General features: G+C 39.8%; 2 long non-coding RNA genes, 1 other non-coding gene and 1 pseudogene across 3 annotated transcripts; 1 reads left to right on the forward strand and 3 right to left on the reverse strand.

The window, feature by feature from the left end:
* Window positions 1-2,641: 2,641 nt before the first annotated feature.
* LOC147800369 (G protein-coupled receptor GRL101-like) lies at window positions 2,642-8,925 on the reverse strand (annotated as a pseudogene).
* Window positions 8,926-10,209: 1,284 nt separating this feature from the next.
* LOC110981441 (uncharacterized) lies at window positions 10,210-14,323 on the reverse strand. The gene is made up of 4 exons (XR_015427313.1): window positions 14,091-14,323; window positions 13,513-13,584; window positions 10,801-10,872; window positions 10,210-10,306 (listed from the first exon to the last, which is right to left on the reverse strand). It is a non-coding gene; the product is annotated as an uncharacterized LOC110981441 (long non-coding RNA).
* A 3,994-nt stretch (window positions 14,324-18,317) lies between these two features.
* LOC147800370 (uncharacterized) lies at window positions 18,318-26,490 on the reverse strand. The gene is made up of 5 exons (XR_015427318.1): window positions 26,425-26,490; window positions 22,930-23,001; window positions 22,064-22,135; window positions 19,728-19,799; window positions 18,318-18,393 (listed from the first exon to the last, which is right to left on the reverse strand). It is a non-coding gene; the product is annotated as an uncharacterized LOC147800370 (long non-coding RNA).
* Window positions 21,822-21,894, forward strand: Trnat-ggu (transfer RNA threonine (anticodon GGU)). Its single transcript has one exon. It is a non-coding gene; the product is annotated as a tRNA-Thr (tRNA).
* Window positions 26,491-59,125: the final 32,635 nt, after the last annotated feature.

A 59,125-nucleotide genomic window follows, 5' to 3' on the forward strand; every position in this document is an offset into this window, starting at 1 on the left:
ATTACCATATGACACTATAGAGGGCGATGTAGGCCTATTACTCGACATCCAAAGTAGGTACTCGTGGCTTCCTGGTGTGTTTTTTCCTCCCTTTTGAGTGTCAGTGAATACATTTTAATTGGGGATAATATATCCCCATCCCACAGAATTCTCACTCATGCCAGTAGCTCTATCCATGAGAAGCTGAAGCCGTGCTGGAGTTTACAGTCATTTGCAAAAGTTTAAGGCCACCTTGAATTTTATTGGTATTTCTGTCACTGGGCCTACATTACACTGTCTCACTGAATGATAACTTAACATAATTTTACAGTGGTGCATAACATCAGTGTAGTGCTATATACCAACTTGAATGAAATGCTTTTGCAAAGGCAGGTCTTGTATGACATTTTATCTGTAAGGCAGCTTGGGTAAAAAAAAAAGCAGTTTAAGCGAACAGAAATAAGGGAGGGCACACTGAATATTAGACTGTTAACATGTCAAATCATGGAAATGTAGTCAAAAATGTTCAACCAAGGTACCAAGGTTACACATTGAAAATAATGTATGTTTTGAAAACCTCCCTTTTTTAAACTCTTACACGGTGTTTCAGATTTTTTTAACTTCAGAAATCCCACGCACAGACTAGGCTCAAAACATGGTGAGTGGGGCGTGAGCTGACTCCAGAGAATTCTACTCTTATAGTGAGAAACTTCTGCTCATCCAACCAAACCCTTTGCATTATCCAGAGCAGAACCTTGGAGTAATGATCCACGGATTTTTGCTCAGTGCAGCTTGGGGTGAAACAAGATATTTGGATTTAACTATTGCAAATCTGCGGTTTTACATGATTCAATTTAGGAATTGACAAGTTTTGAGTCGGCGTTAAGCCTTCCTGGAGGAGGGTTATCCAGGAGTAGAATAGTAACTTCAACGTTTAACTCCGTAACCGTATAGCCGCCATGTCTCTTATTTGCCATTTAGGCCTACTGTGGAAACTAACCAGACAACAGGTGGCAAAATCAGCAACCTTGCTATTATACAGGCTTGGCCGTTAGACCATTATTCAGTCAACCGTGCAGTGGAAGTAGTCACAATTTGCCTTTAAAAGTAATGAATTTTGTTAAGGAAGGCTTGTCATAGTCTTAAAATTACTGACTCCTGTGTCTGAATAATTTTAACTGACAGATAACCTGGAATATTTGCATCAAATAGAATTCATTTGTAGCTTTTCAAATGGTAACTGAACTTTAACATTTTGAATTTATCATAATTTCACTTTCTGATCAGTTTAGCTATATATGACAAAGTAATGCAAAATTAAACAGCGTCTTGTTACGAGACGCGTGAAGAATTGTGCACCAAATTGTACGCTTGACTGTGAATTCTGTGTGTCCGATCTTGTTTTTTCACAAGTCGCAGTGCATTATAAGGGGTAAGCTCTGGGGATGAGCTAGCTGTTTGTCCGTATGCACTTTTCCAGAAAAGGCGATCTTGCACTAATGTCAGTCGGTTTATGTCTGAGCCAAAAAGGTGGCTGCGTCCTTAATATTGTTTTCGATTCAAAAGGTTAAATGCCTTCTTGTTTCAGATTAATGTAATTCAGTATAAATATCCGACAAATTGAAAACACCATTAACAGCCACAATAATGTTATCTATTTCTACTTTAATAAGGCCTATACTCGGCAAGGTTCAAGAGTCTATATCTAATTCCGAGGAAATTAATTACTTATAATTATAATGCTTATTATTCAGACCTCTTTTTTATAATACTTCTTGGTGACGCCGGCAACATACTGCGTGAATTAAAAAAAAATACTTTCCTTCACAACATACGTCCAGTTTCAATATACGTACCAATATTTGGTTATACACAGTAACACACTGGACTTTTAATTCAAATTCTAACGTTTCTTTGTCTTTAAACTATCAGTGCATGCGGCTTCAGATTTTTTGCTGCCTCCCAAGAGTTATATTTACTAGGAACATTTTGCCATTTCATTGGTTCTTTAGAAACAAATGCCCGAATAGATGGAATTAAGCCATGTACGAGCAATGGTAATTCTTCTGACTGTCTTCTTAATCTGCTTTAAACAAATGCATAATTGTCAAGGGATTTTGTGACAAGCTGTTTACGCGCTAGCAGTTTTGATTCCACACCCCAACGCCATGAATCGCCTTCAAAATGGGTTTTCAAGATACAGTAAATTATCTCAATAGTGCCTTGCTCACTTGTTGCGATAGATTCAAACAGTACTCTTGTGTGACCATTTTTTTAATTATTTTTTTTCTTTGTTGTTTTCTTCAGAAGACTCTGCAGCGGAATATACCATCATGCATCACTCGTATTTTAATATCAGCACTACTGTTACCATTACAAACTTGAACCCACACAACATTGTGTGTCCATCCCGAGGGGGGGAATACATCCCCTACACACTTGTTAATGTGGGGATGAGCTATTGAATCACACCCCACTTTCTGTGGTGAGCAAAAAAAATAAGTAGATTGTAAAGAATTTTTTCAGACTTCCAACGACTTAAATGCATTCAATATCACGCAAATAATGTAAACAATTTCAAAAGTCATAAATATGCTATTTAGAATATATATTATAGATGTACATTAATATCATGAACACATCAACCTCTTTATGTGTCAACCCCTCCCCCTTTTCATATTTTAATGTCACTTCCCCCCTCCCCAACTTTCGCCATCTCCAATCCCTCCCAATTTCTTGCACAAATCTACGCCACTACAATACAGGAATTAACATCAGTTAACAATTTAAATTGGTTTCTAATATAATTTAATCCAAAGATTATACATTTGTAAGTACATACAGGCAAAGCTGGGGAGTCGTTCAGACTCGCGCACGGTTATTAACTTCTGAGCGGCCTAGTGCTCGTATGTTTGATGCGGAAAGTATTATAGCAATGCCTTCTAATTCTTGTCAACGTTTGAATTTATACTACAAGCACTCATAAATTCGACTCCTTTGGACTCAAGCTCATAAGCTCACGTGCATTCCTCGACCAGAAAAGGTCGTAAAAGGACAAATCTCATCTTGAAATTAACAATTAACATCAGCACCCTCACTGGTAACAATTCTATCTAACCCTTAGAGGCCAATGTTCCCTTTTTCTTCAGGTACTGCTTTTTCGTTTACCTCCTACAAGTGCAGAAAGACTGAAAACTAGATGTTTGGCATAAACTGCAAAACTATGAGTGATAACACGTGATGACAATGCATGTGCTACGCATGTGAAATGCATGTGCTCAGTGTGCCCCGCCAAACCATCCCTCTGAAAAGGGAGAACCGTAACGTACTTTCAAGAAAGAACAGAGAAACATGATGTTTCAAGCATAGGAAGCTATACACAGACCTAAGATGAATGTCTCAGTGAAATCATGTCCATCTACACGGCTGGCTTTCCTTGTTTTCTTTGGACTGGCCCCCTCTTCCCAGATAATGCAATGAGTGTTTAACAGAATGGCTTACACAAGTTAGGGTTACAGTTAAAAATTACATAATCTAACTTATGTAGGGGCGCAAAGAATGCGGGACAAATGTGCTGGTATCCAAGCGGCATTTACATATTTGGTTACGGTAGCTCTCCATGTGATCGTGCATGCGTAAAGCGGCGCGGGACTGGTGCAACTTTATGTTTTGTCTAGACTATGCCATGCTGTGCGTGGTGTAATCGGTGTCTGGCTGGTGTAGCCTGGTCTGTGTGTGTCCGAAAGAAAACGTGGTCCAGGAAAATCTACTAAAACGCATGACTGCATTTTTTTGTACAAACAAATGTTACACTGAGGCTTCTTCCTGAGATGTCATCACAGTTTGCTCGTGAATATGGAAATACTCATTACCATAAAAAACCAAAAGGCATTAAAATACCCTTGAAAATAAGGTTTACTGAGGAATAAAAGTGCATTTTACATGTTTGTTAACCAAAAACACTGATTGCAGCTACCATTTAAGTAACCGTAACGTATCCGCAGTAGTTGACTTATTAGTCACGTGTACTGTTCTTAGTATCGGTAAGAAAGGATCGTGAATAGAACATCACTGACGTGTGGGTAGGGTTGTGGGAAGAGTTGCCGAGGTCTGCCCGAGGATCACCGTCTAGGAAGGTGGTGAAATACTGGACAGCCAGAGTGTCAGCAAACGCCAAGAGTTACCCTTTATGTTGGTTTAGTTAGCACCCGCAATTGGCGGATATATCTTGTGTGCAGTCACCCGAGTGAGGAGTGCCCAGTTGCGGATACATGTTATAGGTTGCGGATGGCGAACTATATGCGGCACTCTGCGATGTGTGGAGTGCCGGTTATTCAAGTGTTCTTTTGTAATTGTCTTTTGTGTTATTTTTGTACAATATGAAATAAATTTTAAGTGTTGAAATATATTGGTTATATAAGCTAAAGAAAAGTATATTAAATAAGTTCAGTTAAACTTGCCGTTATTTCATGTGCCCAGACATGCTCATTGTGTCAGTCGACCAGGTCACCCAACCAATTAACAATCGGTGGTATAGTTCCGCCAAAACGGCCCCTAACTCTGGACCTTAGATTGCTCGTCAAACTCCTGGGCCAAAGCTGATAATTAAGAGTTAGGTCAGGTGACTTTACTGTAGTCAGTAATAGAACAGGACAACGCAACGCTCAAATAGTTGCAGACTTGAATTAGAGAGTGGAGAAGGACAGACTAAAGACATTTCTCAGTGAGAGTGCTTGTGATGCACTCTGTAAAACACGCCTGTCAGATGGGAATCAGGTCAAATCGCCCCCTTACCATCTCGCCCCTTTGCCAACTCCCCCCAACTGAGTCTCCCCCTTGCAAACTCGCCTCCTGACCAAGTCGCCCCCTCAGAGGAGAGTCCGCTGCTTTGGACATCTACATTTCTATGTGTCCTTCAGAAGGTGGGATATTGAAAAGTTCACCTTGAGAATTATTCAATAAACTTGCGTTCAGATGATTCAGTCGCCCCCTAAGCGGAAGTCCGTGATTTGAACTACAATCGTTGACCCACAAAACCATCTAAAACACCTGAAAACAAGCCTCTGCCAGCCCTCTGATCGATAAACTGAATGGGGTGTCTCAAGTTCTGCTGAAGTTCCTTTAGAAAAATGCCTAGAAATGATCGGAAACATTCGGCTGCAGGTCCAGAAGATCCAGAGGATCCAGGAACCGCGCCACTAACATCACGTGATCCGTCCGACCAATCACCTGACGCTGTGCGGTGAGAGTCTAACGCCATTGCAGCGCTACGACGACAAATCAGAGGGCTGGCAAACGATCCAACTTCCGAGCTTGACAAAGCAATCCTCAACCAAGAAACACTCATGAGTAGAATAACTAGTACTGAGAACAAACCGAGGGAAATGGAGGAATCTCTGTCTTCTCTTCCAAATCTATGGAAGAACTACCGGCGAAGAATGAATCCTTGATAGACAAGATCTCCAAGATGACTGTCGAATTGGAAACGATGACGATAAATGTCACAAACTTAAAGGAAGCAACCCTTAGGCTGGAACGGCATTCCCGCAGTTATAATCTCCGATTTGGTGGTATCCCTGAAATCAGATCCGAGGATCCTGCTTATCCCTATAATGAGGTGAACAAGACTCTTGCTGAAAAACTTAGAATGCCCGACGCCGAAATTGAAAACGCTCACAGAACTGGTCGTAAGCCTGATTCCTCCACTGACAAACCGAGATATATCTTGGCTAGATTTGTCTATCGTCCAGAACTAAAAATTGTATGGGGAAAACTGGGCAAACTGTCAAGGCAACCCTGTGACATCTCCCGTCGGAAGATTTCAGAACCAAAAGATTTTTCCGTGACATCATGAAGAGGGCCCACGAAGAGGGAAAGGGAGTCATTTTCAAGCAATGTAACCTGTACATTAATGGAGTGAAAATCCCTCCCCCATGAATAGCCCAATACATATATAAACCATAGCTTGGATTAATCATGTCAATGTTAAGTGGTAATGATATTTGTACATTTTTCTCATCTGAGAGGACTTTGATATTAAAGTTCTTTCTTTCTTAGAATTTCCTTAATTGACACCCCTGGCACATGCGTCAAATGTTTTCCTTTCATTGAGTACTTAGACCTTCCCTGTTATGGTTATTCACATCCTGTTATATGGTATTTGTTATTATTATGTGTATAAATTGTTCCGTTATAAATGCCTGTTAAGTATCCATGTAGTGTATGTTGTAACCCGTTAAGAACAAATCAAAATGGGATTTTCTGTGATTCCTTTCAATTGTGGACCCACCTTAAATGAATATTATAACTGAACATACAGTGATGATAATTGGTTTTGCCCTATCTGTCTTATAATATTTTTCCTTTTAATTCCTTGGATTCTGAGGAATTTGCGGCTGCGAATTCAGTCTTGGGCCTACATATTCACCATTTACTAACGTAGAATATTTAATTACTCACTATCTTAACTCTTTTGAACTTCCCCTTGTCGGTGATCCTTATAATCCTTATCAAGTTGTAAATCATTCCAGCTACTATTCATATGATAGATTTGAGGACATTTTACAGATAATTTTTCATAAATATACGTAGTTTACCAAAAAAAAAACAGACCACCTAAAAATTTATGTTCACTTAATTATGATTTCTCTGTCATCGGATTTTGTGAGAACTGGCTGAATGGAAATTCCTATATAAATAGTTTAAACATACCTGGATATACTCATCTGACTAAAAGCAGAGTTGGCAGAGCGGTGGAGGGGTTGCCTCATATTTATCCGCGAATCTCCGATTTGTATCCAGACTTGACCTGAGCGCTTTATTGGACAAATATTTTGAATGCATTTTTATTGATATTGTCACACCCTAAAATCATACGAACCTTATAACTGGGATTGTATATAAACCCCCCGATGCAGACTTGATTGCTTTATTACTAACTTTAAAAAAACTTTTCTGATTAATTATATATAACGGGTTTGTCCTTACCCAACGTATATTATTAAGCACTGTATGCTCAGTGCTTGTCAGAGAGCTTGCGAAAAACCTCACAAGCCTCACAAACCCGTTATATATAATTAACATCTCCCCAAAGCAAAAATACATCTTGAAAATAGTTCGCGGTACCCGCTGCTTCATTTGACTCGGACTGTCCAACCGACCCCGGCAAGCTCGGTGGTCGAGTGGTTAAGACATCTGCACTAGTAAGCAGGAGGTTGTGGGTTCGAGTCCCACCCGAGTAAGCTTGTGAGGTTTTTTCGCAAGCTCTCGGACAAGCCCTGAATATACAGTGCATATTAATATGCGTTGGATAATGTGCACCACCTGCAGTAGGACATTCCTTATGTTATTTGTTTTAACTTACTCCAAGTACCATTCAAGTGCATGTATGCTGTGATGTCTGAACTAATGACAAATATACCACTCAATAGGTTATCATCTTACAGTACCTGAAATTTAAGTTGGTTTAAGACACAATTAAAATCCCAGTATGGCTTAGATTAAAATATGTATATTTAATTACCACTTAATCGAGAGATGTATTTTGCAAAACAGACATTTAAACTTTTACAACAAAGATTTTTTAAAAAATTCAATATTAAGACGAAACGTTACCAACCTTTCTGCGTAACTCATGGCCTCGGTAGGGTCAAATTGCACGATCATTTGTGTAGGTTAAAAATGACCATTTTCCAAACCATTGATTCCGCCTCACTTTGATATGATAGAAATCTGTATATTCTGTGAGTCTGAACTTCTGCTTTGTACACGTGTTTGTTCGGTTTTGTTTTCGGCGTGTTTTGCTTGCTCTTGCAAGTTGTTTGCTTTGGATTTAGTTGCGCAACACACGGTGAAAAACGTATACAGGTAAGGATTGAGGGACGAGTTGATTGGCACAATCAAAACGGCGGTCCACGCGTAAATGCTAGATGATAGTTTGACCCTCCCTGTCTGAGACAGAATCCCCATGAATATTATTGGCATCCAACAGCTGAAATCGGTTAAAATGATCGACGCCATCTTGATTGCCATTTTGATTTCACGCTCCCTGTGTGCATTTACTCGGACAGTTTTTGCTGTCCGCTTCACACTGATGAAAATGGCTACGTAGCAAAATAGCACAATCAGGAAAGCAACCAGATTTACGCCAAGAAAGAGAACGATTGACAAGATCCAAGATGGTTTCTCTCCTAAAGGTTTAGGAATGTTCTCGAACCCGTAGGCGCCTTCTGCGCCCTGAATCACGTCAGAAATAGGTGGAGGCTGAAATTGGACGTATGCTGTCTTAGTGCTGAGAGGAAGGCCGATACATACATCCGAAAGTCCATATACGTCCGAATCAGTCCCAACAGAAAGTGTTGGCACTAAACTCAAACAAAGCGCCGAACACCATGAGACAATAACAAGAATTTTAGTTGTTTTGTCCTTGAAACCGATTTTTTTAAACGGAAAGACAATGCCAAGAAAACAGTCAATGCTGATAAGTGTAACGAAAAACACCGAAGCCTCACTAGACAGAACTGACAAAACTCCGGCGACTTTGCACGGTATGCTGACGCGCCAGTCTGGGGCATAGAGATAGTACTGGTCGCCATACATTAGATCTGCCCCTGCTATGATTAACATGTACACACCCATCAGAGAGTCTGCTGCGGCCAGATTGCAAACCATAAGCGACAATTTCTTTTTTGTCCCTTCTTTCCCTTTCCGCTTAAGCCTCCAAATCAGCACAGAAAAATTACCGATGAGGGCGCTTATTCCTAATACCCATAATGCAACTCGCAATATGACGTTTGGCATAAGGCTGTCGCACAGGTTCAAAGCTGGTTTAACCTTTGTTGTCAGGCAGTCGTCCTCGATGGAAAAATTCTCTAGCTCAGAAAGGGCACAGCATAGGCGGTAATCATCAACGATCGTCCAACTACAATGTTAATCAAATAGACACATCTTAATGCACTTTGGAAAATTCTAAACATAAGGTGTCTTAGGTTTGATAAGAAAAATGCAAAAGTACAAATAAAATAATATAAAAGCACCAACATCGTCTGAGGAAAACACTACTGCTTCCGTTGATATTAATCAAATTAGGAAGCAACAATTTGTCTTGCGCGATACAGTCCCACCCAGTTGAGGTACCTTTTGAATCTTGGCATATACCTACAGATGCTCTCCTCATTGTAAGTTTGAAGTTTGAACTCGAGCAGAAATATATGGTTTTGTTGTTACGATTCCTTAACATTCAAGGATGCGTGCCACAGCGCGTGCAGTGAGCACCACGTACACTTTTGGCTGACCTGTCTCGGAAAACGGGCACTGCGCCACATTGATGTGTTTGATTTTTACAAAACTGGTGTCGAAATACCCAAGCACTTCGACAATATTGGTAAAGGTATCATCATGGATTGCGGATTCCTCCCCAAAGGTTAAAACATTTTAGACAACTCTCTAACGAATTCAAAAATTCTATCCTATCTTCTAATTCAAAGAGCAAATCCATGGAGCATAACCCAGATATTCCATGACATACTGTGTCATTCAAATCCATTTCTGGGCATACTTTATGTCACATTGGTGTTACCTAAGTAGATTGAAGCAGTTATGACCTGTTGTTTTCCATGGTAACAGATCGCGATTTTATCGGTTGGGAAATGGTCACTTTGTATACCACATATTACAATATGTTCCAGATCGCAAGAACATAAGCGACGTCCACCGTAGTACATGAGAAATTACCTCATGCTCGCAGAAACTGCTGTTTCCAAGGCCTTTCAAAGGGATATCACACACTGTTTGTTTTTACACTTTACTTTTCACACTGACTCGAAGTCTAAATTCCCTCAACAGAAAGCTTTGATATTTGTATGAGCCTGGATGGGAATGGCGCATTTTATGGAAATGAATTGAAAAAGAAATATAACGAAGCCAAACAAATTAAAAAATCTGCAGCATTCAGTCGTTTGGATGGAAATCAACCTGGAGCTTTTTTCCCTTCTGTTTTTCTTTTTAACTTTCGGTGATCCAGGAAAATAATGTACAACCGTTGTTAATTTCACGAAAATAATTGACTCCTCTAGGCCTATATGTTTACCACAAGTGACGATCTTATAAAATTGGATCTCATACGGCTTAAAACATGCGCGTCTGAAACAAATCAAAAAAGCTGAAATTAAATACGGGGTCAGCAAAATTATTAAACTTGATATATTTCGCACGGAAAAGAAATTTAACGACTCACTTAAGGTGTGAAGTCTGTATTCCTCCAAAAGCACCGTTTTCGATGTTTGAAATTGTCTTGGTCTTGGTCTTTCCCGACACATTGAACAGCGCACTGAATATATTGACATGATAGATCAACATTAGTTTAAATATGTCACGTAAAAGGTCACAACAAAAAATTGCAGAAATAATATTGCAAGTCACAGTTGTCCAAATGACCATTACGAGCACCGCACTTTCCAAGTCATTGGCAACTCTCACCAAACCCTTCCCTGCATTATTGTTTTCTTCGGCTGTTAAAGCAAGCACAAGAGGCAAAAGTTTATCTGCAAATGTAGTTCCACATCCAATACTCTTTTGTCTATAGGGTAGGAGCTTGAACCTAAATTCATCCCTTCCCCTCGTAAAACAGCTGCTGATGCACAAAAACCTCAGTGGGCAGGTTTCAACCCCCCCGTTTCGGTTTGCCACTGCAGCTCCAAGGTTAGAAGTCTTCGACCCACATAAGGTCTTTTGATGTATTATGTGTAATGAAACAGGCAGATTAGATATTCACCACAAAACAGCATAAAACAAACACTAAACAGAGACAACCCTCATACTTACAGCGACTGGAGGTTGGAAAGTCCGCTGAAGGCGTTGAGTGGAATATGATCAATTGTCAGACCTGCCACCCAACTGTCAAATCAAGTGAATAATAACTTAATAAATATTCTGTACAACTAGCTATAGATCTTCAAGCATTTTCCACACGAAGACTTCTTTAAGGGAGAAAAGTCAACAACTGACTTTCTGACGGACTCGGTTCTGAATCGGCCTGCTGACCCTTAACTATGACTTTTCACGGGAGAACACACAATATTTTATTAGTCATAAGAATTCAATCGAAAACATAAACAAGTGCATCAAAATTAATAAAAGTCAAACAGTATCAAGGGTGTAAATAAAGTGATTCTGCATTTCAACATAACATTACGCTTTCTTTGGGTTGCATATTGAGACCATTCTTAACGACATTGTATTTGTCTATGACGCAAATCCCAGAGACTTGGGTCATATCCCCCACTTTTTGACCAGGGGAATGGGGGAATTAAGTCGCCTTAAAGGCGGATTGTGAGGAATTTCTTGGACTTCCAAACTGAAATAAATTTAATAGCACTCTAAAATGGAGAACAAAAAGTCCATAAAAACGCCGTTTTGATGTCAAAGGTGGGGAGGCGTCTTGTTTGCCTGCACGACCATTGTTGGTGTGTTACTTCCTAGGTGATACCATCAGGACCTGCGACATTGGCTGCTCTTTGTAGCTGTAACAAGTTGCAAGATTTTGAACCCGCCCCCCCCCGTCTCCAACAATGGTCAAACCGAAGCATTCGTAGAGTGAAAAACACTAACAGTGCGATTGTCGTCGGGTGGAAACGGGCGACTGGTGAGTAAAAAGGCCAACTTCACAAACCTAAGCTTCAAAGCAAAATGTTATTTTTGGTCAAAAACTCTGAAATTAGTGAATATGAGATTTGAGATTTCCATGTCATTGATCTATATGAAATAGCATCATCCGCAATAGGACTTTTAAATCAAACCTAATTTCATAATGCTGCAATTACTATTTGATTGTTGAAAAACATTTACGGAGAGTAAAGGCAACATTGCATGAAACTGTTTATTTCTCAGATCATGTTTTGGAACCAACAACAGCATAAACTTTGGTAATTTCTTTTTAAAGCTTAAAAGAAATATAATCATTATTATATCATTTACATTAGCACTATTTGAAATGGAAGCTGCAGAGTTCTTGTGGTGTTTTTGAGCCACATCTCTCCAAAAGCAGGCATGTTTTGTCCATAGTACCAGTTCATTACTATTGTCGGCGTTTTAAACATCGATGGAGAATATTCTCATCAAATAAGCAGTTTAAGCGGATGTATTTTCGAGAATATAGGGAAAGTGACCGGATTCTTGCATAGTATATAATAAATATGAAGATGAAGAAAGAAAATTTACCTGCGTGATTCCTATTTTCCGCTTCCCCTACTGTATTACGTATTAGCGACGTAATCCCTGCTATGGCGTTTTGGGTTTTATAGTTTCTGTCCACTGCCCATTCAAAATATTGACAAATGAGTGGGGTCGCCAACATACGACCGGATATCTCAGTCAGTAGAACGCCAGTGGAGTGTTCTGGAGGATTTATGGTGGTGACGGATTCTGATCACATTGTTCGTCTTTGAAATTAATAAATAGACCAATATTGCAAGCATCCAAACTTACATGGTTTGGTCGACATTTATGTCTCAAAAGCCGTATCCTCTTTTGTAATCCCCGTTCACCACTTCCAAGTTGGGGGGGGCGCAATCCCTGTCTTTAATGGTGTTTCAGGATTGTTGGTGTATTTTATCAGATGTTGTATGGCCTATATAACTACTCTCCTGGTCAGGACATGCTCAACAGATGTCCAAACGCCATTTTTTTTTCACTGAAACATTATGTGAAATCTCATTGTATATTGAGTAATCTTAAAATATAAACTACAACACCACAGAGTACCAAGTTGGTCTGAAATGGACCTCTGCAAAAAGTTTCGTGTCGATATCTAAAATATGAATGTCCCAACCATTTTAACTAAAATGAGAGTTTCGACCAAAATGACCCCACACAAATTCAGTTAAATTCAAAGTTCCACATCATGATTAACATGAAAAGTAGACATACGAAGGGTTCCAAGAGCTTGTGTATGTTGGGTTGATTGAACTCTTCGGATAAGCGTCTTCTTTAGGGAGCGCTGCTCGCCCATAAAGAGAAAGCAATTTATTCTACATCATTCGACAATTTGCAATCTCTACACTAATGAGAAAATAAACAAAGGAAATTTGCAGAGATTTTGATATTTCTCCCTAATCTACACATCAGAGCATTGTCTGGAAATGTATTAAAGGACAGTTTCATTTTCCATAGGCTAAGAAATATTGCGTGTAGAATACGTCTCACCGCACGCTCACTAACTTCGTAATGGCTTCGTGATATAACCTGAAGTTGTATTTGTGCGTTTTTAATCTAATCTCATAATTTCACGTGGCATCATTTTATTTAATCCTCAAGTTGAACTGTACGATTCAAACACCTGTAAAAAATATTTTCGTGAAAGAACATTTCGCTTTCAAAATTCAATGAAACGGTTAGGACAGCTATGTAACCTGCACAGTTGCGTATTAATGGTTCATAATACTAATACAGCTGGTGTATCGCCTTTGCAAACCAAACAACACATCAAGAACAATGACAACACGTAAAAACACAACTGCAAGGCCATCACATGCTTACAGCTTTTGCAGATTAGACATTCCATGGAATGCATCAGTTTCAATGGAGCCAATTTCAGCATTTCCGATTAAACTGTAATATAACGGAAATACACAAATCATGTTTGAACTAGGACAATGTGCATTAACAAATGGGTTTACACTTTATAATCATTAAATCCGTCGCATACGGCTCATACCAGTTCACCTTACCATTGGGTCAACCCTGGGGAAAATATGCACCGAAACACTTCGCCAATCTGACCGTTGGTCCCACACAGGGTGACAGTATTAAGCCAAACCCTTTCCATTTCATATTACAAAACCCAAGTCAATAGACAGAAATATGCGGATAGTTATCCCATTTCACTTGTCGGGGTATTGTTAATTTTAAAAAGTATGACTCTAAAGCATTTACCTTTCACATTAAAACAATGACAATAACTCTTGATTTTGTAAACGGTCAAATAAATGATAAAAATTAATAATGTATAATTACCAATACTTTTCTTGAAACACACAATGGTAATAATAATAATTTCGTGTGGTTTATGGTTTGTTTCTTAGCACTTAGTTGAAAATAATTATCAAAAAACTTACAGCATCTGGAGATGTGAGAGATTACTTAAGGCATGGGATCTGATGGTATTGACGCTACCTTTGTCTATGCCACTGTTAAATAAAGGGTACAGGAAAACACATGAAATACACTAAGCAATTTACGGTATAGACAGAAGTTGGAAAGGGAGGCTATAGAGCGCCACCAATAGTTTGGCACGGAAGGCGCTTTTTTCACGTTTTCGGTAAGAAAAGCACGACCGCCTTGCCCAACTTGTATTTGAGCCTATGATAACAGACAAATTGGCCAGTTTGAGGAAAATCGTTTAATATATGTAGAGGGGACTCTTTTCACTTAGTTGTTTTTGCTTACCTGCTTGTGTATAGGAGTTGTCCCCCTGCTTTTAACATTGAATTTCTTGCTAGCTTGCCCTGAATTTGCTAGGAGTGGTCCCCCACCCTTTCGAAAATAATCCCCAGAGTAAATATCCTGTAATGCCCTATTGCACAAGACCTGATGCATGTGAGTTCCTTAGATATAGTCAGATGCAGACCGGCAGCAAGGGAGACCACAGCATCCACCTTAACCTCTCTCTCTTTGTACTAAGCAACTTCTGCCTTCAGCTTTGGTCTGCCGTGAACTGAGTGAGTTGAATTTGTAGATAATAAATTCTTAGGACTTTCTTACATTGTATCTTGATCGTACTATTTTTGATGTTTTCGAACCAATGGAGTATTGAGATGAAAACTTCGATGAAACTTTTGGTTTTGTGAAGTTTTTAGTGTATAGGACTTTTGGCACTCAGGATCACACTCTTTTGCTTTGTTTTTAGCCATAACAATTGATTGCTTGTTACAAGACTAGACTGCTTTTTGTACTTTTGCTTGACTACTGAATCATATTGATTGTGTTTTAATACTTTCTGGCCAGAAATTGCGTTTTGCTTGAGGCTTTAAAACGATAAGCCCCCTAGAATGCATGTAGTTCACCAGAGAAATTGTGGTTTATAATTGAGTCTTAGTGTGTTTTTTTAAGCTAGCTGACTGCAGTTTTGCCACATTTTTGAAAGGTCCTTTTGTGCTAAACTTCTTATGCAGCCTAAATCTGTGAGAAATGTATATAATGTTGAGTCAAGCTAAATTCAAGCTGATGGTGTTTATGAGAGTTCAGCCCATGTACAGTGTAGTGTAGTGCCCCGGTATGTAATTTTTAGAGATGGTGCATGACTCATGACTAGAATAGACTTGTTTATAAGGTCTCAGGAGAGCTGCACTCTGCCCTGTAAGTTACTTGTTAATTCTATGGTGCCCTGCAGAGTTTGACTCAGTTTGACTTGTACAAGTTTAGCCCCTCTGTTTGCAGAAAGGATTAAGCCCTTCTTGCTCTGACTTGACTGTTTATGTCCTAAGAAAGTTCTTGGCCTGTGCTGAACATTGCCTAATTGACCAAGTCATTGACCTGTAGCCCATGTAAAATAATGTGATAGCCAAGTTTTGTTGTTTTTGTTTAAGAGCAGTGATGTTCAAGGTTTTGGGGCATTGGATTTTACGTACGGAAAGTTTCTTCTTTTTAATTGTATTTCTTCATTTAAACCTTTGATCAATGATTGCAGATTACAGGTTCACCACTGTTCATGTTTTTATTTGATTTGATTTGTGACTTTAAAACCTGGATTATTACTGACTTTTCCTTCCTTTTCTTGTATTTTTGCAGGTTTCTTGCTTGATTGCTTTAATTTTGCGATTATTTACTGGTGCTTTGCTGGTTAATAATTTAAGTCTGTGTTGGTACTGGTTGACGTTTGTCTTGGTTTAAGCATTATTGTTGGTTTAAGTTATTGGTTACGAGTTGAGTATATTTCCTGGTCCATACATTTAAGAAGCTAAAATCACTGGTTCTGATTGAGAGGTTTGTTTTGGATTTTCATTTTGTTCGCATTGAAATAAATATTTTTTGGTTGTTCTTTGCTTGTTGAAATCAAATTTGATCTTCCTTTGTCGTTTCTTTTTGAGAATATCCTGCGACTCTTCCTTTTGATCCCTGGTTCATGTTGATTTTTGCAAGTTCCCCCATCGTGTGTCTTTTTTCCAGGTTACATATACATGTATTGAAACATTCCGTCACAATAAAGTGAGAAAATACAAGGATGATTGTTTAAATTCCTCGGACTGTCGGCCTTACCCTAGCCCCACCTATTCAGTTCATACAACGCTGGGCCTAATCCTAACCCTACTCTAACCCTTACCCCGCCCGTTAGATTCATCTCCTGATCGACCTAACCCTCATCCCTACACAATCAGCCTAACCCTACCCGTTCAATTCATCCAAAGGTCGGCCTAACCCTACCTGGCAAACTCATCCCACATCAGCCTAACCCCACCCGTTAGATTCATCTGACGATCGGCCTAAACCCCATCCCTACACAATCAGCCTAACCCATCCATTAGATTCACCCCATGGTCAGCCTTGCCTTACCCCTAAACCTACTCGTTAAATAGATCCGAAGGTCGGCCTCACCCTACCTGGCAAATTCATCCCCCATCAGCCTAACCTCACCCGTTAGATTCATCTGACCATCTGCCTAACCCTCATCCCTAATCAATCAGCCTAACCCTAACCCCACCCATTAGATTCAACGGTCGGCTTAGTCTTAACCCTAACCTTATCCGTTCAATAGATCCAAAGGTCGACCTAACCTTCCCGGCTAGATTCATCCAACGGTCGGACAAGCCTTAACACTAACCTTAACCCTAGCCCTAATCCTACCTGTCAAATTCATCCCACATCAGCCTAACCCTAATCGTTAGATTCATCCAACGGCCCGCCTAGCCTTATCCCTAACCTTATCCGTTAAATAGATACAAAGGTCAGCCTAATCCTACCTGTCAAATTCATCCCAAATCAGCCTCACCCTACACGTTAAATTCATCCGACGGTCGGACGTAACCTAACCGTAGCCCTAACCCAACAGTAAAATAGATCCAAAGGTCAACCTAACCCTAACCCTACCTGTCAAAGTCATCCCACATCAGCCTAACCTTCCCCGTTAGATTCATCCAACGGTCGGCCTAGCTTTAACCCTAACCCTAGCCCTGTCCCTTTATACACTACCTGTGAAAATTCATCCCACAGCAGCCTCACCCTAACCCTACCGGTTAATTAAAACACTTCAGATTCACTGACATAGTCATGATGATGATGATGATGATGACTTTAGATACCAGTAGTAGTGGTGGGAAATCCTAGACAAGAGGAATTTAAATTTGAATCCCAAAAAATTAGACCAGATAAACTGATCTAATAAGGTCGTTTCATAAGAGCGTGCCTCCAAGAGTTTGCAACGCGTTCGCCAATCACAATGCCGGAAATCTGTCGACCCAATGCGTGTTTGGAAATGGTCGACAGATTTCGCGCATTGTGATTGGCTAGCGCCTTGCAAACTCTTGATGGCGCGCTTTGTGAAACGCCCATATTCAGTGGTTTAGTTCGAGGCCCTCTTCAAAATGTGAATTTCACAACAGACTGGGGGAAAATTTGATCTCGCGATGTACCTCCGTCGTCCTGTTTCAAAATAATATCGAAACCGCCCGGCTTATTATTCACTGTTACATTCGAAGCCACCATGCCATGGTTCTTCTTTTTATCACGATGAGATATTAAGATCTACGTGGAGGGCAACCTGTGCAGTGATAAAAAGATTGCTTTCACTATTCAAAGCACTAACGTTGCAGCCTTTCAATGAAGTTGGATCTGTTTACCGTACTTAATTGTCTGTGCTTCATACACGCACGCTATACGCCACGTAAACGTGTAGCCCCAACTGGGAGCTGTTTTTAGTTATTTTATGATATTCCAACTTTGACTTTTGCTGTTAAAAGTGTTTTTACAATGTTCTTTCGAAGTTTATTGTTGATTTCAATGTTTGCTTATTGATTTAGCAAGACAGTACTCTTTTCTTTTAATGAAAGAGGAATGTATCATGCTGTTAGATTTGGCTGGGGCACCCCTGATAAATAACTGTAGGCACGGTGCTAAAAAAAACAAAAAAAACAACCACAAGTGATTCTTTCTGGTTTGCTCAAAAGAGGACAGCCATCTGTATTAATCCGAAAGGGGAGTTATGGCAGCTGATGGACGGGGGAGCAACTGCAAGGATTGAAGCTGTCAGTTCGCTAAATCGAATGTGTCCACGTAAGTTACATCGTCAAGGGAAGACAGCATGAAGCGTTCCCTCTGACGACATAATTATATCGGGAATGTTTAACAACTCACAACCAATTGAGTTTGGAGAGCCTGTTGAAGGCATTTGACTCAATGTTACTGATGCTAAAATCCTGGAGGTACCTGTCAAATGAAAGACAAAAAACACAATTAAAAAACATCAGTTAAAACAAAATAAAAAAATATTTTAAAGTCAAAAATGAAATTAATCACTTGAAGGTCACTTTCAAGGGTTGAACCTACCACTAACTGCTACGAGAAGAGGTTGACCAGACCTTGGTTTATAAGTGCATGCTGACAACGTATCGGTAACAAGATTTCCTTAATACCCTCAGCTTACCTGTACAGGGCCAATTCACATTTCCATATTCCCCTAACAACAGTTTCCATGCCCATGCGAGTTTGCCCCAATAGAATTTCAATAGTACCATTTATCCTGAGCGAAAGGTTACCTTACTCTTTTCTCTTAGCAGCAAGGCAAATAAGCCGGATTTTCAAGTACACTCAGGAAACCGAGGTTGAGCCATTATAATAGATACAAATTGCTGTTCGTACCATCTAGACTGAAGGCACTCTAGGTGTAAACGGCATCGTGGACAGGCTATACAGCCGAATTGTCATACGAAGTGTGGATATTCCTTTTTTCTCTTGTGGTTAAGGTAAATGCTCCTTTTTCTCCCACTAGTATAACTCCTTCGAGTCTGATGATGATTTCCTGGACTGTTCCTCTTCATTTGGCCACCGATAATCTCGACCCCAAAATGTCTCTGAAACTGTTTTCCAGAGACTGAGGGGAAAGCATTGTGTGGACGTGTGCAAGTCAGCCACTGATAATTGAGATACATTCCCCCACAGATAAGCTCGGCCGACTCTAAAATCAAGGCATCTTAGAGAGAAGAATTCATTCCAGTTTTTTCTTCTCGAACCCAATTTGAACAAACGTTTCACTAAATATCGCCACATCGACGTCACTACTGCCACAAAGGCTCCACACCCCCCAGTTGTCCCACATTTTAACCTAACTACTCTGAGAATGCAATCAGTTAGATGGGCTGACATGCAAAAAGATCATTCACATCCAAAGTGTAATTATATTGGCCTTAAACTGCACCTTGCGTCAGAATCAATCTGTTCGTGTTCTTCAGGCTTCTAAAACATCATCACTCGCCAAAAATGAACCGACTCCTTAGATATTAGCTGTTGAGTGGATCAAATGAATTCCACCCCATCTGTTAGAAACACTTTCGGAATTCGGACAAGATGGCTATCTGCCCTCCGTAAATATCAAAACTGCGATGAGTTTTGTTTTCCGTGACAATAAAATTGCTAACCAAGGGAGTGTTGGGACCAGAACGAAGCTAACGGAAATTAGTGTTAATGTGCATAGCTTGTTATGGATATTCAGGTTGCAGCGTTCTAGATATGACAACACGAATTATACAGTCCAAAATACCTACAGCGTTTGGAGATTGTAGAGCCTACTGAAAGCATTTGCCTCAATGCATCTGATGCTGACGCCTCTCAGGTACCTGCCAAATGAAAGGAAATGTGTATACTGGTATTTAATGTTGGAAAGAAACAAGCCGTTGGTCAATTTGCCAGTAAACATTTATTGTTAACCGTTCGGCGAAAGTTGACGTTATTTTGTATGAAACGATCTCCGAAGCTATCAAACATGCTAAATCGACTGGAATCCGGCTACTCCGTAATTTTAACGTGTTTTTATGGGGTACCCTTGAGTAACATGTCAAATTCCCCAAACATTTAGTGGTGGCTCTCTTTTTTTCAGATGACATCGTTTCTGTATGATTCATTTACATCTGGAAACCAGACAAACAAGATGGTCTTATGTCCTGTGTACATGTACAAGCTGAAAAGCTTTTACACAGTAAAAAAATGTGGGGGGGTCGGTCTACTTTAGCGGCCGGCGTTACGTGCGCAAGCAGTTGCGATGGACATCGCGCGTATTTCCAGGAAAAAAGTGAGGGTAAGAAAAGGTTTCATGCTTGGAACCAGCTCCTGACCCAAAACCGCAGAAATTACAATGCTTCCTGTGAAATGTACCTTATCGCGCCAGCGACACACACCTATCTTACCTATGAACCATTATGCACAATCTTTGCTGAACTGTTTATTATGGCATCAGGTTTCCGTTGCATGGTAATCGGTCATTCTTGAACAAGAAACCAAGTCAGTGGGTCGAGTACTTGGGTCAGGCCCTAATAAACGGGACACATCATTCAAAAGTCAAATTGAACTCAGTCACATTGAAATCAAACACGGTGTTTTGTTGCAAGTCAGAATAACGGGGTTACACTACTTTTTGGTTATCTGTTTTCTAATTACGTTTATTTCTCAGCCCATTGTTCTGTTTTAAGTATATTTGCAAAGAGATTTCCTGTAATCTATCTCCTTTTGCAGAATTAGCAACCTATTTAAGCTACTTCAGTTAAACAATTTCTATATCACACACGATATGTTCTTTTCTCGATTTATCACGAATCCCAAGCAAAATATTTTGCTTTTTTATTGACCACACGTCAGTTGTCCAAAAGCATCCAGCCAGCGAGAGTTAAGTGGCAAGCTTTTTTTCAAAAGGAATCCCTAAAGGCTTTACACAGCTTTATTTCTTTCATATATTGCCAACAATGACCTCTTGCTAATTTCTCATCTGGTGTGATTTATGACAGTGCATTTTACAAAGGAATCGTCTGCTGGCTTGGCAAGGTCATATTGACGGGGGGGGTTAAATTGAAGAATTCAGCATCAGTACTGATGGTAAAGGAAGAGTTGCCATTCGATCAAAAAGCAAAGGGCGGGGGTGGGCGGAGTACCAACCGTGGCAAAGCTTTTCTAAGTGGAGAAGGGAGCTGACATAATTTTTTCTCCTTATATATTTAGATATTTAACAATTTAGGGATTGATCAATACATAGATACAATTTCGAACTTCAGCGTCAAACTTTTACTGACAGTGAAGAAAATAAAAGAAATTGCACTACTTGGCAGAGCTTCGTAAGAGTCACTCTCCGCTTTATTTTGTTAATGAATTCATTATGATGCATATCTATCGAAACTATTATGACTGAAGTACCATTGGAATCTACTTTTTCGACGAACGATTTCAGATTGTTGGCCTAATAAATGTAACCAACCAAGGAAGGGGACCCGAAAGTCTTGCAAATGATATCCAAATTTACGGTACAATGCCAAAAGTAACAGTTGTTTATAACCGACAAAATGTTACTTCCACTTAAGCTTATATTGCTGACGCCACCTTTAATCCGATATAGGAAAAATAGGGTTCATTAAAATAATTTGTTGAAAGAAAGGGAGTGCTTTACAATCATTTATAAGCACCTAATCAGTTTTCCTATATAATTTCATAATATGTGTTCAAAAAGCCGTATCCTCTTTGAGTGATCCCTGTTTACCACTTCCCAGGTTGTCTCGTGTTAATGGAGTGTGATCCCTGGCTACATGGTGTTTAATGGCTTCTGACTAGCAGCCCCAAACAGAGATATTGACAAATGGGAAGAGCCACCAACATAGGGCTGGATAGCTCAGTTGGTAGAGCACTGGTACGGTATTCCAGAGGCCGCAGGTTCAAATCCTGCTCCAGTCAATTTCTTTGTTCATCTTTCAATCTTATCAGTTATAAGCACCTAGTCAGTTTCACTAGATGGTTTCTTTCATAATATATGTTCAAAAAGCCGTATAATCAAATAATCAATTTCAAATCAGCTGTCACTGTTCTCTTTAACAACACAGATCATAAATAACTGAAAACTTACAGGTACTCCAGAGAGGAGAGTCCACTGAAGGAATTTGACTCAATGGAGATGTTGTGAGCATTCGTCTTGAACCTAAAAAATGATGGAAGAACTGTAGCATAACTCACATTGTGTGTGCTGAGGAAACAAGACGTCCTGGAATGCCTTAGTTTGATGATTTTAACTAGGCCAACAATTTTTGTTCTCCTTTAATACTAACAGGAGAGAAAATTGTACGGCAATCGTTCCGAACGATGCTTTAATCATATCACCAACTGAAACAGAATCAAGTAGCTTTTGAAATAAAGGTAATTTTCCAGTCAAATGATACACACAAATATACGCGGGACGGGCAAAATCTCAGACAAAAACTTGATGTACGGAATTCTTAAGGATTGTCGGAGGGGCGTGTCTCATCCAAACGGCGATAAGCAAATTCTTGTGCTGGTGTCTTTTTCGACGCAGGGTAATAACATGGTTCTTTGAACAGCGTGTTTCATGGTCACTGATGTCATCATTGCGTAATCCTGGAATCTATTGTCAGTTTTAACATTTTTCTTAGTAAAAATTAAAATTGGTTTAATCAAAATATCATTAAGCTCTGGTCTTCGCCGAATTTTAGTTTATTACCTCCTTTGGATTGCTCAAGAAGAAATCTCGCAAATCTTGCAAATTAATGAAATCCAAATAGATAATCCAAACAAATTGCTTTATTTTGAATTTCTTTCTTTTTCAATCCTGAAAAAATCTTTTCTTTTAATAACAGCAGCTCAGCAGAGTTTTATGAGGAAAGACGATGCGTATTAAAATAGTGCGTTTGCGATGGTTACGTTACAGATTGGGATGTTGCTCAATATGAGAAAAACCTGGAGCCACACGACACTTACAGACTTAGAAGACTGGAGAGTCCCATGGAGTCATTTGATTCAATGGAGTCGATGCTAACAGTATCAATGATCCTACAAAAGACGAAACCAATAACGTAGTTGAAACAAACTGAAAAGGTCATGACAGTATTTAAAATTCGAGGGAAGGTAATAAGTTTTATAGTCCTTTACAGGATAATGAAACCTTTTCCGAAACAAATGCATTTACAGCATTATTATTAAAAGTTAAGAAGATAGCACTTAGAGAACAGCGTTTGCGCCCAGGCAAACATCCATTCTTAGCACTCATGTATAAAAGGTCAATTTGATTCAAGACGTAAAACCAAATTTTGTGGCAGCTATGTTTAGTGACGTGATACTTATGTGACTGAGCATGATGTTTAATATTTGTTGAACATCTCTTTTTCTTCTGCAGTTACGTAATAGGGGCACACGGATTCAAAGAGTAATGTGATACAGTTGGAAGTTGGGAGAAATGTTGGGATGATGTAATCAGGGGTCCTTGGGCGTGATCTGAAAAAGTTACATGATTTTTAGTGACTAAAAACTTTGAGTTTGATTGGATTTTCTTTTGGAGTAAAGGCAGACAAACGGTGATGAGGTCTTGATGAACACTGACGTTACGTCATTATTATATAACGACGCGTGACTTTATCTTAACGGTGCATTACGACTCTTTTGAATGGGTTCACGTTTAGAAAGTAGATAGACGGGAAGTGTTGTAGGTAAATATTAAAATGAAATTGTGATGACATCAACATAGTAACGCTACGTCGGTTCAAAGCTGCATATTTCAAGGACTTATAACAAAAGAACTATTTATAGCCCGATCTGGTTCAGAATTTTTATGCTAATAGACCTCAAAGGTGCACTTTCAGGGTGTTATAAATTGACAACTAGTACAGCTATGCGATGATAAAATGGATCACTTCTTGTAAATGTAATAGGATGAATTTTGTGCCCCCCATTTTTTGAAATTCTAACTCCCCCAGAGTTAGGTCATGCAGTTTCTTAGAAATGTGTGGGTTGCTTGGCAGCGCGTATGGGCAGGTTGGTAGCTGAACTTGCAACCAACCACAAGAATCCTTGAGGAGGAGCAGATAAATTCAGTGGCCAGTGACCCTTCACTCCACTTAGCTACTGGACTCAACAGAGACTGTTCTGTTGTCTCTGTGATCTCTCCTTGCATTGAACCTGCCACAATTACATATTCGTCCCTGTCCTGCTCTAGGTGAGTTTGATGATACTTTTGTCTTACTTTTATGCCGAGATTGAAGTGTCTATTCTTCAACGTTTAGACCAAGTCGTCATAGGTCAATATCATATTGCGTTTCTGAATTGCAGTCATTGTAATTTTGGCTGAGAATGCTCTGAAAGAGTAAAAGAATGTGCACGTCTTAATTTAAGCCAAAGTCTATTTTAGAAGTTCTATCCATGTTGACATCTGTTTAAGGTTCTGTTGTTTCCAGATACAAACACCATTTCTTGTGCGATATCTTCCACGATCCGTCTAAACATTCTGACTTCCTAGTCCTAGAACACTGAATGAATTTAACTTGCTGTATGAGTTTCCATTGATTTGGAAGTTTACCATTTCCAGGGTAAAAGATCTCTGACGACTTGGCTAAATTAAGTAAAACTTAATTTAGAAAGACGTGATTCCTAGGATTACTTGTATAATATTATTTTACTTAGGTTTTTATGATATATTACTTCTAGCATACATTGAATAGTCACATTCCCTTGACTAAAGTGAAGAGAGGGATATTTCCCTCTTTTACAAGTTAAGTCTTTGAATTTGCAACATTCTTCTGTGTTTTATAACTTGATAAGTTTCGATCATTTGACTTGATTCACCTTTATCTAGTTTTTACCATAGTTCCATATATTCAGTAGTTAGTTTTTCTTTATTCTATTTCATTTCTTATATCCGGGTGTTTAATCTTTTGATGTGTACTCCTTTTGCTTTAAATCGATTTCATTGCCCAGAACTTTGACATTTTAATGTTTAATCTTAATTATCTTTTACCTCCTGACTATGAGTCACTCATATTTCCCGGACCAAGACTTCCAAAGTTTGACCGCAACAGTTGTAACCTTGTAATTCCTAAGACACCGGTCTTGGTATAGTGTCCTTGTAGCATCTTAGTCATGTCTGTGTAGACCAACCCACACACACAAATGAGGTACCCAGGTGGACGAAGGCATTGACCGGCACTGGTAACCATGACAACCTTACACACAGTGTAGTGTTTTAAAGGGACTTTCACTTTTGATAGTCCATACAACTGTTTTACTTGGTATAGTTAGTACTTGACTCCACTTGGCTACTGGACTCAACAGAGACTGTTCTGTTGTCTCTGTGATATCTCCTTGCATTAAACCTGCCACAATTACATATTCGTCCCTGTCCTGCTCTAGGCAAAGACACCGCTAGTACTGAGGCACTAAGGTAACCTCAGTGAGCCTATCGAGCTGTATGTACTGCTGGACAGGGAGTTACTTGGAGCGGAGTCGCATGCATTGTGTTCCCCACACCTGATTTACCCAAGCAGGGGAAGGAGAGACTGTGCAATCGAGTCCTACACACCATCTGCACATAGCCAACGATCATCAGAGTTCATTCAAGCCCCCTTGAACTGCAAGTCCTTCAACTGCAGGCTCCCCAGCTTAGTGCCAAGTGAAGCAAGGACAAGTCATCCCCAACTTCAACGCAACTTCGAGCTAGGCCCTTTATCTATTTTTATTGTTAATTATTAATTATTTTGTGTGAACAGAATCCCTGTTTTTTTCTTGTTGTTTTTAAATATATATATCCTTTAGATTTAGGATATCTGTATTTTTGTACAGCGTGTGAAAACTTTTCCCTAACTTAGCTGGAAACGCACTAATCTCCACTGGCTGGCTGACAATAAAATGGCGTAAACTAGTAAACAAATAAATAATGTAAGCAGGTGTCATAATTTTCATATTATGCCCGCTGCATAAAATATGGAGGAATGACATAAAACCCATCTTCCAGATTTACCGCAATGTATTAGTTTGTATGACAAATAAACGATGGAAGGACAGAAACCACAGAGTTTGTTTGCTTTTTCAAAAAAAAATGTTACACACGAATTATTAGTATTGACTACCTATAGGAGTCAAGGAAGACGCTGCGTATATAATCTCGCAAGTAAAATCCACAGAGATGTCGCTCAAAACGTTGCATTTATGCTGAAAAATGACGTGAACTCGCAAAGTTTTGAAGTTTTTTTTCATTTTACAAGGATCAGGGCAACTTTATTGATAGGGCACCTCATGTTGTTGATTCATACAAGTTGTGGCATACATCAAGTTTACGGTGTTCTCTGTGACAGCAAAACTGGTACCCAAAACTCCCGACTCGAGCACTTTCCCTGGACATTGGTATTAAAGTACATAGCTTATCATGGAAAAACAGCTTGCAGCGATCTATGTGACAATGCAAATGAGGGATTACAGAAAACTTACAGTGTTTTGAGACTGTAGAGCCCACTGAAGGCATTCGATTCTAAGGTGCCGATACTTACACTTTTCATTCTCCTGGCAAATGAAAGGAAGTACCAAACTGATATATTTAAAATTGGAAAGAAAGAATCATTTTATAAATTGATCAAATACTTAATTAACATCAATCAAGTAATATAGCCGGTGGTACCTATGCCACCAATAGGTACAAATAATGTTCATATGTCTACAAATAATGTTCATTCGATGCCCAATCAATGCGCTGCACCAACATTTGAATGTTTATTGGGAAATGATACTGCTGACGCTTTTTTACGTGAATTTTGCAAAGTCACTTTCAGGTGCTTTTGAGGGCTGTACCTGATAACATTTATAATGATTCGCTTTAAAAGCCATCCAAACAAAGCTTTTCCCGTGTCTTGCGTGAAAATTCCCACACAGACCACGAGGTACCCTTTGCCCCAAGTCTGCAAAGAAAGAGGTCCAGAATGATAAAGTTCGGCTTGAATTGGTGATAAAGTGAGGGCATGATGTAATGATGTCCATTTTCAAAGAAATTACAGCTACTTACTGACCACTTAGTGATCTTTGTCCCCTGTTCTGGCAGCAAAACATATTTTCTATTACCTGCCTGATTTAGGTTTGATTGTTTGTTTATACCAGAGATATTCATGTATGTCGGTTCCTAAGCCGCCAACCTCTTCCATAGTACATTGACCAACTGGGGAATACAAGGATTCATCCAACTAGTTTGAAGAAACAGCACGGCCCCGATCAGCCGGAGTTCTGCGGCTTTATCAGTGGAGAAAAATGTTGCTGGCAAGGTCGGAATTAAAGAATCAAAAGTCGTTCCCCATCTAAACTGAACAACAACCCGCAGTGTAAAGGGTATCATGAAAAGGCTTTCTGGGGATGATTGGAATCACCCCTGTAAAGCTGGAGGCCGCTTGACCACAGACCCGAAAAAACACGGCGATCTCAGCACCGTCGTTCTGACCGAAGATTCGTTTGATGATCTCGTTGGTACTTGGGCATACATTTGACAACCCAATATGCTTCACAGGTCATAAAGGAGCTGCCAATAAAAGCAAGTAGTAGGAAATAAAGAGTTCTGGCCCACCTCCCCTTTCTCCCCCCTTTCACCCTGCTTTCACCTTCTTTTCGCCACTCGCGCCGGGAATTCCCACTTTACTGACCTTGACCTTTTGACCCCACTTTTCCTGTAAACAACTCATGACGTGCACCGACCCCACAAACAATCACTCTCAAACCCAAAAAGGATTTCCCGTCTCTTGCTCGATAAAAAAAATGAGAAAATTTTTCGAGACCTATATATAAATAGAGACATGAGCAACCAACACAGACCTCTACTATCGACCTTTAATCCATTTAAGAAGGCGGTTTTAGAAGATTTTGTCAAGCGGTACAATATTCCATTACCGGCACCCAAGCATAAATCTCACACCAAACCCGAGCTCATTGAAGGCATACGGGCAGATAAAAAAAACAAGTACCTCCAGCGTCAGTCATATCGGCAGCTGTTGAAAACGGTTCAAAAATGCAATATTCCTTTTGCACCCAAAGACAATTATGTTAAACAAGACTTTATTGAAGCAATTAAAGCTTACACTTGCGGAAGTCGACATTAGAAACGTCAGACGCTTTAAAGGTAACTACCGCAATTGGTAATTGATACCCCGTTTCTTTGAGTACGACCTCGTGCACTTTTTTATTTTTACAAGACTTTCATAGAGAAGAAAGCGTTGGACGAGTTAAAAGAAGTGGGTTCTTACAATTTGCAAACTGCTCTAACAGTGCAGTTTAGATTTGAAAAACCTGAAAAACAGTTGCAACCAAATCCGACGTGAAAAATGCACTCGCTGGACAGAGGGAAAACAGATAGAGGACGTGGAAGCTCATACACAAAAAGGTTCTGGCTGGGTGTTTGATAAAGTAAAAGCTTTTTACATCAATGTGGTTAAATACAACCCGGTGGGTACGACTTATATTCCGCTACCAAAGTATTTAGCGGTTAGAAAGGCAATAATCAACGTTCAAAACAAAGATCCACAGTCTAACCGATGGGCACTGAGAGTGGCTTTAAAGTTATATTCTGACAACGTTAAAAGTCAGTTAGAAACAAATTCAAATTACGAAAATACATGACGATCGCCCCTCGACTTACACAGAAGCAGATGGCCTAAATTTTACAAAAATAAGCTTCCCGACACCAATTTCACAATCCCGCGTACCGAATCGCAAAACAACTTAGCGATTAATGTGTTTGGTTATGGCAAAAAGACGGTCTTTATATTCTTTATAAAAGCAAAAAAATGTCTGAACCTATAAATTTACTTTATTTTACCCAAGGTGAAAAGAGTCACTATTGTTGGATTAAAAACTTTTCTCGGTTGACGGGCGATATCGATCAAAACAAAAAAGACTGGTGCTTTAGCTGCTTAACGACGCGCCGGTAACGACGCGGCTACCAAATTTGTACAATCGCTTTCTGGGGAAGCAGATAAGATCAACGAAATGTTTAAAAATAAAGAACCGTTGGTCTGGTCACCAGAGTTACAACAAATCTACGAAAATTGTAATCGCTGCTGGATCTGTGAAAAGCTTATCGGCAAAACAAAAGAATCTCAGTGTCAGTGCTCATTTCCAAATGAACCAAAGACAAAGGACGAAAAGCTGAAAACAGTTCTGCAAATGAGGCTAGGTTTAGAGAATTTCTATGTATGACGTGCGAAAAGCCCATCAACAAATTTCGCAAGGTCAGAGATCACTGTCACGTGACGGGGAAGTACCGGGGTCCAGCACACGCCAGTTGTAATCTCAAGTTAAGAGTCGTCCCGAATCAAACGCCATTCCGGTGATTTTACACCATCTCGAGAAATACGTTAATATGATTATGCAGGGCATAATGAATTTGGGCCAAGTCCAAGGCAACCTTTTATAAAGTTGTTTCACTGCTTCACACGTTTTCTCGGCGGTTTTACTGGTCAACGGTTCTCCTTCTTTATACCGCGAACCCACGTCTACTGCGGTCAACGCGTATTTAAACGTTTTCTTTTAACGCAGCCCGTGGGTAAATACATGATATCCATTTGATGCGCGTTATTAGGTTCGACCGATTCTGATTGCAACATTGTAGGTCTCAGTACGTAATTTGGTGCAGGTAAATATATTTGCCAAATAGCCTGTTTTTTAGCCGGTTTCTAATAACTGATTTGTCCGAACCGGTCTTTTTGAGTAGATGATCAACCTCGCTTTCACCCCGCCAGTAGCCCTGTGGACTATAAAACAACTTTGAAAATTCTTGCTCCATTTTTAAAATAAAGTTACGCTAATCGATAAGCTAGGAAACCGATCAAGGCCATCCCACCTATAATCCAAACAAACTCACTCATTTTTTGATCCTCGGAAGGCTCATAAAATCGGACAATTCAGGTTCAGGCGGTAACGGCGTAACATTTTTACCGGTCATTCGCTAATGAACTCGTAATGCTTCGTCCACGTTTACAAATGTTTGCTGACTCGCGCGTTCTTGTCGCATTCGTTCGTTTAAAAAGTCTAGCATGTGTACGCGGTTTTGCTCCCAGGATTCCTTTGCTTGCGCCAATTGCTCTAACGCAAGGTCGTGACGTTTTCGTTCTTCGTCAACTTTACTTTTTGATAAACTGCTAAATAAAAAATTTGAGCCCGTGAATGCCAAAGCGTTTACTATTGCTCCTCCCACCATCATTAAAGCACTAGCGATTTTTAAAATAAGTAAATTAAATGAATAGCGAAATTGTTGCGGAACGAGGTGGTAGGATACCAAAAATGTCCGTTGGAGAAACTGGGCATGGACACGGTACATATACTCTGTCTTGGTTGTGTTTATTCTTATCTCTGCATAGACATTCGAACGTGGGAAGCCCTGGTTGGCCCTGGATAGCCCTGGATAGCCCTGGTTAGCCCGTTCTAATAGAACATATGACACAAAACAAGTACATGCATTTGGGTGAGATAATATAGAGGGCGCAACAATGTTTGTGTACAATAATGATCGAGGAGCGGCATTTATTTCCGACAGTAAGGGATTATGAAATTCGCAATAGAATTTGGTGTCTAAATAATCACTCTTTATAAGGATCAGTTATCTAATTATATGAATTACTCATTTAACTAAAAGATTAATTAAAAGGTGGTGAAACAGACTCCCTACCGTCCTTTATCCGGCCATCATTTGGTACTGATTTTCTGCGTTCCGCTCACGCGGCCTGACAATCGTCTCGCAGCCTTTTTCTTTGTCATCGCGCGGTGGCGCTCTTCCGATAAAGTTAACTTTTCGCAACAAAATTAAAGATCAATTGTCGGAAATTCAAGCCGACCTAAGCAACATCGAGCAGATGCTGGGTGAAATGCGTGCCGATATAGATCACATAGGTGATATCCAATCCGAAACTTTTAGAAAGGAATACAAAGACTTATTTTTGCAGCGGGTTTAACGTTATTCGCGTTTTCTTTTCTTTTTAAAATATTTCAGTAAAATAAAAATCGTGTAATATAAAACTAATATGTTGCATCAATATACTAAAAAGTTAAACCCGAGTCGCAGACTTAAAGTACCTCGCGCGATCAAAGGCGAAAGACGCGAAGTAACCATTACTCATAACCCGAGTAAGATAGCTGCAGGTCACACGTTAACCGTAAAATTCCCAGCTTTAGGCTTGGACGACGTAATTGTACCCGGTACCACCAAACTGGCTTTTAAACTCGATCTAGACGGCGCCTCGGATGATAACCGGACAGTGTGTAACAACGTAGCAAGAAATTTAATCTCGGAAATCAACGTGAGTCTCCAAGGCAATAAAATCGTCAGTGACCGAGATGCAGACGTGTTTCATAATTTTAAGGACAACTGGATGCCTCTGTTGCAGACAAAAAATATGGCGTACTTTGGTTTGTAAAAGGAAAACGTGGCCAAATTGCGTTTAGTGCGGGCGATGCTTATGCGGCTTTGAACAATGGCAAGGAATAAAGCAATTGCCGACGCTTTTAAAAATCGATACGCGATTCCTTTAGACACGCCGATGTTGATGGATTACGGACCTTTCTATCCGTCGGGGTTTAAAGAACCCTAACGTATCAACTGACTTCTAACAATTACGACAAAGTGGTCAACTCGTCAGACACAGCCGCAGAATATGCAATTTCGGGTTTTACTTTGGAATACGAAGTAGTCACCAATCGAGATCTGGCTCAAGCCCTGAGGAGCAAACATAACCCGTTATGGAACATTAGCATCGATCAAACGATCAAGAGTTTGAAAGGCGTTTTGATTTTGTTTAGAGACCCGGTTATTAAACCCCCCCAAAGATTTTAAAATCCGCACGTTACAAAGACGGTCGTCACGGTCGAAGGCAAGCCAAATCAATTGAATATCAACATTGGAACAAGGCGACAAAGTACTTTGGAAATTCGGATACAGAATCGGCGAGAGCGGTGTTGAAAGATTTAAACTTAACCGGAGTAGACATGGCCGAATATTTAAAAGATAAGTACGGGCTTCGGCTAGCTTTCAGAAGTTCCGACGATAACAGTGCTCACGGGTCGGGTAGACCACTTGGGGGTGGGGGAGATATCTCGATTCAAATGGAACGACAAGCCAAAACCGCGGGACCTTTGACGATGTATGTATTCTTGGTGATGGACGCGCAACTGACGGTGGAAGATGGGAATTTTAAAAGTTTGGTTTATTAAATCAGGCTTAAATTAAATGAGTCAGATGTTTAAAATCCGCACTGCGCTTTAATCGTGGGTAAGACCGGTTCGGGTAAAACTCAGTGGATATTGAATTTATTGGAAACTGAATTTCGATTCACGTTTGAAGCTATCGTGATCTTCTCTCCAACGCTTTTTAAGAACAAAACGTATTTAGATCGGCTGTGGATTTATACCGACGACTACGTTTATTTATGCGACTTGGATCGAGAAAAGTTGGAGTTAAACGAAGCGATTGAACTTCATCATAAAATATAATAAACACGCTTTTTATAATCAACGACTGTGCAGCCGATCAGTTTGTAAAATATCGCAAAAAATCTAAGGCGAGTAACACGTGCGCTTTGAGTAGGATGGCCTTTGGCGGTAGACACTTTAATCATTCATGTTGGCTATTAACTCAGAAGTATAATACCATATTAAAAGACTACCGGAGCAACACGGCGTGGAAACTTTTATTCCATTGCAAAAGATAGAAATAGCTTTGACCAATGTTTGGACGAGAACGATGTAATCCCAGACAAGAAACGAGAGGAGATTAAAAAAAAATATCTGCACGACGTAAAATTTAGCAAATTGGTGTTAAACACGGAACCCCCGGTGTCGTATAGTTTATCGTGAATAAAAATTAAAAATAAAATGATTACTAATAATAAAAAGGTAAAGATGGCCGAAAATAATCAAAAGCGATGCGCTAAGTGCTTATATGAGAAAGATATATCTAATTGTAGAACTAAAAAAACGGTAAAGTTAACGCGACATGTGACGAGTGTATCGTTAAGGTAAAAATGTATCAAGAATTGAATAAGTGCCCCTACGGTAAGCGAAAATCACGGTGCATTGAATGTAACGGTTCTGAAATATGTATACACAGGAAGCAGAAATGCGCTTGTAAAGACTGTGTTGGAAATGGAATTTGCGAACACGGGCGAATAAGATTCGCTTGTAAAGAATGTAACGGAAATGGAATTTGCGAACATAAAAAACAAAGAGAATATTGCAAAATCTGTTCTGACCCCATTGAATTCATGCCGGTGGTTAATCGAAGGCTATAAGTGCTGCTTTTACCCCAATTGTTAGGTTAAATTACAATTTACCGAATATAGGGACGATTTATGAACGATCAAACGTCTGAATAATAAGTACGTTCACAATAAGGCCAATGTTGGTCTTTGTTGCTTAAAGTGTAATAACCTTAAAAAATCGTACATGCTAGGGATCGAGTATTCGCACCGTTATAGAAGAAACTATAGTTTAAGATTAGTTGTCAATTACTTATTTTTGCTTATAGCTGGACTGATGTAGCCTGGCTATGACAGTTTTTTATTTTACTTATAATTAAATGATAGCCATGCTCAAATACGTCCAACTACTTGTTCAAATAGTTATAGCAGTCAATTTAACTTATTACATCTGTGAATATCTGTGCTTCAAACAAACGTTCAACAATTTTAAATCGTATATATTTAAATGGAAGACATCAGATCAATACTTGCCGATTCAAAAACGGAATCAACCGAATCTAAACTTAACGTCAAAGATAGACTCTGCTAACTGCATCAGGCGAAAGTAAAACGTGTCTCGGAAAAGAATTTACTGTTAAAGAAATCGAGTCGCTTAGCTATTCAATCTGTATGAAGTTAAATTTGGTCGCAAAATTGTAAAAACCCTCGGTAACGTTTATTATAAATAGCTACTTCCGTTGATATCCTAGGTTTCAACGTCAACTTAAAATCAGAAGAAGCGCTGACCAAAGATCTAAACGACGACTCGATCATTAGTCAAACGATGGGACACCTACTTACCGAAATTTGTTATAAGTACGGCGTCTACCTATCGCCATTGACAGCCGCGTTAATTACCATTAAACACCTGGAGTTCAACAAGAGCTCTATTATATTAAAAGAATATGTCAACAAACGAAGCGAACGAAGTGAACCCGACGTCAGCAAACAGTAAAGACCGGTAAAGACCCAAATCCAAACGGTGACTAAAGTCAAAAGTCCAAAACGAGTAGGACAAGGTAAAAAAATTAGCCGAGCATAACAAAAAGATGAAGCAACAGCTCGCCAAGATGAAATTAGCGAGCGAAGTGACCCGACTCGGAAAATAACATTTATCAAGCAGCTATAGAGAACAGAAATTTAATTTTTGGTGAAAGAGAAAAAGACGAAGAAGAAGAAGAAGAAAAGTTTGACGACACGTTTAATACCAGCGGCACGGTTGGATTAGAAAGGACGTCGACATCGGTTAAACCTAAATTGTTCTTAAATTCCCGACCAGGTTCAGGCCCGGAGGTAACTAAACTGAACGTCGATGAATTTTACAAAAATTACCTTGACATTGGTAGACCGGAAGTACCGATTAAACCCAATTACAAATTGATGTTGGATATGGTGCGATGGGCTTTGTTCAAAATATTTTAGGATTTGAAAATTACGGCAAAAAGTAGCCCAGGCGAGCCAGAGTTTTTACAACGATTCAACCGGCACAAATCGAGCTAAAGAAATCACCTGCAGCTGCAGATCGAGTTAGCGAAATTGTCCAAGATCTAATCGGATTGATTTTGATAAAACGAAATTGGAATGGTCACCCAGCGATTGACGGCTTCATCAGTGGTTACTTTCGATAATTTATACGCGATTATTTATATTATTTGGAATATCGGCTGTAAACGAGTTGTCTTCGTTGACTAAAATTGTTAGGCTACTAAAATTGGCTCCCATTTATTTTATAAGTTTTTATTTTTATTTTAAAGGAGTTGCCGTCGGTGGAACTGTTTGATAAGCAGGTGGTAGGTCTTCATATTTAACCGACTTTGTAAAAGTTACTCGTCAAGTTTTTTTTCATAAGATCTTTTTTTAAAACCGCCGCCCGTTCGTTGGCTAGCGCGTCTGCTCTCTCGTTTACTTGGCGTTCAAACGCTTCTTTGATGCTCGCTTCGCTCGCTTGTAGTTTGGTGCTCGTGTTTGACCTAATTTTTTCTTTCATTTCGTTAAATTTTTTCAACTCGGATAAAATCAGTACAAATTCCGTCTTCGATCGCGTGAGATACGTATTCCTCGATGGTGTTTAATTTAGCGTCTACCAACATTCAAATTTGGTCGGTTTTTGGGGGGGTTTTGTGGGTGAGTCTACGGGAGGCGTGCTTTAGAACCGCATAAGCACCGAACGCACCGATAGCGGAGCCTTCCCTCACAAGTCCAACGGAACCGGTAACAACGCCCAAAATGGCGGGAATGCCGACGGCTGCCGAGGTCGCGCCCAATGCTTCCACGCCGTACTCTGCGTAACCGAGTACGGTTAAAAGTCGTTCGATCTTTTTATAGTTAGCTTTGCGTGCGTCGCGTTCTCTTTGAATTTGAGATTTAGTTTCTTCGATCTCTCGAAGGCAGTAAATTTTGGTTTCTGCTTGTTCGGCCGAGTTTAAAGTCAAATCGGGGTAAATGTTAGTCGTCATCTTTTTATTATATACGCGTTTTAAAAAATGTCTAACCCCAATAAAATTTACCGATATTATTCAAGAGCTTACCTCGATCGTTATTAACACAAAAAATCAACTCACTGATGTTTCTGCGTTTTAACTTTTTAGGCGTTTTACACGTCACGGGTGTTGGTGCGTAGGGTGGGTCGCAATCACGTTTAGCAAGTCTAAAGACTTCCCGTTATAAACATTGTAAAATGTATTTGATTTTTTGCAATGAATAAACGCGAGTTTCAAGGGGTTTAAATCGTACTTGCCTTCATTAATAACGTTAGGTAAAAGTTTTATTTTTGGGAAGTTCAATAGCTTAGACACTTCTTTATTTAGTAGTAACTTGAGATTGGGTCTGTAATGGCCAAAGGCACCCTTTTAGATTCTGAGTGAACCTTAAAAGAAACACTCGGGATTGAGTTCAACAAAAATTCAAACCAGTCCATGTTATAATAACCGGGAGATACCACGATGCTTATTCTTTGTCCCTCGGTTAAGAGGGACCGCAGGTAACATTAGGATCGCAGTTGTCGGCATTGAGATGCTCGTGGTCGTCTGAAACGATATATACTTGGGTTGACATGGTTCTGATTTTCTCGGGTTTGGCGTTTTTTTTTTTTTTTCATTTTTACCAGGCCGCGTCTATTAATTCGGGTGGGATTTCTACTTTAATTAAATGTTCAACGTCAACGTCGTATTCAATAATTAATCCAATTTTGTATAAATCCGTGTCGAGTTTAGTCGCTGAATCGGGCAGTGGCTCGTTCTCTCGCGCGTGCCTCAGCTTTTTATGCTTGCCGTCTACGAGCACCACGTGATCCATTCCTTCCAACGCGGCAGGTACAATACGTACAACCAATTTATACATCTACTGCAATCGTCGCAAGTGGAGCAGTCGTTACATCTGGCGCAGTAGTTACATTCGTGACAGTCGTGGCATTCTTTACAATCGGTACATTTGCATAAACGGTTGGAATTTAAACAACAAAGCAATCGCACGAATCTATCAAGTCGATCGAATTTCTCGTGTCTTTGCAATAATAACAGTTCACGTTTGTAGTGTGATCTACCATTTCTTTTTATGTAGTGTTTATTTATTTTTTCGTTTTTATAACGGGCAAGTCGAGAACGGGAAATCCTTTTTTTTTTTGAGAGTGATTGTTTGTGCGGTCGGTGCAGGTCACGAGTTGTTTACAGGAAAAGTGCGCCGGGGTCAAAAGGTCAAGGTCAGTAAACTGGGAATCCCCGGCGCGAGTGGCGGGCGGTGGAAAGAAGATGAAAGCGGGGTGAAAGCGGGGTGAAAGGGGGGTGAAAGGGGAGGTGAGCCAGAACTCTCTATTTCCTACTACTAAGCAGCCTTAAATGTTTGCGAGCGAGGGGAAACTCGACAACGTTTTGTGTGTTTTTTTCTTTCCAAGTTTTGCTCATTTCGGCTGCTTTTTAACAGATTTAACACTCTCACTGAATACCTCGAGCGCAAAAATACAGAGTGAAACGTCACCAGAATCATGTACGCTATACATTCGAGGCCTCTCAGGAAACAGCATGAGACAGTAACCATCTATTACTGAGATATAACATTTCCATCCCAGCCCCGCGGTCAAACGCTTACACTGCTGCGAAATTGATCTGTTAATTAACGATTGAAATAATATGGCTTCCGCTTGACCTCCTGTTGCACATATACAAATTATACTCGATGGTTTCCCGTTTTATGAAACTGGCTTCACTCTCCAGACATTGATCCCTCTCGATCCCCCCCAAACGCAGAACGGAAAACGAAACAACAATTGTATGCAGGCAAACTGGCTTATGCTTCTTGTTCATGTACCACATTAAACACCATAAGCACAAGCACGGCGGTCAACTCGAATGCACTCAGTGAGTACTCAATAAGAAATCTCAGAAAACTTACAGAACAACAAGACTGGATAGCCCACTGAAGGCTGAATGCTCAATGTTACTGACGCTAGAGTCTTCTAGGTACCTGTCAAATGAAAAGAAGAAAGGTAAATTTCAAAATCCGTGGGAGTCTCCATAGCAAAATAATAAATACGTGTGAATGTCGGTCTTCAACGATTAAGACCAGCTCATGAGATGCCTGGGCCGCAGGCGAGGGACGTTTACAGCGTCTTTATCCCGTGTGCCAGTCTTATGATGGGTTTGTTAAAGCACAAATTTTCCCTAATAATCATGTCTGAGTAAGAAGTCATTTTGTAATGTATACATTCTAAAAAAAAACTGCCATAGGCTTATAACTGATGAGTCTTGATCACACAAGCAAAGGCAACCTTTGTTATACAACACAAAGTAGATTTATACAACAATAATCTCCACTGGCTCACCAAGCAAGTAATAGTTCTCAAACCGCAACACAGTTCAAAGTAACACTCACCCACTTAAAGCTATTATGAAATGACACAGGATCAGTCAATTAATAAGACGATTATAATAGTCGTCACCGGACTCTAACGGAAACCTGCACCCAGTAAACCTCAACGAGGAAAGCAGGCTGTCAGACCAGGATTGTAAGCAACCGACGCTATGCTAACAAGCATGGAACAACTGCAAGCGATGCCTCCGGTCATATAAGCTTCGCTAAATCCCCAATTAACTGGTTCACCCGGGTTCACCTAACCCTATAATCCCACACTTCTTAAATAACACTCCCTAAGTAAACCGGACTGTCCAACAATCCCCAAATCTCCAATGAGATCTTGAATAATCGGCAGCTCCCGCAGCTAGGAACAAACACGCACCAAGCGCACTCAGGACAGGGCCCCACCAGCAGCGGTCGTATGTCAGTCCTGATTTCGATAGGACGATACAACTCTGCAATACTCCTGTCGGCACGCTGTCATCTTACGAAGTCCCGGCAACCCAAGCGCGCAGCAAGCACCAGGAACTAAGATAACGCGCGGTTCTGATTAGTTACCGTGCATGTTTAATGCATGATTTCCAAGCGCATGAATTATTTATGGCCCAGACTTAACACATGTCACAACAGTTAGCCTGTTTTGCCACAATATTTCCGCATATGAAGTGGCAAATCTGCACCTATAAGTTATTGCCAAGCCTTGGACTAAAGAGCTTATGTCTTAATTAACAAGTAGAAGGGAATGTGATTGCCTATATGACATTTGAGGACACCATGACCCCAATCTCTAAGAAATCAACACATTCGCTGTAGAAACGCATGGGAATGTTCAATTTCTCCAAACCGAGGCATTCGCTGTAGAAACTCATGGGGATGTCCAATTTCTCCAAACCGAGATATTTGCTGCAGAAACTAATGGGAATGTTCAATCTCTCTATAACCGGGACATGCGCTGCAGAAACCCATCCATGTTCAATTTCTCCAAACCGAGACATTTGCTGCAGAAACCAAAGGGAATGTTCAATCTCTCTAACCGAGACATTAGATGTAGAAACGCATGGGATGTTTAATCTCTCCTAATCGAGACATTCGCTGTATAAACCTACAAGAATGCTCATTCTCCAATATCTCATATCCAACTAAACTTACTGTAATACCATTTTACATGTATAATGAAAGGAATTGCCCTGGGCCAATTTGGAAGCATTTTGTATCTTTTCCTAGAATTTTTCCTATCCTCTCCGTCTTTGTTCACGGGCTTTCTTTGATGTCCCAAAGATCGTGAGCGTTGCGCCTGGCTTCAGCAATCGTGCAAATCTGACCCCAAATGAGTCATAAATATTCGGGAGAAAACACCGTGGCTCGAAATGTAGACTGAACAGTTTGGAGCTCGCTGTCGGTCCTGACCATTTGGCCCTGGTCAGCCTGACTTCCAATCGCTAATTTAGCCTAAATTTTGCTTTAGTTGGAAAGTAAGGCAGTTTTGTCCCATCTTTATAGGTGTTGCCACAGGCTGCGCCAACAGATATGGTCGACATGATCTCTTAAATCACAAAAAAACTAGAAGGAATTTTCTAAACTGGACCCAAGGCAAGCATTGACGCGCTCGCGGTACACAACGATGTCTTCTCAAATGAACGTCACAGATATGCAAATTTTCTATATTAATGAGACACCTCTCTGTGGACTTTACATTTTTTCCCTCCCATTTATTCTTCACAGGCAGCAATTTCTACATACTGAATATCGTTTAAAACGAAAATTTTTCAATGACAATAAAAACCTCTGTTCATGGGCCCTTTGAAATGTATCCTCCCGAGGAGATGTTATTTCCCGACGACGGCTTATAGAATCCGGGCATAATAGAAGAAAAGCAAGAGACTAAATGGCGTAGAATCACTTTTGTGACAGTCTTTGTTTGACGAGTCATGGTATCCTGCTTTTGTGATGAAACTGATTATTTTCTCCATCTTTCCTGCGTTTGTTCACCTATTTCATGCAAAGTGGCGGATTCAATAGCATGGAGTTTTCAAAATTTATTTTGGACCAGACACGTGAGCGCAAAACGGTAAGAAAATATTTGTATTGGGCAGAAGATTATGGTTTCTAAAAGCCTGCCGTCAAAAATCAGGGAGGCAGCAAACTTAGAAATGCAACATTTTTATATGAGCATTACATGTATACAGCCACGACATTCGCATGATTGTATACTCCTCACTGCCGGGTTCAATTCGCTCAGCGTTCGAACAACTCATGCTAATATTCTGTTATAATTAGCAAGTCAAATCAGCATGAGGAAGCTGCTCCAGAAATTTCACCAAATGACCGTTCGTCACAGGTAGGTAACGTTTAACCAAATTCTGTGTAAACCCTACACGAGGCTTGGTCTATGGTCTTGGTCTTAGTCTATGGAACTGACCAAGTTTGGCTGACAAGAAGAAGAAACACTCAGCTGACATAACAAGTGGATTAAATAGTGAACCGCGGTTCGTGATACGGATGCATATATCTTAATGTATTTCACTGCAGGCTTATGTGCGTGAACTTTTCAGGGCACATTTTCTAGTTTTTCGCAAAACAAAACACAGGTGCCTTGATTAAACGGGCCACCCCCTTTTCAAAGAGAGGGGAAGATGCATGCTCAATCAACTGGATTTGCGAGTGTATTTGAGAAATTAATCGTTGGAGGGACGAAACACTGTAACGTTTATGTCGACGAAAAATTTCGTATCGATTTTGGTATTGACTTCAATTCAGAGATGCCCCCCACAAAACAATGCAGATGTTATTAAGAACATTGCATGCATGCTGCAGTGGTGACAAAATTACATGATCTTAGGAACTTACGTTTTTTTGGATTCCACCTTGTCAAAGGCTATATTCAGCTTTCTGAACGTGGAGCCTCATGCTTATTCTTTGCGACTACATTTAGCACCGAGAAATCCGTATGAGAGCTGGTGTTCGGATTTCATTGTTTTCTATAATAACACAAATCAATGATCACAGTAAACTTACAAAATAAGAAGCAAAGAGAGCCCACTGAACGCATTAGATTTAATGTTACCGATGTTCACGGCTGTCAGGTTCCTGTCAAACAAAAAGAGTGTAACACAATCTAGAAATCAGTGAACAGATGTAACGTATATTTTAATTAAAGGTCACACTGCGGGGGACAGCCAACTAATAGTTAAGAAAAGCAAAAACATCTCTGATCCGTGTTGTTTTATATCAAAACCGTAGATAAGGAATATAAGGGCATCCAGTCCGCTCAACGAAACAAGGCCTGTAGCCGTTGCGTACTCAACTTACAGATAAACCGAACAAAATCAAACAACAGACAAATCAAAATATAAGAATGAATCAAGTAAAATCCACTACGTGGCAGTCATGGGAGCTTATAGATTTGTCCCAGATAGTAAAATCGGCAGCCAAACGAAACTAAACAAATCGCCATGGGACTAGTGTTGATGTCGATACGTCGTTAGAGCAAAAACATCATAACTCAATTTTCTTAATTTAAATATGTGCTTTCAAGATTCAACCAATGATTACTGGCGTGTTTCATTGATATATACTGATTACAAGCCACAGAGAAGGCATTTTTTTATCTTATCCCCTGAGATTTATCGTATTCAATGTAATCTATTACAGTGGGTTGGTTTCAGGCAATTTTGGAATCAAAATCTCACTTTTAACTTTTTTATAAGGCTTTAAACATTTAGAAATCATTGCTCACAAATTCTAAGTTGTTCTAAACAAAAACTGGCATGAATTTGTATGAACGTTTATTGCGTTGATTTTTCTTATTCTCATCATGTTCCCGAACTGAAAACTTCTGCATCAGTTTCAATTCAAGGTAGCCTGATACATGAATACAGTCTATTTATGTTCAGAAGTAACTCGCCTTCCAGTTTGTGCTAAAACGTCGTTATCTGGGCGAACTTAACGTAAACTGCCATTTAAAGCCTTCTTTGTTCAAAACGTTGAATCTCAAAATTCGTCAGAGTTCATTTCTTTGCAATGAAACAACTTGAAGAACGTTATTCAAACAGCCCTAAGTCAAGCCTAATGATGAATATTAAATACTTGCTTAATATCGTTTATTTTTTAAAATTAAAATGCTCAAGTGTAAGGAATATTATGAGAAAAAAACGCAAACTTTGCGGAAAATACAAGAACATTGAACACAATGTTATTTGCTTTTAAACGCTTTTATACAACAAGCTTTAGATGCAAGAGGGAAGCTCCATTCAACTTGGAGCTGATTAGGGACTTCAATATTAATTGGTGATTTAACAAGAATAATCTCCTAAATCATTAGTAAAGAGACATCGTGTTGTGTCTATGGGCCATACAATGTCGTATCTCAGCCTGCAGGTTATGATGTTTGACCGGAATATGCATAGCGCCGTTTATGCTAATTGTGGTTCCATTACGAAACCTCATTCACTGAAACTTGATGAAGATACCAAAGCTCAGACAGAAAAAAATGATTCTAAATATGTTATCTACCACAAGTTAGATTTCCCTGTATAGAGTAATTCAGCAAAACACAATTACTGTGAGGACAGAAACCATTTAATGCGTTTTTATCAAAGGTACTCCAAACCGAGATAGGACTTTTTGCACTGAAAAAACAATTGGCTTGTTGTGGGAAGAAGCACACACTTGTCTTCTCTCCGACAAAAAATGACAAAATACATAAACAAATCTCAGAGAACTTACATTCTTCGGAGATAAGACAGCCCACTGAACGCATTGGACTCAATGTTACCGATGGTAACATTTGTCAGGTGCCTGTCAAATTAAGGGGTAACATCATTGAAAATTAGTGAAAAAGTATTACATGCAAAGTTGGAAAGAAAATTGATAATTTTCAGGCCATTTTCCGAAGAGAAATATTGCAGATAATTACGAAGCTCATCCTCTTGGGAAAAATAGGGGGGGGGGAAATGAGCACCTTTAAACAAAATTTATGAAAAGAGAAAGACACTTCCATCTGTAATATCACAACTTGGTATCGAAAGACGCGTCGAAGGGCTGAGACTCCAGGCTAAGTATCTTAAGACAGGGCTGGGCATCAGCAATTAAACATATTTGCATACGGGATGCATTGTCGGATCGGTTTCTAAATTTGTGTGCCTTTTTTATTTGTCTGTATTTAATCTAGAAATGCTCACAACTCCCGTTCCGTTTTCAAAACACAAACAGTGATGAATTTCTCTTTGTTACTTCCCATTTACACGGGCCAGTATTATTGCACTCAGCTCCCTTTTGGTTCGAAGAAATAGATTCACGATTGATATGCCAGGGTCTCCCAAAACAAGTTTCCTCGCGTAAAGATCTCGAATGCACCAGGGAATGTAAATAACATTTCTAACAGTATTAATATAGACGTCATCAGTGACACCAAATGTATATGTTAACAGCAATTCCTTGTGACTTAAATGACATTTGGATGAGCAAAAAACACAGACAGATCCACAACGTATGAGTGCCACGGAAGGGCAAGCCAAAGGCCTTTAATTGCTTCTGGAATAGGACGAGAACCAACATTACGTCTTAAAATAACGAATGGTAGGTTATCTTTACAAAGGGATGGACTGTGTTTAATATATAACAGAGAAATTTCCACGAGTGCTAAAAAAGCAGAACGTCACTCATGTGATGTTCTGATGTACACGTATGCGATGTAGATTACCTGTTCGTTCTCAACTTCATTCGTTAAAATCTGTCTGTGTGAGAGAGACGTCATCTCTAACAACAAAGTTGGAGTTAATTTGTGTTCTTGTTTTCAGTATTCTATTGTTGCCTTTCACTGTGCTGTTTATGCCATAATATTTTGGGTTGTTTTCCAGGTTGACGGCAAAGATTTGTTCTACATGGTCTGCTGATTAGCGCTTCGCACGGTGTGATGTTAATCGCTGGGTGTGGGTATGAATGGTATCCGATGAGCATCTCCTGGATGATGGTGTTTCCGTAACTCATCTGGAGACGGGCGATCTCCTCTCCTTTGTTCAGCAACTTCGTGAAATTTTCAGCTTCTCTGTTTACTCTGACATTATCCACTGTTGATCTAGGGTGGGAAAATGGGTCTTGGTTGGCAAATTCAGAAAGTCTTGTGGAACAGAAGAGGGGCCCTTTGTCGCTTTCTTGTAGCATTAAGGCGTGTCGATACAGCCAAATCTAAATCAAAGCCTGAAGAGCTCCTTTCGGGTTACAATTGAATAAAGGTAGGTCCCTTGTGCGGTTTTTCCAAACTTAAGCGCATATTTTTTTCGCAGTTTTTGGATTTTTTTCTTTCTTTCTTTTGGTCAATGACAACTGCAGGGTCTGCTTCTAGGACTTTCTATATCATCTTCTTAGGGCCATCTGTTCCAGTCTCCAGCGAGGGGTGACTGGAAAAGTGTCAAGCATATCTGTTTCGTCTAGGCTGGTTCATAGACCACTTCAAAGTCGACATCTGTGTCATGTTTCCCACGTCTTGATTCAGAAAGATAGTTTGGCAGCTTTATACTTAACACGGGTATCTGGGGTTTGTGTCAGAGGTGGTAGCAAGTCAGTATTTGTAAGTCCAAGTCAAGTCACTTGTAAATTGTTGCAATCTAAACCAAGTCACAAGTCATTTGGTCCAGTCACAAGTCAAGTCGCAAATCAGTTTGGTCCATAAAAAAGCAAGCCACATGTCTTTTCCTTCAAGTAGGCCTACAAGGTAAGCTGCGCCTTATTTCATCTCGCTGTAAAAAGTAAACAGGGCCTGGCATCAACTGAAGACTTATAATTTTAGACAGATGAGTTTAACTAGCTTGAGTTACAAATACACGTACGCACTTACTGTTTATTATGCCACATATTTCCATGTGTACCACTACCCTTTTACAGTACATGTATATGTCCAGTAATTATTTAAGAACTGTCAAGTGATACCAAATGTCTGCCACTGTGTCTGCCCAGTTAGATTATACCTGACTGCCAGCAATTAGACCAAGGGCCTAGTTTCTATTCATGAAATTTTCCTTTTATGGTGTAATTATTTTCAAGCCACAGCCAAGCGATCAGTCTTAGCCTTGGGCACAGACGACCGATGTGGAAGTCCAAATGAAGTCTTATGCCAATTATTTTAAGACCGCAATTGGTGTAAGAAGATAAGGCTGAAGGTAATACCCAGGTGTGGGGCTCTCTGCAAGCTTGCTTGTAGTTTCGTGAATCTTTCGATGTTTCTCCCCCTATAGAATGTCATCTAGCTGATTTTGGAATGTACCCATAGATTTTGAAGGTCGTTTCATCAAAGAGGACTTGAAATGACTTGGCACAAAATATTTTTCAGACGCAGATTTCCCCTCCAAGTGGTGGAATGAAGGTTACTACTCCTACCGATTTTGCGTCAAGGAAGTGCTCGTGACATAGGCCTAGACCTATTTTATCTCAAGATGAGAGAAGACTGTGCAGTCGTGGAATGTATACTTGAAATCCTCAACAACTAGCCCTTTAGTGATCAGTTTCCCTTAAATGAATTTGTTTGGAACGCGTAGATCGACACTGGTTCTGACTATGTCTAGGCTGGTCCATCTCTCGAGGTCCTGAATGCCAGCTTTGATTGCGTAACGAGTGGGGAACACCGTGTCGCTGGCTCGCCTCGAGGAACTGTCTCAAAGTTGCCTACCTCGATACATAAGACCTACCACTGTATTTCTAAAGATTGGCAACAGCTTCTGGGCAAACTGTATTGCTTCTGGTTTTATGCCGAATTTGACAAAGATTTGTTGGTCATTCTTAATATCCTGGGTCAGGCTTTTACTCTGAAGTACATTTTAGTATTTCCTAGTCAATTTCTGTAGTGTTGTGCTGTATGTGGCGCGCTGGTGATTGTCGTGACAGTCTTGTCTGAAATCCGAAGGTCATTCGTTTTTGCAAGGAAGTCATCTGGTTGGAGTTTCGTCTTTCTCTGTTTATAACTTTTAATGTTGTATAGTGACCAGTTTGTCGTATAGTATAAGTAAGGTTTTTATCATGTAGCTATCAACTATTGACTCTAACATTTTGTATTTGTAATTTATTTTAATTTAATAGTAATAATTATAATAATAATACTAATAATTTAATTTATATTTGTTTTATGTGTGCAAAAAGGCCACATTAATTCCCTTTAATGGGATAATAAAGTTATATTGAATTGAACGTGGGGCCAAGTTGATTCTGCTGTTGCTGACAACAAACGTAGCTGTAGTTCCACATATATTTTTACTGATTATCGTCTGGAATTTCCTCTCACAGGTATAGTCGATCTGAAAGGTGTGTAGCTGGATTTGACTGGCCTGTAGTCTTTGTAGATTACTCGGTCTGTGCTGTGGTGTCTTGTGATGGAGTTCGTCCATGATGTTAACGTCTGCTCTACGCTCTGGGTCAATGCGTACGTCATCGTGGTCAACAAGTGACTGCGCTGCCAACATGGATGCTTTTTGCGTTTGTTTTAGCTGTATTTTGGCGACTATTGAAATCTCGTCGCCATACGACATTTACTTGTTTTCATGCTCGGCTTTTTGTGTTCGTAATTTTTTAGGGGGGGTAGGATGACTGGTTGCTTTGTTCACATGGTCGATCAGCTTGGCAAGCGGAAAAGTGGTTCCATTTCCGGGGTTTGTTGAAAGTCTTGCCGTGGGCTGGGCGTTTTTTCTCTGCGGGTGGTTGTCGGTCAGGCCACAGTGAGCGCACGGTTGTGATCTATACGGAATTGTAACTTCCATATTGTCCTTCAGTTGATTCCTTCTTGTATTGTGGCTGATGAAATGCCACCTGGACCACAATGCTTGTTTTGTCAGGGGCCTGGCACGTATCCATACGGTGTGGATGTCATCTTTGCAAACGAGTACCAAACTATCTTTGGAGTGTTATTATGCAAAAAGTAAGATTTTCTTTGTTGTAGACTACACCCTGTTGAAAAGCAAGATGTCCTTTAATCGAAAGCAATCTAAAACCAATGCTACTGCCAGACCTGTCAACCTTAACCCGTACTCCTTCATCACACAATAGATTTAAAGGTACAAGTATTCGAATGAGCCTATTGTGTACTGCATTTCAGAAGAAGGGCACATTTAAGAATGACATCAGGATAAAGAGGATTTTTGTGAGTGTTGCAATGTTTGAACGTATAACTTACTGCAGCGAGACGGATGTCAACGGAATTACTGGTAACTATAGCTATGGCAAAATAATTACTCGCCGCAACGACATAGTAACTCGCCAGAAGCATTTAGAACCAAAGACAAATGCATCTGGCCCTAATAGGATTAACGATACATCAACTGAAATAATCCAAAGTGGACGTAGATGTGGTTACATAAAGCCTTTCACAAGCAGCGGCTTAGTTTTATCTCTATAATTTGCTTTCGTGCACGCATACATGTAAGTATATAAGCGATTTTATATTTCATGCTTACTGAACGTTTTGCTGTAAACTATAGCTGGTTAAATCTGATTTCAGCCTTACGAAATTACATGCGAATTGAGCAAAATCCATTCGCATGTTTTTAGAAGGACTGATCTCATTCGTATCTAGACATGAGGACTGGTAAGTCGATATTAGGGCTAAGGGAAGCTGTCAAAGGAAAGCTCTGTTGGAAATGTTATAAAATCCACTTTATTGACTTGTGTATCTTACATCAATAAAGTGGTGTTTCTTCGTGTATGAAACAGACTTTGGTAAACGGAGGGGAAGAATCTCAAACTTCATAAGTAACTTGATCCCAACTGAGCAAACAATGCCTCGTGTTATGGTTATTGTAAGTTGTTGTACAAATACACAGAAAGCAAGCACAATATATTATCACTCACAGATCGTGCAAGGTGAAATATCCTTCGAAAATGCCGGGCTCTAAATCCGAGATGTTACCGTTCAGCAGATCCCTGTATACATCACAGAAAAAGCACAAAATGTGTTGGTGGCTTTTTCACGGTTCATGTTTCCAGACCAAGTCGGACCCAGACCAACTCCGACCCAACGATGGCAATCTCTGACCCACTTTTTAATAATGTTATTTTGAGCTCATGTTGAGTGTTCCTTAAACCTATACATGTGTATTCCCGTTAAACTTGTAACTTGTTCATAATAGCATTTTCAAACCTACAAATAATCCCTTTTTTGGCAAAACAGTGAGCAGTAAGTATTTGCTTAAAGTCCCACTTCTATATATTTAACGCACACGTTTATAGAATAAAAACAAAGGGCAAACAAAACATATTTTAATAACGATCTAACTTTTGAACTTGATTTAATGCACTTTACAGTGTACTTGCCAAATGTTACAGCTTTCAGTTACTGTTTGCACTGTTGTAGGTTTACCTTTCATTTCTATCCCAATTAATAAATAAAAACAAAATCAATTTTAATTAATAAACAGTTACACAGTCGGCATATCTGAGACTATTATGTAATCCTCATTCACCCCACCTATTTTGAGCCTGTGCGAACAACTTCGATGTGGTAGCCATCCAGAGACCACACCAATCCTCAGAAACCTGGCATTCCAGGGAAGCTTTATTCGAGTGTGTACAAACCCGATCATTCTTGTTTAGATATTCTTGCCACTGATATTTTGGTTGTCAATCAATCACTATCACTTCATCAGCATCTAAAGGCAAACAACAGCTAATCCAGACCCAAAAAACAGTCTCAGGACTTGCTGGCTGGCTGGCCGGCAGTGTTCAGTGGTGGGTGGGGGTTGATTGTGGGCTACGTTTGTGGGATGGATTTTGGGGTTAGATCTCTGCATATATCATTGTTCGCAAATCACTGGTAAACCAACAGGTAAGATGCCTAATAATAGCTTCAGTTTGTCACAGGCGTCCCTCGGGAACTTCTATTAAACATTTTCAAGGTATGAAATTGAGGTATTGCGTCCAACAAACAAGGTTATGTAAGTACAATGCAACGGACTGTCCAGGAGATTCAACCGGCTAATCCGCAATTGTGTAAAAAAAAAGGGTTGTAAAGAAATAATTTAATGGAAAATGCGAAAAGTACAATAAGCAAGGTTGAATATAGTGGCCACCAGACCTTTTTTTGTGCAGAAACAAGTGAAACTTACAGCCAAAGAGTTGCCTTGTGGAAACTACGAATGGTTTGAAGATTCCAGCCCTGAAAACACTGACTTCTTGAAAACGTACATCTGCACACAGACTCACAAAGTACCTTTTCTGCAACGAAAAAAAAGCCGTTCGCCTGTCTGATTATAATATACATGTAAACAAGTTTAAAGGGAATAGGTTATAACAGGAAACTTCCTCAGAGGCTGTTAATGGAATAATTATTTGATTTTGCTGTTGACACAGTCCTCTAATAGACCGTAAATCGTCACGGCGTTAACTCTGTGTCCCATTGTGTTACGCATATTGAAGCAATTTGAGCTAACTTCGAGTAATAGTGGAAACGCTGTATTGAGCTGTCTGGAACAATGTCTAGAACATTGTCTAGACAATGTCGAAAGCAGACCGGTCTTGGTCTCATTGTAATTGTTTGCTCGTAATTTTGACACCTGTGGCATCAGAAACCCCCAGTGGCATTTAGATACAATGTCGGTGGTCATGCACATTCGGTTCGTTTGCCATACATGGACATGTTCATGCACTACAGATTACACGCAAGATACGTTAACTTTAAGTTCCAGTGGTTCTCATATGAAGCAAACTATGGGACAGACATGAAGGGTTAAGTGACAGTAGGCTGGGGTGTGCATGGGGATTGAACTTGTTGGGGGGTACCCCTCAGTTCCATTTCGTGCCTGGTATAGTGGTTCTTATTCTCTTTTGTGCAGTAATTTCCTTTGCGCAGTAGGGGCGTGGTTAAACTAAGGTGACGCCACAACAGATTTTTTTTTGATCGCCACAGATTGTTTTGGCCGTACAGCAAAATAGTGAGAGCCATGCGACTAGTTCTCAGAAAATGAAAATGCACAATATGTGGGTAAGGCGTTACACACGAAACTGTTTACCACAATCGTGTTCGTCTTTTCCGCTGAGGCAGTCCTGAAACCCGTTACATCTAGCGTCTGGAGTCACGCAAGACCCGTCTTCGCAGTCAAACAACCCTCCGTCAAATACTTCACATGACAATTCACCTGTGAAAAAAATTATAATATTCCTAAGAGATAGAGATTTTCCCTTACCTTTGAAACTTTTTTGTTCAAATTCATAAGGAATAATTTTAAATGTTGTGTCTGGAAGACTGGAACACGAAAAGACTTCAGTAACAGCTTATTCCAACTGATAATCAGCCATTTTTTCCCAATATTTGTCTCACCTTATGACCATCGATACAATGTTAAGGCTAAATTAATCTTAGGCCGATTGATTTCAGGAATGTTTCTATCAAATTCATCGGATGGTGTACAACCATTATACACAGGCATATTTAGCACAATGTATTACAAGAAAAATAAAAGGTCGAAAAAGCTATCAAAATGACGTAAAGAACTGAATCAACTGTGTCTGAAAGATGGAACAACATTTTCACAGAGATAGGTCTACTAATTTCTTGCACGAAAAGGGAAATATACATTACTTAGTAGATGGAAACACAAGTTTAAAAAATGGGATATTTAGTTTTTTTTCAAATTGTAGACCTATGTAAAACAGGGAGAGCAGAATGCAATCAAAGCAAATAATAAGTACTTCACTGAATGTTTGCTCGGCATTTGTCTTGGTTAACGAAGGTATGTAATTTGAAATAAGGATACTCATTTAATTAAAGTAGATACGAACCGATAAAAGCATAAAATTGTGTGACAAATCGACCTATATTTGTACAACATTGAATACAAATGACGCAATTGTTTTAAACTATTTAGGATTTCTTTGGCCAAATCACAAACTTCGTTCAAGAGGACAGGGTTTTATTTTGAATGTATCACAAATTGTAAGTGCATAGAGTTAAACAATGTCGAAAAGAACAGTGGAGGTTGTGACATTGTGACATCTTTTCTTGAAAGGAGGAAAACCAGGGGTATTGAACAAATAATCAAACCTCTCCTTTTCATATCACCTATATGATGAACCTATATCATGTCTCTTTTCCTAGTGAGTAATGTTGAAAGACCGATTACGTTCAACAAAACTCAACAAACTGAAGCAACTGCTTTTGTCGCTTTAATGTCATTTGCAATTAATTGAATTAGACAACGCAGAAGTTCGACGCTGGAAGTGAGCCTCAGTTTTCGGCATGTTTGAAAATTCGATAGGTTGTCTACCATCCCCGGTAGATTATCAAACGCAATTTCTCAACTGCAACATGACAAAGACAAGGAAGGCAATGGTGTATAAAATACTTACCAACTCCAACGGCCCTGCTTTGAAGCGAGAATCGAAACCCGATATATTCGTCAAATGAGTTAGATCTCATTGACACATTCACCTCAGATGAGTTGAAGATTATTCCCCGAACCTTCGTTGCGCCGTGCAGAAATAACGGACCAGGAACATCTTCATAAAAAGTTCGACTTTCAAATTTTACAAAGTCATACCGCCACTCCGTTCCAAATTTCAGAATTTCAATAGATATTGCGCTAGATAAAGATGAATTTGCCTTAATTTGCCACTGACAGTCAAGGTTTGGTGGGTATTTGTATGGGTATCCTGGAGACACGAACTGGCCTCTGTTGACGTTTATGATCCTCTTGCCACATACATCTATGAACAGATCAGATAATAATGAAACGACTTACACAGATTGCTTGAAGATTTTCTGTTACTTCACAAAACTTTCAGCTATAAGTAGGGAAAGAATGTCGCTAAAAGCTATGTTGTATCTGTAAGTAAAAAAAAATCATGAATCATAAATTTTTCACCAAGGAGATAAAGAATAGGCCTATTTATTAAAAAAAACTCTAGTTCATAAGTAGGAAAAGAATGTCGCTAAAAGTTATGTTGTATCTGTAAGTAAAAAAAAAAAGAATCATAAATTTTTCACCGAGGAGATAAAGAATAGGCCTATTTATTAAAAAAAACTCTAGTTCATAAGTAGGAAAAGAATGTCGCTAAAAGTTATGTTGTATCTGTAAGTAAAAAAATTATGAATTATAAATTTTTCACCAAGGAGATAAAGAATAGGCCTATTTATTAAAAAAACTCTAGTTCATAAGTAGGAAAAGAATTTCGCTAAAAGTTACGTTGTATGTGTAAGTAAAAAAAAATTATGAATTATAATTTTTTCACCAAGGAGAAAAAGAATAGACCTACTTATTAAAAAAAACTCTAGTTCATAAGTAGGAAAAGAATGTCGCTAAAAGTTACGTTGTATCTGTAAGTAAAAAAAATTATGAATTATAAATTTTTCACCAAGGAGATAAAGAATAGGCCTACTTATTAAAAAAAACTCTAGTTCATAAATAGGAAAAGAATGTCGCTAAAAGTTGTTTTGTATCTGTAAGTAAAAAAAAATGTGAATTATAAATTTTTCACCAAGGAGATAAAGAATAGGACTACTTATTAAAAAAAAAACTCTAGTTCATAAGTAGGAAATGAATGTCGCTGAAAGTTGTGTTGTATCTGTAAGTAAAAAAATTATGAATTATAAATTTTTCACCAAGGAGATAAAGAATAGGCCTATTTATTAAAAAAAAAACTCTAGTTCATAAGTAGGAAAAGAATGTCGCTAAAAGTTACGTTGTATCTGTAAGAAAAAAAAAATTATGAATTATAAATTTTTCACCAAGGAGATAAAGAATAGGCCTATTTATTAAAAAAAAAACTCTATTTCATAAGTAGGAAAAGAATGTCGCTAAAATTTATTTTGTATCTGTTTGTTTCTGATTGTTTTGGCCGTACAGCAAAATAGTGAGAGCCATGCGACTAGTTCTCAGAAAATGAAAATGCACAATATGTGGGTAAGGCGTTACACACGAAATTGTTTACCACAATCGTGTTCGTCTTTTCCGCTGAGGCAGTCCTGAAACCCGTTACATCTAGCGTCTGGAGTCACGCAAGACCCGTCTTCGCAGTCAAACAACCCTCCGTCAAATACTTCACATGACAATTCACCTGTGAAAAAAATTATAATATTCCTAAGAAATAGAGATTTTCCCTTACCTTTGAAACTTTTTTGTTCAAATTCATGAGGAATAATTTTAAATGTTGTGTCTGGAAGACTGGAACACGAAAAGACTTCAGTAACAGCTTATTCCAACTGATAATCAGCCATTTTTTTTCCAATATTTGTCTCACCTTATGACCATCGATACAATGTTAAGGCTAAATTAATCTTAGGCCGATTGATTTCAGGAATGTTTCTATCAAATTCATCGGATGGTGTACAACCATTATACACAGGCATATTTAGCACAATGTATTACAAGAAAAATAAAAGGTCGAAAAAGCTATCAAAGTGACGTAAAAAACTGAAGCAACTGTGTCTGAAAGATGGAACAACATTTTCACAGAGATAGGTCTACTAATTTCTTGCACGAAAAGGGAAATATACTTTACTTAGTAGATGGAAACACAAGTTTAAAAAATGGGATATTTAGGTGTTTTTTTCATTTTGTAGACCTATGTAAAACAAGGAAAGCAGAGTGCAATCAAAGCAAATAATAAGTACTTCACTGAATGTTTGCTCGGCATTTGTCTTGGTTAACGAAGGTATGTAATTTGAAATAAGGATACTCATTTAATTAAAGTAGATACGAACCGATAAAAGCATAAAATTGTGTGACAAATCGACCTATATTTGTACAACATTGAATACAAATGACGCAATTGTTTTAAACTATTTAGGATTTCTTTGGCCAAATCACAAACTTCGTTCGAGAGGACAGGGTTTTATTTGGAATGTATCACAAATTGTAAGTGCATAGAGTTAAACAATGTCGAAAAGAACAGTGGAGGTTGTGACATTGTGACATCTTTTCTTGAAAGGAGGAAAACCAGGGGTATTGAACAAATAATCAAACCTCTCCTTTTCATATCACCTATATGATGAACCTATATCATGTCTCTTTTCCTAGTGAGTAATGTTGAAAGACCGATTACGTTCAACAAAACTCAACAAACTGAAGCAACTGCTTTTGTCGCTTTAATGTCATTTGCAATTAATTGAATTAGACAACGCAGAAGTTCGACGCTGGAAGTGAGCCTCAGTTTTCGGCATGTTTGAAAATTCGATAGGTTGTCTACCATCCCCGGTAGATTATCAAACGCAATTTCTCAACTGCAACATGACAAAGACAAGGAAGGCAATGGTGTATAAAATACTTACCAACTCCAACGGCCCTGCTTTGAAGCGAGAATCGAAACCCGATATATTCGACAGTTGAGTCAGATCTCATTGACACATTCACCTCAGATGAGTTGAAGATTATTCCCCGAACCTTCGTTGCGCCGTGCAGAAATAACGGACCAGGAACATCTTCATAAAAAGTTCGACTTTCAAATTTTACAAAGTCATACCACCACTCCGTTCCAAATTCCAGAATTTCAATAGATATTGCGCTAGACAAAGATGAATTTGCCTTAATTTGCCACTGACAGTCAAGGTTTGGTGGGTATTTGTATGGGTATCCTGGAGACACGAACTGGCCTCTGTTGACGTTTATGATCCTCTTGCCACATACATCTATGAACAGGTCAGATAATAATGAAACGACTTACACAGATTGCTTGAAGATTTTCTGTTACTTCACAAAACTTTCAGCTATAAGTAGGAAAAGAATGTCACTAAAAGTTATGTTGTATCTGTAAGTAAAAAAAATATGAATCATAAATTTTTCACCAAGGAGATAAAGAATAGGCCTACTTATTAAAAAAAAACCTCTAGTTCATTCATCTCTTCCGGCCATTTAACAAAAGATATTCTTCCTTCTAACATAATGAATACAGTTGCAGAAGCAGTATACATGCACTGACAGGGAAAGTTGGTCATTAAAGCTTTCGTGCATTTGTACTTTTGCTGTGTAGTGTAAATAAAAAAAGAGTCGAACGGTGCATATATCAAAAATGCAGGTGCACCGCCTCAAAACATAGAGTAAAATAACAGGAGTTTTCTTAACGGAACGGAGTTAACCTGAATTTCAGTACATGATATTTCAGGTGCTGGTGTAGCTCTCGGGATATCCACTCTAGTATTCTTGGCGGACCCCCCCCCCGAAAAGTGAAATATATTATCCTCCAAGAGCACTTTCACAGTTTGAGACCACATTTATTGAATCTGAGTCAGGTTTTCCCCCAACTCACAAGCAGCGTGCGCAATTGTTTCCAGCAAACAGACGGTAAGTTCCGCCGTGGATCTGCTTCTTAGTTGATTTCAGTAAGTTGTTAAATTGCAGAAAAAGCATCCCATAATAGCATAAAAACCAACAACGCACCCAAAACCCTTTATATAGCCAAACAATTAGACAAAATGTTTATTGAAACAAAATCTGTATCTGCAAGTGCTGTAGTAAAAGATTTGCACTTAAGAGGAGAAAACTTAGCTTACTCGATATTTAATGTAACGCACTTCGAAGGAGAATTGAGCTGTATGAGCATTTTACTCAAAACATCCGACTTTTCTTGTTTTGAATATATATTTATATGTGTTAGTCGAAATGTTTCGGTCAGAATCAATAATTTGGTGCTCTTGTGCTCTCAAGTGAAATGAAATTGCTGGAGATACCCAATCTATTAATAACAATAACAATCATAATTGCGTATGCCTCACCAACACTAGGACTCGTAAAGTCTACACCATTAACGGAGCACCAGGTTAATGCGATGGTAACCATCAGTAAAGCCGGCGCCATCGCGGAGGTGCTGAAACCAGTACGTCAGATTCTGAATGTGAGAAGAATAGGGAAAATTATAGGGTATCGAAAAAGTATGCTTTTTGAGGTTTTTGAACCGAGATTTCAAATGTTTGTCACTGACCCAAATACTCTACATAGTTTGTCCAAAAGCATTCTGAATGTCAACAGTTCAAAGAATAGGTCAATTAGTAATTTCTGCTGGGAATGTTTTTAATTTTGAATAAAATGAAATGCCCCCCATGCATAACAATATTCCTAACTATATCTTGGAAAAGCATTCGTGCCATGTTGAAAGTGTACGCCAAGATATAAAAGTTTAATACTGATTCAAAGTAAGGCAGACTAGGAACAATTGTAAGACAATTTATTTCTTCCTTCACATCTCCTGAACCAAACAGGACAAGTATTTCATCTTTCTGTGGGTGGAAGTATAGTTTCAGTGATCAGAAAGCGGCACCTTAAAATGTTAGTAGCACTGGAGAGAGTTACTCCCGGTCACTTTTGCTTGGCGTTTGGTTGGAAAAGAGAAAATCTGTCTTTTTGCTAAAGCATTTTTGTTAGTTATGCCCCGGGCCAATTCCAAGCGACGGGCTCCTTCTGGGCCGACGGATGGGGCGAAGCGTGCTCGGGGGCGGCCTCGCAAGTCTACCCGTCAAGATGCGTCGGTGGTCGCGGCCCTTGCAGGGTCTAGTGCACCGCAGCTTGCATCGCCCGGTCCAGATACCACTATTATACCGTTGGCTACGGTCGGAATGATTCCAGAAAGTGCGAGTGTTGAGGCTACCCATGCAACGCCAGCGCCCGCTACCATCAGTCGGCTTGGAGGGAGCTCGGCGCAAATTTTGGAGCCGGATAAGTCCCCTGTTGCTACTCCTTTTGAATAAGCCCCGCAACCTTCCAGTTTCACGCCCGTGGTGTCGGGAACTTCAGCTCCAAGCACATTGTCAATTACCTCCTCTTCCGATTCGAATATGGCATTAACTGTGACGATCTCGGGGCCACGATTCCTCAACACCTAAAAGACATAATTTGGAGGGGGGAGTACGTAGAATTCGGAACCTTGTTGAATTCGTCGCGCGGCACCGGCTTGGATAATTCCTTTGACGAGACGCTTTTTACAATCGGGTCCAATGAGTCCCCACTTTGGCAGATTTGTCCCCATAAGCAGGCTCCGCGTATTACGTCTATCAAGCAGTGGACGTCAGCGTTTCTAGTTTTTGCATCGGTGTATTTGTTGCGACATCCTACCCACGGTCGTTCGTTACTGAAGTACGCAGACACTATTCGACTTGCAGCATTTCGACATGTGGGGTATGGTTGGCGCGAGTACGACATCCAGTTTCGATTGCGCCAGGCGCGTGTGCTGTCGCGCTCTTGGGCAACTATTGATGCTGAACTTTGGCTGGTGCTGCTTGGTGCGCCCGTTTCGCACCAGCATAATTTTCGTCCGTACCAGCAACGCGAGCGTGCCCCCTCCACTGCCACCAACCCCTGGTCCGATTTCGGGCCTGGTCGGCGCCCGGTCGCCGGGGTTGGTCGGCCTACATGTAACGACTTCAACCGCGGTCAGTGCAATCGCCCGTTGTGTCGCTTCGCGCATCGCTGCTCCACCTGCAGGGCATTTGGCCACCCCGCAACCCGTTGTCGGGGAAACTCACAGTCTCGCGTTTCAGCACGGGTGCCGGCAGCTGGCATCAACCCCAGTCATACTAAGTAGTATGCTTCCTTTTTTACGGGCTTACCCTAATACTCAGGACTCCCACTTTTTGCAAGAAGGGTTTTTGCGCGGTTTCCGGGTAGGCTATTCAGGTCCCGGGGTTAGTACCTCTGCGCGTAATTCTGCAATTACTCGCAAACATCCCAACATTCTGCAGTCAGAAATTGATCGTAAAGTTGCTTTGGGTCGCGTTGCTGGCCCGTTTTTGTCTCAGCCTCTTCCTCATTTCCGTTGTTCACCTATGGGCCTGGTGTCCAAACAGACTCCGGGTGAATTTCGGTTAATCCATAATTTGTCGTCTCCTATCGGCAAATCGGTGAATGATTTCATTGATCCCGCAGACACCACCGTTTCATACACGAGTGTTGATGAGGCGATAACTATGATCGCAGGTTTACCACGCAGTGCCCTGATGGCTAAGTCGGATATTAAGTCAGCCTTTCGTTTACTTCCCGTCCATCCAAGCGATTTCGATTTGCTTGGTTTTTCCCATAACGGCCAATTTTATTTCGATAAATGCATGCCTATAGGCTGTGCTATATCATATGTTACGTTCGAGCGGTTCAGTACTTGCCTTGAGTACTGTACAGTACTGTACAGTACTGTACTGTAAGGTGGCCGAATCTCCTAACATTGTGCATTATCTGGATGACTTCCTGTTCGTTGGGGCTAGTAATGCCGACTGCGCACGTTCCCTCCAATCTTTCAGAGTAGTTTGTCAGCGTTTTGGGGTTCCCAGCGCGGAAGAAAAAACCGAAGGTCCAGCTACGAACCTCACTTTCCTGGGTTTAGCGATCGATACGGTTGCACGACAGATTCAAATCCCGGCTGATAAGCAAGTAGCTTTGCAAAATACGATTGTGAGTGTGCTCGATCAGAAGAAAATCACGCTGCGCAATCTCCCTGCTAGGTCGTCTTAATTTTGTTTGTAAGGCGGTAAGACCTGGTAGGGCCTTTCTCCGTCGTTTGCATGATCTAGCTAGGGGTATCTCCAAACCTCATCACAAAATTCGCATCACTTCAGGTGCACGAGCAGACTTGCTGGCGTGGCAGCAGTTTTTGTCACATTTCAGCGGAACGATAATGTTTCCGGATTCGGTATGGTACAATAGTGACCAATTGCACATGTACACTGATGCTTCTGCTGAAATTGGTTTTGGGGCTTACTTTGCTGCGCACTGGTGCCAAGGGAAGTGGCCCGAGCATGTAAAAAGTCAGTCCCTTTCTATTGCCTGCTTAGAGTTGTTCCCTATTGTGCTAGCGGTCCAGCAGTGGGCTGTCCCATTGCATAATAAAAGCGTGATATTTTGGTGTGACAATCAGGCTGTAGTTAGTGTCATCAACAGACAAACGTCTAAATACCACTTAATGATGCGTTTGGTGCGCCGCCTCGTGGTGACATGTCTCACATATAATATCCAGTTTCGATCTCAGCATGTTCCAGGCCTGGATAATGGCATTGCTGATGCTGTTTCACGTTTTCAGATGACCAGATTTCGTCATCTCGCACCCGCTGCAGACCGCGATATGACCCCCTTGCCCGACAACCTGTGGAGTGTCTTCAGTTAGAGGTCCAGAGTCTTTTGCATGACGCG

Source organism: Acanthaster planci, linkage group LG01, assembly GCF_054643075.1.
Source record: "Acanthaster planci isolate LZ-2023a linkage group LG01, COTS_SCS, whole genome shotgun sequence".
NCBI lineage: Eukaryota > Metazoa > Echinodermata > Asteroidea > Valvatida > Acanthasteridae > Acanthaster > Acanthaster planci.